General features: G+C 51.0%; 1 protein-coding gene and 2 long non-coding RNA genes across 5 annotated transcripts; 2 read left to right on the top strand and 1 right to left on the bottom strand.

Annotated features, from left to right (window-relative positions):
* Positions 1–2,910: 2,910 nt before the first annotated feature.
* Positions 2,911–8,751, bottom strand: LOC115511172. Its single transcript, XR_003967971.1, has 2 exons — positions 6,045–8,751; positions 2,911–3,169 (listed from the first exon to the last, which is right to left on the bottom strand). It is a non-coding gene; the product is annotated as an uncharacterized LOC115511172 (long non-coding RNA).
* Positions 8,752–9,057: 306 nt separating this feature from the next.
* On the top strand, positions 9,058–15,178 carry TMEM18 (transmembrane protein 18). 3 transcript variants are annotated; one of them, XM_030311743.1, is made up of 5 exons: positions 9,168–9,298; positions 10,383–10,500; positions 12,094–12,148; positions 14,713–14,806; positions 14,896–15,178. In XM_030311743.1, exons 1-5 carry the CDS (start codon positions 9,242–9,244, stop codon positions 14,983–14,985), a joined length of 414 nt encoding a protein of 137 aa, XP_030167603.1. In that variant the 5' UTR covers positions 9,168–9,241; the 3' UTR covers positions 14,986–15,178. The 3 variants fall into 3 exon arrangements, with proteins under 3 accessions (XP_030167601.1, XP_030167603.1, XP_030167602.1); XM_030311742.1 differs by having other exon boundaries at positions 9,169–9,298; positions 10,380–10,500; XM_030311741.1 differs by lacking the exon at positions 10,383–10,500 and having other exon boundaries at positions 9,058–9,298.
* A 2,647-nt stretch (positions 15,179–17,825) lies between these two features.
* Positions 17,826–20,601, top strand: LOC115511174. Its single transcript, XR_003967972.1, has 2 exons — positions 17,826–18,634; positions 19,851–20,601. It is a non-coding gene; the product is annotated as an uncharacterized LOC115511174 (long non-coding RNA).
* The last annotated feature ends 49,872 nt before the right edge of the window (positions 20,602–70,473 follow it).

Consider the following 70,473-nt stretch of genomic DNA (forward strand, 5'->3'; position numbering starts at 1 on the left):
GGGGCATGTCGCCATGGCAACACGGGGATGCCCTGCCGGAGGTCCCTTTGTGGGGGCCGGGGTGCCGGGCTGGTGTGGGGCGGGGGCTGAGATCCCTGCTTCCACAACCCTACTGTAGTCCCCACGGTGAGCAGGAGCGTTGCCTTGGAAGCCCGGGACTTTTCCAACCCACCTCGACAGGTCAGGAGAGCAAATCTGCGTGTGAACATCCGGTGCCACGGAAGGAAAGTGGCCACAAGGTGGCGGGCCAACTCCTGTTCCCAAGCAGCTCTTTACTGACGGAACCCTCTGTGCCCATCCAGGCAGCCCCACCACGGCCAAGAAGAAGGTGACCAGACAGCCCAAAACACCATTGCAAGCAGGTGAAAGAGTGGTCTGGAAGAGTTTGCTGAGACATGAATTCAGAGACTAGAAGGCTCCGTCTGAGCAAGGGAATCAGGTATCGAGTCAATAGTTTATTACTTTCTGGAGAGAAAAATCATCTCCTAACACGAAGAATTCTCGATCTAGAAGAGGGAGGAAATTAGGTTTGGTCTGACGGGGAAAACATCTAAGAGAGTTTACACTGGAGAATCCTGTGTAAATCCTGACTGGCAGTCACTCTCCTCCCTGGAGTCTGCTGGCTCACTGCAAAATGGACAAGGTGGCAAACACATAGCACAGAACGGGGCTGGGGTGTCAGGGGCAGGAACTCCCGTCCCCTTCAAGGCTCTGCGAGCTGGGTGACAGTCAAATACTGAGGCAGGTCAACAGGAGAAAATCAAAATTAATGCCAAACATAACGGGAACCCACCCTGATGTGAAATTCCAAAGAGAGTGAGGCAACCGGAAGCTTCCGTGAGCTCAGGGGAGGGAGAGGTGCTGGGACACGAAGAGGAGGAAGGACATTAGCAGGAAGGTGACAGGAGATGCTTGGGAATAAAGGTGCCCATTACGCAGGTGGGTTTCCTGGGTAAAGAGGAGCCTGTTAATAGCTCTCTTCCTGTAGGGCAAGCAGTTGAGGGGGGGGAGGAGCTTCTCCTGAATCTGCTGGGCTTTGATTGCCTTTAACTCCAAGTAGACTTCGTGCCAAAGTGGCCCATCGGAGTGGCCTCGCCTCGGCCTCTACAGGAGCACCTCTTAAAAGTGGTGTCAGGAGGGGCGCCTGGGTGGCGCAGTCGGTTAAGCGTCCGACTTCAGCCAGGTCACGATCTCGCGGTCCGGGAGTTCGAGCCCCGCGTCGGGCTCTGGGCTGATGGCTCGGAGCCTGGAGCCTGCTTCCGATTCTGTGTCTCCCTCTCTCTCTGCCCCTCCCCCACTCATGCTCTGTCTCTCTCTGTCCCAAAAATAAATAAAAAACGTTGAAAAAAAATTAAAAAAAAAAAAGTGGTGTCAGGATAGGGGCGCCTGAGTGGCTCAGTTAAGCGTCCGACTTCCGCTCAGGTCATGATCTCACGGTTCGTGAGTTCGAGCCCCACATCACGGCTCTGGGCTGACAACTCAGAGCCTGGAGCCCGCTTTGGATTCCGTGTCTCCCTCTGTCTGCCCCTCCCCTGCTTGCACTCTGTCTCTTGCATTGTCTCAAAAATAAATGAACATTAAAAAAAAAAAGTGGTGTCAGGATAGCACTTCTGCAGGTAGTGGCCAAGCCTGCTGCTGTTACGACAGTGTCCTCAAGTTAAAACTGCAAACTGAACGAAATCTGGAAAGTGACCTCCTGAAGGCCTGGAGGACGATGGGACGCACAGACGGTGGGAGAGAATGGCAGTGCACGGGGGAAGAAGCAGGTTTCTCGTAGGGACTTTGGTTTTAGGGTAAGGCCTTCCCTGTGGCAGGGAATCCTCAGTCTTCCCTGCCTGAACACACAGAGGACACATCCACGGAGTGACGGCTGCCCACAAGGAAGGAGGGATGCAGAGGCGGGCACCCCAAATTCAGTGCATGTACTGTGCCCCAGGTTCTGGCTGGTGGCTGAGCTCTGCACAAAGCATGCTGCAAGCAGCCCGTCTAAGGATGATGAACCCAACTAAGAACTCAGCTTCTGCACGAAAGAGTTTGCAGCTTGTGGGGAAATAGGTTCAAGAATTCTTTATACTTACATAAACGGGTTAGAAAATCATGGGGCAGAAAGCCGCCACCACGGGGTGAAAGCGCCTGAGGTTAGCTAGCGAGACATTGTACTGGGATCATGAGTAACTTGTTGGATCACCTGCAGGAAATTACTTTCCCTCTGGTGCCGGTATGCTTTGATCACAAACTCCTCTTGCCCCCGCTTTACTTCTTACACACATAGGTTAATGATCACTGTCTGATTGTTTTCTCCACGTTCGCGTGTGTAAGATCTTGTTTTCTTCACATTCGCCACGTGGGTAGCATCTAGTGAGCTCCATAAATCCAGAGACGAAACCCCTGTTCAGGCTCTTATCTTCTCCCAGACATTAGCCTCTCTTGTATTCAATTCTGCGTCTGCTCTCTTGCTGGACGAGAGAGAACTCCAGACTCATAGTCTTCAGCAGTTTGTCAAACTGATTTAATGCCTTTATTTGTTTAAGTCACTAATCTTTGGAAGAAATAACAGAAGCCACATCTATGTTATGCACAATGTCCAATAGGTCCTACAAAACTACCCCAAAATCAAAGAAACAGGAAATGTGCCCTACACACCGGAGAAGACAGAAGGACTCCTCTGTTGTAGTTTGAGTTAACTGCTGTGTTTACATTTCACCGTGGAGATCAGGGCTCATCAAGCCCGGGGCCAGCTCTCATATACCCCATTTTGTACAGCCTGCAAACTAAGCATACCTCTGTAATCCTGGGACGTCTAGCATATACATTCGTCTGTCATCTCAGGAGAGAAGAGACAAAGAATAGGACAGGGATATTGGTGGGAACGGTGTCTGAAAAGTGTAAATATTTGGTTAAAAACAGATATAACTCAGAGAATTAAGTTTATTGAGCCAAAAGAAATACAAATACAGATAAAATGAATCTTAGGCACATCATCGTCCATCTGGTGAAACCAAGAGAAAATCCTCAAAACAGGAGTATGGCACAGCACCCGCAGAAAACCTGCACGCGGAAGGACCGCTGGCTCCGGTGAGAAGCTACGGCCGGAAGACAGCAGGGCTGCTCCAGAGCGCTCACGGAAAGACAAGGTCACGTGCAAAAGTCAATGTGCCGCAAAAATAGCCTGTCAAACGAAGACCAAATGAGAGCATCCCGGACAGAGAAAACCAAGGAAATAGCAACAGATCCACATGGCATGAAATGCTAAAGGAAATTCTTTAGCCTCAGAGAAAATGATACAGCACAAAAACGTGAATCTCCAGAAAGGGGTGAAGAGCTTTGGAAATGGTAAATGCCGGGCAAGTTTAAAAGACATTTCCTGTAGGCTTTGTAGATACATCTGATGCATTCTACTGTACTTTATTTTACTTTCTCCCAGTGTTTACGATGCATGTAGATAAGGTTGAGCCTCAGATAAAGTTCAGTGGTAGACACTGTGTGTGTGTGAGGGCAGGGGGCCCGCACAGGACAGAGCCCAGCAGTAGGCACCCCCCAGGGCTGGCTGCTGTTGGACAAAGGTGGAAAGGCAATCAAATGGGGGAAAGAAAGCATTTTTTAGTAAACAGTTCTGGAATAATTGCATATCAAGGAAAACGTGAACTTGACCCTTCCTCATTCACCCATTTCACAAAAGTTAATTTGAGATGGCTCATCGACATTTAAAGTTTTATGTGAAAATACAGGATCTTTGTGATATGAGGTAGGCAAACGTTTCTTAGGCCACAGAAAACAATGAACGTGTTAAAAAATGATAAAGTAACTTTGCCAAAATTGAAAATATTTGTTCATTGAAGATTCCGTAAGACTACGAATAGACGAGCTCCTGATCAGGAGGAAACATTCACAAAACATAGATCTAGTAAACAACTAGTGTGCAAAACATATTTTTTAATCTTATACCTAATAATAAAAAGAAAAAAACAACCCAGTAAAAAACGGAGAGAATATTTAAATAGAAACTTTACCAAAGAAGATATATAAATTGCCAATAAGCATATGAACAAGAATTCACTTTTACTAGTTATCTGGGAAACGCAAGTTAAGACACAGCAAGTGTGGCGATGGCACCTCCAGCAGGACCAGCACCAGAAGGGGGACCCTGGGGGGCGGGCTCCTGTCAGGAGAATCACGCTGAATGTACGCCCAGCCTACCAGCCCATATCTCACTCTAGGCGTTTAACAAAACAAAAGGGAAAAGGATAAAGAATCAGGCAGTGGTGTGAACCTGTGAACACTGGGCTGGGTCACTCCCACCTTGACCCTGCAAAGAGCACCCTCTGTCCTCAGGCCTCCCCGCCCCCTGCAACCAGCCTGCGAGCCGTCAACTCTCCCACTTGCTGGCCCAGCTGATCTCTCTTCTCACTGAGTCTTCGACGTGTCCCCAGTTTTGTTTTGTGTTTTAGAGTGAGAGCGTGAGTGGGGAAGGGGCAGAGAGAGGGAGGGAGAGAATCCCAGGCAGGCTCCCAGCTGTCAGTGCAGAGCCCGACACAGGGCTCGGTCTCATGAACCCCGAGATCATGACCTGAGCCGAAATCAGGTGTCAGATGCCTAACCGACTGAGCCCCCCGGGTGCCCCTAGTTTATCATCTTAAAAGCTGGAGAAACAGCTAGTTGACAGAAGTAAAAATCAAAAGATGCTTTTGCCCCTCCTAATTTAAAAAGTCATTCTATGATTTGGCCACTGCTTTCATAACGATGTCAAGCAATGGGGAACATGAATGTAGACAGGAGGGTCTGCGGCCAAGGCTCAGGGCCATGCTTCCTGCTCTAGGTCCAGAGAACGTTGCTCTGCCAGAGGGAGAGGAGATTTCCACAACCTACAATCAAGAGAGTCTCAGCTAATAGGATCCCAGAGGTTGCATTTAAAGGGTGGAAAGGGGGCGCCTGGGTGGCTCGGTCGGTTAAGTGTCCGACTTCGGCTCAGGTCATGATCTCACGGTCCGTGAGTTCGAGCCCCGCGTCGGGCTCTGTGCTGACAGCTCAGAGCCTGGAGCCCGTTTCGGATTCTGTGTCTCCCTCTCTCTCTGCCCCTCCCCTGTTCATGCTCTGTCTCTCTCTGTCTCAAAAATAAATAAACGTTAAAAAAATTTTTTAAGGGTGGAAAGGATGTAAGAAGCACAGGAAGGTGTGCCCAGGAACTCATGGAGTGACAGCTGGAGGGTGGGGATGTCGTGCATCGAGCGCGGAGGACATTCACCTGGGGGAGACCACGCGCGTACTGAGGTTTCTGAAAAACATGAGTGGTTACCGACCGCCGCCCATTGCACCCCCTGCCTTACGTATTTTCTGTTGCCGCTCTAACAAACTGCCCCAAACTTAGCGGCTTAACAAATGCATCTTACATTTTTGGGAGTCAAAACTCTGAAACGGGTCTCACTGGGTTGAAATCAAAGCGTTGGCAGGGCTGGTTCCTCCCGGAGTCTCCCGGGGAGACGATCCTGCTGCCCTCCAGCCTCCGGAGGCACCTGCGTGCCGGGCTCTTCTCCCCCCGCACACTAGCCATGGCCGGTTGCCTCGCTCCCTACATGAAGGCAGCTGTGCAGTGACTGTAATCCCATGTGCCACCTACACTCCCCTCCTCTGTGTGAGGGAACACGCTCATCATTTCCAGAAACGAGGGTGGGGGCGTCTTTGGGATTCTAGAAGTAAACTGTGGTATAAAGTGGACGTTCAGGAAATGCAGAGTGGATGCACAGACAGAGGAGACACAGACGTGTAAATGGACACAGTGATTTTAAACACTGCCATCGAAATACAGATGTGGCATTTATAGCCTGACTGAGAAATAGTTTGAGAATATGTCCCTGCACATGGAGAACAGTGGGCCTTGAATGAGAAATACTGGCCTGCAAGAGTCAGGCCAGTCTCCACAGAGCACACACACTTACATTACCTGGTTAATGTTCAAATTCCCTAATATTCTCCACGAGACGCCTTTCACTTCAACCCAGAGCAAGAACTTACAGTTCCTTATATTCGTTAACAAATTTCATCCTTACCTGTGTCTGAACACATGGTTTCCTCTGCCAGCAATGTTCTTTTCCTTCTACCCAGCTTACCAGAGGAGTCTCCACTCAATCTTCAGAGGTCAGCCCTGCACGTGCCCCCGCCTGGTGACGCTTCCTGCAGGCAGTTTCCTTCGGCACCATCACAGCACGCGTCTCCCATGGCGTGGACCGCCTTTTGGCCTGGTGGTGGTCCACCCTCTGGCCCAGGGCCTGCCCCATTAGCCAATGGCCAGGCTATGAATGACTAGACAAACGTCCCCTGAGTGTCCACTATGTGCCAGAAACCATTGTGGGAAATGCCTCCACACTTTCCATAAACCCAGAGCCAGCCGCTGATGGCACGTGACAGATTTGCCATCAAGAGGCATCAGGCACACACATCAGAAAAGCCAAGAGGGAGGTTTAGACTAATGTCTGTGTCACCATGGGCCTCATCCCAGGACATCAGCAGAGCCTGGTCATCTGGCTCTGGCTTCTTACAGACGACCTGTTAGAGAGCACATCAGATACCCAAATAGCATGTTCGTGTGGCCTAATTTTTAACCACGCTTTAGCGATCTTATCTGTTTCGGGTCGACGATATACAATCAAAAATACAGAGGGAAAATCCCCAAACATAACATTGCACTTGTGTGTTTACTACTAGCCACGATAAAATTTTAAGAAATTCTACAGAAACCTCATGGGGCTCGAGGAACACAGTCCCTTCCATATGCTGTACAATGAGGCTTCCCAAACATGTTCTGGAAAACTGCTGCTTTAGGGCCTGCTGGCTCAGGAATAAGGTGGGGGTAGGAGGGGACGACTTCAACTAATAATGTGTCATTATGGATTCAATTTTCCCAAGAGAAGACGTGCCTTAATTTGTTTCCTCAGCTCTTCCCTCCTTGTCTGCGGACACAAGAAGCCCTCCCGGGAGTGCGCCTGCATGCGTAGTCCTGAGGGTCTGCACCCAAACACAGATTCCAGAAGATCTTCATCTCCAACGACTGAATGAGCTGTCGCTACAGATGTGTTCGGCGCTCTGGTCACAGACATTCTCACGGACAACCTACTAGGTATCAGATGTGCTGAGGGTGTCAAACAATCAGACGGATAAGACAGGACCAGGCCCTGGAGCGGCTCAGTCAGTGAGAAGGACAGAAACGCGTCAAACCAAGTAGCACAGTTTGGTGTGGTTGTGACCCATGTGGTCACCACTTCCGGAGCACTGAGGTAGGGACGCATCAGTGGAATACTGAAAATATCAAGTGAAGGTGAGATATAAAATTTGCTGGATTTAATCCATAAGGCTTTCGTTGTCCATAATTATGGAGTTCTCGGAAGCCTGTCGTTAAATGACTGCAAGTTTACACCTGCATTCTATGAGAGAAGAATCGATAAGAACAGATTCGGCTACCCCATAATGCTCGGGAAAAAAAACCAAACTATTTCTCCGTCTAAAATTAAATGGTGTGGAGTAAAGCCTCTCAGTTCAACAACTGTGAACACTCGAAAATTGATTTTGTTGAAAACATGGAAAAGGTGTTCAGGCTCCGCCAGCAGGACCGAGGCAAGGCGGCGTGCTGCCACCTGCTGGCGCCTGATTAAAATGAGATTGGACCGGGTCCCCGCAGGGGTCTGTTCCAGCCCGGCCCGCAGTAACTCCGGGGAAGGAGGGGCGGGGCGGAGGGCACACAGCGTCACCTCCTGGGGAGATGTAGTCCCAGAACCGGAACGGCAGCTCTGTGTTGAACACGCTGTTAGGGATCCCACCTCCAGGATCACGATGCGAGTGGGATTTTGACTCGGTGCAGGGAAAACTGAGTGCCCCCTGACGATTCCGGGCAAAGGTTAGAAAGTGTCTGAAAAGGGAGCGCAGCGGCAGCGGAGCGGGGAGCAGGGAGAACACGTAAGAAGCAGGAGCACAGAGCGTTCAAAGCAGGCGGGACTTGGCCTAGCAGGTGTTCTTCGAGGTCTCTGGGCGGAGTGGAAAGCGTGGGGAGGAGGGCGCGGGAGCGTGCAGACCCCACGACCCTTGCGGCCGGGACCCGCGGGACCTGCGGGGTCACCGGACGCCGTTTCGGACGCTGCAGCAGCCCGGCTTAAACCGGAGCGCGGCCCTCTGGGTTCAGTGTCGGTTTGATCCGCCGCTCAGGAACGCACCTGCCGGGAAGCCATCTCCTCGCGTCCTTTGGCGCCGCCTTGCTCCCGCACGAGCCCCAGAGGCGGGGCCCCTGCGCGTCCTCGCTCCACTCCACCCAGACGGCGGGCGCTGTCTCCGCACGTGGCAGTCCCGGCCCTGCGGGCACACGGTCGCCTTCCGGGTAGGTCCGCGGGCGGCCGCACACACACCCTGTCTCACCCGCTCCTGCTACCGCGTGCCCGCGCTCACCTATTAACCGCGGGTCCCGAGTCCGTCCCTGAGGCGCAGGGCTCTGGACACCCCGGTTAACGAACAGCGACCCGAATGCACCTGTAAGCGGAGGGTAGGCAGGGCGTCCCCAGGGCCTTCTCAACTGCGGTCGCCCACAGGCAGCAACCCCCTCACCCGGCTTGTTAGAAAGGTGGAACGTTCGGCACCCCCAGGTGTACTCAGACCCCACGTACATACGGGCCCAGGTGATGTGTGCGCACGCACAAGGTTATCTGCTAGAAAAAGTGGGTCCCTCCCAGACCCTGTCCCCCTCGGTTCCCCGGAAGCGCGGATACTCTCCCCTCGGTCCCCCGGGAGCGCTGACACCGTCCCCATGGTCCCCCGGGAGCGCGGGCACCGCCCCCTTCCCCTCGGTCCCCCGGACATTGTCCCCCTCGGTCCCCCGGGAGCGCGGACACCGTCCCCCCTCGGTCCCTCGGGGCCGACGTCGGAAGCAGGCAGAGACGCCCACTCGCCCCCCGGTTCTCGAGAGCGCCACTGGGTTGAAGGTCTGAGAACTAAAGACGCTCTCGTCCCCTCTCGCCTCTCGGCCCGCTTGGGAAAACACTCTGGGAGCGTAGTTACAATTTCAACGTTAGATTTAAAGCCATAGAAAACCGCGAGATGTGGACCCGGCACCGGGCACGGGAGATATCGCGAGATAGCTGGGTCCGAGCAGATTTCGCGACAAGTAGAAATCCCGCGAGAGGGGACGCCGGAGGCGTTCCCTGTGGTAACCGACTGGGGTGGGGACAGGAGACGGTGGTGGTGAGGGTGGGCCTTTCCGGGGACGATGCCGTCCGCCTTCTCGGTCAGCTCTTTCCCCGTCAGCATTCCCGCCGTGATCACGGTAACTCGCTGCCTTTTTGGTCGCCAGCTCGGGTGATGGTTGGTGGGGGTGGGGGGGGCAGTCCGGGTTTGTTCGCATCCGCCACGGACGCCGACGACACCGGGTGGGGCGGGGGCGGGGCCTGGTGGTGGGCCGACCGATCCTGGGCGGGGCCTGGTGGTGGGCGGGACGTTTCGGGGCGGACCTGGCGGGGACTCTTGGGCGGCCCTGGGCCCTAGGTGTGGACGCACCGCGGGTAGAGGTGGTGGGGGGACCGCTCCCCCAGCGCAGTGGGAGCCCCAGGTGCTGCTCTTGCGCTGTTCTGGACGCCCCCCCTCGCTCCCTTCCCTTTGCCCCCTCCGCACATTGATGGGGACGGGTAGCTTGTGGGCAGTTTACCCTCCGGGGCGTGCAGAAGCGGCAGGGGACACTTAGTCCTGAGGGCTCTGCAGTGTCCTGATGCAGTTCCCGGCCTGGTTTGCTGGGGGCGGGGCTAAGGGCAGGGCTTGGGGGTGAGCTTGCAGGGGAGATCTAGACGAAGGGTAAATCCGAGCATGGTTGGGGGGGGGGATACGAGCATCTGGGGTGCGGACATGCCACCCTCCGGTTGAGGAGACCCGACATGTCAGTGCTATTTGGCGGCCTGACAGAAAGGTCGGAGGAAATCTAGCAAATTGGGATGGCTCAGATTTCCCAAGGCCTTGAGTGCTAGTCTCAGGAACTCTGTTCCTGCTTGTCCTGGGACGATGATCCTTAGAAGCCTTAAAACATGATTTTATTCAGGCCACAGAAGGGGAAATCCGTGGTGCCCCAGTTCTGCGTGCTCAGACATTAAAGCAGTGACATTTCTCTTTAATGTCTGCGGGTGGCTGAGGTGCAGTCGTTGCCGTCTCCCTCCTCCCCTTCCTTCCCCAACACCTGCTTCTGGGAGGCCTGTGGGGGAAGGGCCCTGGACGCCCCGCCCCGCAGCCCCAGGAGCGCTGGCAGTGGGGGCCCAGGGGTGCTGGCAGTGAGGGACCGCTGGCCCCCCTGACCCAGGAGACGCGACGCCTGGCCCCCATGTGAGTTGACCGTGATGAGTTTCTAGCGATGTGTCTTGCAGCAGACGGACTGGGCGGAGCCGTGGCTCCTGGGGCTGGCCGTCTTCCACGTGCTGTGTCTGCTGCTCACGTGTCTCTCAGCCCAGAGGTATAAACTACAGGTCGGGCATTTCCTGTGCTTAGGTGAGTAGAATGCACGAATTCTGTGACCCAGATTGCCGTGTGACGTGACCAGGTGCAGGGTGGGACGTGTCAGTAAGAGAGCGTCCTCGGGAGAGAGGGAAGCGGTGCGTTGGCGTCGCAGAAGTCGTCCTGCAGCGCAAGGGAAGAGCGGAGGCCCTGCTTCCTGCCGCCACGTGCTGTCACGGGCGTGTGCGCCTCTGGGCCCGCACGAGGTGGTGGGCAGCACCGGCTCCGCGACGCAGTTTCGGACGGAGGTGCGTTGCTGTCGCCCGTGATCCGGACGAGGCAGCAAACCAGCGGAGCTCCGGGACGGGGTCTCGTGCGAGGTGCGGGGGCAGCGCGTAGACCGGGGTGTGCAGGGCCTGCAGGAGGGAGCCACGCAGCAGGGGTGCGGCGCGAGGGCCCCAGTGAACTCCCTGCCGCGAGGACAGCTTGTGCACGGGCCCTGGGGCGGGTCCCTCGGAGAAAGACGCCGGCCTGATCACGGGAGCGGTCGTGCGAGGAAAACTTGGCAACTCAAGAACCGTGTTGGGTTTCTTATTTATGAAGGGTGAAGAGGGGAGGATTTTGCACACGTGGGGGCAACAGACAGACAGTGTTCTACGTGTGTGTACATCTTCTGTGATTCCTTTGGCTCTCAGACCCGCACAGATTGATTTTATTCAGGGCGGTGTTATTTGCCGCATTTTTACAAGTGAGACGCGGAGGGGCTCCCTGCCCCCCAGGTCACTCAGCCCCTGGGTGGCACCGCCGAGATTCATTACCTGGTCAGCTGGCAGAGATGGCGTCATTCCGCCGCCTTCCGTGTCTCAGCCTTTCCCCCCCTTTTCTCCTTTTCCCTTGGCTTTCTTGATGTGCCTCGTTGGGTCCAATCCGGAGGGAGGAGTCCAGAGGTTCTAAAGCCGTGGTGTCTTCCGTTTTGTGACTTGGGTCAAGGACGGGAAGGTTTTTCCCATTTTAATTTACCTGAGAACTTTGCGGTTTGCCGCGTCCCGCCGTGTAGTTTTCACGCAGGAACGGTGGCAGCACGCGGTGCTGAGCGAGCTCCGGATCCGGGGTTGAATAGCCGTGTGCTTCTGCGTCCCGGGCTCGGGGAGGGTCGTGGTCCCTACTCAGGTAGGCTCGGGGGGGGGGGGGGGGGCATCGGGATTCCTGCTGCGGCCGCCAGAACCTCTGGGCCTGTCTCTAGCCGGCTGTCCCGTGTGTCCCCGCGGGGTGGCAGTGTGACGGTGGAAGGCACCTGGTCTCGCAGCTCTGGGCGTTCTGTGACTGGGTCACCGTGACCGGGTCCTGTCGGAGCACGGGCGCAGGCACACGTGTGCGCACGTGGTTTGCAGGGGCAGACCTGCTTCCGGTCTCTGTGCACTGAGACCTTCCCGTGTTTCCGTCAAGGGGAGGTGTCCTGCCTGTAGTGTGCAAGGGTTACAGTCTTACCTCACAGTGTCTCTAAAATAGGAAGTCCACCTCTCATCAAAACTTGCTATTCTCTTACATTTATGTTAAATATACCATCATAAACAGCATGTTTAATTCTGTAAAGATTGGTGATCAATCGCCATCCAGATCCTGACACGTGGTTTCTCTCTCTTCCAGTGATTCTAGTTTATTGTGCCGAGTACATCAATGAAGTAGCAGCAATGAACTGGAGGTAGGCCGACGCCCTGTGCATGTTGACCATACTGGGGAGTGGCACTCTAGAGTGGTCTGTGCAGTGGGAGCATTGCACGCCGACCACAAGACTCCGGGAGCCGCAAGAGAAAACAAGTCGCTGAAGGCCCTGGGGGCCCAAGTGCTTCTGCTCCGACAGGTTTAGGTCAGAGGAACGGCTTATCAGACAGTTTAGGATTTGAAGATTGGTTGATACGGTTCATGACAGCGGGCGACAGTTCAAGGGGCTGTTTGAGGTAGCTCTATTTGCAGAGTAGAGAAAGTGGCATTTTAGAGAGAATTCGGTCCACGCGTGGTCAGGGCGGTGGGTGATGTGCTCTGAGACTTCTCTGCCCTCCCTGGACCTGCCGTGTCCTCTCGAGGCCTCGGATGTCCTCCTGGCATAAACCCCCGGCCGCCCTCCAGTGATCGCAGCTCTACCCCCTTGCCTGCGGCCTCCCTGGAGCCCCACCTCCTCCCTGTCCACCACGGCTCCTGCCAGCCTCTGTTCCCTGGGGTGTGGAGACCCGCGGGGCATCACCAGCCGTCACTGCCCTCTGCTTGTCCTCTGCCCCTGTTTCCAGCTCTCACATCATCCTGCCTGAGTGTCAGGCCCTGTGTCTGGGTGCAGCTCAGCACCGGCACCCACACGTGTGAGCGAGACACAGCTGTGCAAAGCGAGGGGCTTCATCTGGGACCCTCACACGTGTGTCTAGATGTGGCTTTCAGACAACGGTCCACAGGCCCTATCTGGCCCACTGGTTTTACGTGGCCTGTGAGCTAAAAATGGTCTTGATATTTCTGAGTGCTAAAACATTTACATTTCTTCAATGTGAAAGAAAAAAAAGAAAAACTACTAGACTCTCAGCAAAAAGGGGTTGAAGATCTTGCTTCTTGGCCCGGGAAGCATGAATGTGTGCCATTTGGCGCTTTCCAGGAGGTTGCGGAAAGCCACCCTAGGTGACCGTGCACGTTCCATCCCCCCTGCGTTACACCTGCTGTCTCTCCAGCCCCCACACGTCCTTGCTCGTCGGGTCCTGAGGACCTGGAAGAAGCCTGTGCCTTCAGGGAATGGCTGTGGCCCCAGCACCTGCTCCTGGCTGCCCTCTGAACCCATCTCCTCAGCCAGACGTACTGAGAAAATCCCCACTTTTCAATGTAAAACAGGGCCCCTTGGGCCTCCCCCGTCTGGACCCTTCACGATGAGACTTGGAAGATGGTCACTGTCCCCTTGGGCCCGCTCCCCACCTTGTAGCGGAAACGCTGTTGTTCATGACAGGGTGGGGTGTGTGGGGCCTGGCCCACCGCCAGTCCGCGGGTTACTTGACCTCAGCCTCCCTCCCCCTGAACCACCTGCTCGCGGGTTTCCAGGACACCAGGCTGCCAGTCTCCTCCTCTCTCAGGACGTCCCTCCTTCCGCTCTCTGCCTTCCTCCTGTGCTAGGGCAGCCGCCCCAGCCGCTGGAGGTCTGATGACCATCAGGAGAGCAGCGCTTCACACTCGGCCCCCATCCAGAGCTGACCCCAGGCACGGTGCTCCACTCTGTACTGGCGCTTCTCCTCCCGGTGACTTTGGCCATAGACCTCACTCGCCACGCAGATTCCTTCCGAGGTCCTTGACCTTGGAAACAAACCACGAGCGCGGCTCTGTCCCTCACCTCCGGCGCCCGCCCCCACGCCTCCCGAGCGGTGGCCTGCTTCCCCAAGCGCCAGCCCCTCCTCGACCTAGGCCTCGGCACGACCTCGGCACAGCCACGGCAGCCATGGCCACAGGCTGGCCACGGCTGGGCCCTGGTGGCTCCCCCGGGTCCCTGCTGGAGTGTCGGGAGCCTTCCTGCAGCCCACGTGCAACTCCATGCTCCTTGGCTTCATTTTTGTCCGGAACATCAGTCACACGAGTGCGTTTTGAGTGTCGTCTTATCTGAACCGTCTCCCCTATAGTTAGTATAAGCCCTGAGCTCTGCCTCCCCTGTTCTCAGCCGTGATGCCAGGGCTGCTGGCCGGCTCCTCCGTGACTGTCACTGAGCTGACAGGTTGTTAGGTGCTTTATAAACGGTCGTTCTGCGTGTCACTGGTGGTCACAGACGAGCCCCAGGATACAACCAGCCTCTGCCTGGGGGCAGCTTGAGGGACCCAGCCTGCTGGTGAGAGTTCGAGCAGAGAGCCGGCTGGTACCGTCTCAGAGTAGCTCTGGAGCGCGTGCGGCCCGTGACGCCTTCTGGCGCACGGAAGGCACAGCACGTCCCAGGTGACGTCAAACTCGCCGTTAACCAGAGCGCACGAGTGTTTACTTTGCCCGGCAAATCCGAGGGTTGATTGCTGTTGCCCCCACCGCCCTCTTCCCCAGGCCCCGGGGCTCCTGCCTTCTTCCCCGCGGGCCCGCTGCACGTTCCCTGGTGGGGCCCAGTAGGAGTGAGCTGGGAAGGGCTGAGGGTGGGTTCGGTCGTGGGGCAGGCGGTGGAGCCTTAGTCGACGTAAGAGGCTCTCCAGGAGCCTTACGTTAGGGAATATCGCTAAGGACGTTGTTCCGTTATACCAAGTAACTTTTAATTTCTTCCCGAAACAGGTCATTTTCAAAATACCAGTATTTCGATTCACGGGGGATGTTCATTTCTCTAGTGTTTTCAGCACCGCTGCTGCTCAATGCCATGATCATCGTGGTATGTGTGTTACGGCTTTCTGAGTTCTAGTGTTGTTGACGGATGTGTGTTTTCCAATTCTAAACGTGTCTCAAAATCATTGTTTTTAGATTATGTGGGTCCGAAAGACTTTGAATGTAATGACTGACCTGAAAACGTTACGGGAGAAGAGAAGAGGAAGGAAGAGAAAAGAAGAATAACACTGGAACGGTTGTGTTGGTTTTCTCACGGACGTTGTTTTCCTCTGTTGTTGTGTCAAGGGTTAAAGTGCGCGTCGGGGGCGTCCTTACTCGGCCACTCACGTTTGTGCAGAGGGTCCTTTTATCGTGACATCCGTGTCGTAGGACACACTTTGAAACTGGTTTTTAGAATAAACACTAGTGTCCTGTTCCACCTGGTGTCGGTTAGCCCTGGTTCGACCCAGGATGTCGCGTCTTCCTGTTAAAGTGTGTAAACCAGTAGCGTCTGTGCATAGTTCGCCGAGTTGTCACCTGTACGGTTAGTATTCATTGTAAAGCGTTGAAGCAACGTACACACTTTGAAGCAAATGATAAATGGTGCTGCCCGTGCAATGGCACCATCACCCCCTGCATGCGCTGCTTCCCAGGCTGCGGCCCAGCTGGTTCTCCGAGGAGGGGATGCGGCAAAGGTGGTGACGTTTTGGGTTGTCACTGGAGGGCTGGAGCCCAGGGTGGTCCTGAGCTAGGGATGATCTGACCCGGCATGTTAGCAGTGCCGGGATTGAGAAGCCCTGGGCCGGAGCAGTCTGTATGTGAGACCCTGGGAGCAAGGTCCTGAAGAGAGTCAGGCTTGTGAGCGCAGGCAGCCAAGGCCCAGGAGGCGAGGCTTCTGTGAAGGGCACACAGTTGGCCCCAGGGCAGAGGAAGTTCGGGGCTGCTTTGTGTTCTCACAGGAGTTCTAGGAGTTAACGGTACAAAGGCCTTCAAGTCAGGGCTCCATGGAAAGGTTTTCAGGATGCGGGATTAGAAGTAGAAATATTCAGTGGCTGTTTAGCTGTTCCAGCTAATAGGTTTTTACAATGATGACAAGATTATAGTCCTTCCTAAATCTCACTTTTCAAAAGTGTGGGTGCTCAGGAACGTGCTAGCACTTGTGTTAGAACAGGTGCACCATTACCTCTTAGCATCTCCTTTGCAGACTGTCGCTCAGGCCTCTTGGTCCTTCCGTAGCTGGAGGGCGACAGGTGAGTAGAGATCCAGGTTTTTAAAAGTGCAGGGTCCAGTATAGGAAATGCTGCTGGCTCTTGATTTGGGTTTGAAAAAAATTGTGAATGGTTGTCTTAATCTTAACAAGGTTTCTCCCTCTAAACAAAACATATTCTTTAAATTAAAAAAAAAAGTCTGACATTTATATTTAGCAGCTTAAAAGGTGACACTCTGATAGTTTTTATTTTTATTAAAAATTTCTTTTAACGTTTATTTATTTTTGAGAGCCAGAGCACAAGTTGGGGAGGGGCAGAGAGAGAGAGAGAGAGAGACACTGAATCTGAAGCAGGCTCCAGGCTCCGAGCTGTCAGCACAGAGCTGGATGCAGGGCTTGAACCCATGAACCTAAGTAAGATCATGACCTGAGCTGAAGTCGGACGCTCAACCGACTGAGCCAGCCAGGCACCCCACACTTTGATAGATTTTTAAATTAAATCTTGAAATTGAAATATATAACGTTTTCCTGGATAATTGTGAACTCTTGGTAGAGAAACAATTTCCTGATTTCTGACAGTTTTAGAAGGGAGTTGATAGGATCTTCTAGACAGAACCAGTGAAGTTTCTACTATGACATGTTTTCCAGTTCCTTCCTGGTATGTTCTCTTTTGTATTGAACATAAAAAGTGGTTTCAAAGTAGCATCTGTGTTCCGTCGTTTCAAGTCCATTGCACTTGCGGCCTGTGAGTGGGATGCTCCCCGTCAGGTGTTGAGTGGTGTCGTGGTCCTGGGACAGCTCAGGCGTCACAGCCCCGGCCCCAGCCCTGGTCCCCAGGAGTAGCCGTGTGAGCTCGTGCAAGGCAGAAGGGATGTGCAGGCTGAGCTTGTGCGGGCCCGTAGAGGGAAGGGGACACAGCCGGACATCCAGCCTCACGTGGCTGATGTAAGGAGGCCGCGCCGCGTTTCCACTCCCTGCAATTATTTGGACTGTGCTGTGGGACCGTCTGGATGTCATAGTGCAGTATCGTGAACATGGTCTGAATTTGACTTTAATGACGTATATCAGTGTGAAAACATGACACGGGGCCTTGTCTTTGTACATTTGTGTGTGCATATGTAATTTCGGGGGGGGGCGGTTATATTTTATTTTCACAAACACACACACAAACCTTTTTTAACTGGTAAGTTCATATTCTGTGCCTTAAAATGCAATTGTTAAAAAGTGTTTTAATTCTCATTGTCACGGGAAGGAAGGTCCTACACGCCAAACTGCCCGCTCCATCCAGAGGACATCGTCCCCTCTGTTTAAGTGAAGTAGACGTTTTACGTGTATATTTGTAAACAAAGAGGGGGAAAAAGAGATTCACGATAAAAATATATTTTGCGTATTCCAAATCTGCGACACCTTCAGTGTCTTCGTTGACACTGACCATATGATTGACTTGATCGACTATATATTTAATAACATATAGTATGGTTTTTTCCCCCTGAAATTGTACATTTGCTTTGGCTTTTCTGTGGACGAAGCAGGAACCCTCAGAAGGTTGGCTCTGCTGGTGTGGCCACGTGGTCCCTCACTAGGCCCTGAGAGTCACGTACCCAGACATTGACTTTTGTCAGAAAATCAGTGCAGACACATTCACACACATATCAAATAAGGTGACATATAAACCTGCATTATTTATTGTGACAAAGTGGCAAGGACATGGTGACATAGTCTCACCCTTCACAAGAAATTTAAAGTTAAAAACTTTTAGGGGCACCTGGCTGGCTCAGTGGGTTAAGTGTCTGACTCTTGATTTCAGCTCGGTCATGATCTCAAGGTTACGCAGCCTTCTTGGGATTCTCTCTCTCTCTCTCTGTCTCTCTCTCTGCCCCTCCCCTACTTGCTCTGTCTGAATAAATAAATAAAATTTGAATGTCAAAGCACTTAAAAATTTTAATTTGGAATCCTTATTGACTAGGGATGCGGACTAAGGAATATCAGTGGAAATGGGTCCAACACTTACAGACACCAAGCCACCTACCCTACCCTGCCAGGCCGCGCCCCCGGGAAGGCCAGCGAGCCTCGAGCCTCGGGTGCTTGGGTCCCCGCCGCCTCTTGTTCACCTCGCGTGTCCTCTGTGCTGTGCATCTCACTTCCTGGAGCCGAGGACGTCTCACGCCGCATCTGGTGACACTGCCTATGTCGGTGCCCTGTTGGCAGGGGTCACGGCTTACGTTTGTTTCATGTCCTCGGCCTCGACCCCCGCACCGCCTCCTTCCAGCCTCCAGAGCGGGTTCAGAAACGGTCCGCGGATGGCATTCGGGCCCACGTTGTACGGTGAGCCCGGGGCAGCCATCCCCAGACAGGGACGGTGACTCGGCCGCCTCCGCCTGCAGCCCGTACAGCAGGCCCACCCTGTGTTGTGTGTCTCCTCTCCTGCCGGGGACCCACGGGGACCGCTGGTCCCCGCGCTCCGGGTCCGGCCTGGTCCCCAGCCGAGTTTATCCATCTCGGGGAGCCTGGGCGTGTCTCCCCGGGCTGAGCCCTGCCCACCGCCGTGAGTCCGCTCTTCCTGAACCTTCCATGCAGGGACTCCAGCTTGCCCTTGTCTGCTTTGCTGTTCTTAAATGACCTCCGGTGTATTTCGAACGGAAGGAGATGGTCAAATGTCAGTTCGCTGCCCCTACGGTTTTCCTTAAGGTCAATTTTTTATGAAGTATTTTTTCAATTCCTTTTATCATGATCACATTTCAATATGTACGTCATTTTCAATGACTGCATTGTAACCAGATCACTAGTTCAATCTGCTTAACCAGTTACTGGTACTGGAGGTGCAGAGTTTTTCTGATTGTTTTCCTAACTTAAGCAATACAAGTATCTACGACTTCCGAGGCGTACTTTTACATGTTAGTTATTGATGTGGGGTAAAGCCTGCAAGTGAAATTAAGTCAAAATATAAACGTTTTATTGCAATTGATAAATATTGCTAAGCCAGTCTTCAGGAAGCATAAACCAGCATCGTTTGCACGTGTTTCCTTGACCCTGTTTGGCTGGCAACATTAAAAGAATACTCTTCTGGTGAATAAACACAAATTTATCTCATTGTTCTAATGTGCATTTCCTTGGTTACCAGAGAGGCTAACATTTTGCAAATGCTAATTGACATTTTGCACTTTGGCAGACTAATCTATTCATACTACGATATTGCCTCTTAAAAATTGTTTCTAATTTCATATATTAACATTATTAAAATATTTAACATTTAACGTAATTAACACTATTATTAAAATTAATAACGTGTAAGGCAAAATGTCTTTCCGGTTTGAAGTTTGATTTTCGCCTTTGTTGTAAGAGTTTAGAACTGTGAGAAATTCTTGTGTTTTCTGTGTTGACTGGCGCAGCTGCGAAGGGCTGGGACTTCACCCTCGCTGCAAGCCAACAAGGCCGCCACGCATCCTGGAAGGAGCGTGACGACAAACAACAAGGAAGTTGGTGCAAAGCAGTTACTTTCAGTTTTACTTATTTATTTATTTGGCATAGATTTTGGCTAATGCCAAATGTTTTGGGGGTTTGTTTCACTTACTTACACAAACTTGTATTACCCGTGAAGTCACGAAGACCAGCCCTCCACTCTTGACGCTCTGGTCTGGAAGTGCTTACTCATGTCGGAAGGATTAAACCAAAGTAGTCAGTCCGATTCATGTCAAGTCAATGTTTTGTGAGATTATGTGCATTTAATAGTAAAAGTGGCAATTAAGGAAATAGTGAATTCAGACTGTTTATATTTTGACATGTAAAAGTTTAGCCAAGAATCCCTGAAAACATACTTGGGGTATAATATTATAAAGATGTACGTTTTTGAAATATATTTAGTGGATGCTTGTGGGATTTGTCTTTTTTTTTTTTTTTTCCCCAGCATAGTGTTCGGCCTGAATCCCCCTGAATCCCTGCTTCACTTGCTTCTGTGGCTGGTCACCTCTGGCGTGAGGAAGGGGCCACGTGTTCCTCCCGCCGTGGGGGTGCCTGCGACAAGCAGCCTTGGAATGTTTACTCCCTGGAGTGTCCACTGAGCAGAATAACGGAGACACGGAGGACGACAGAGGTGGAGAAGACCGATACGGTTGGATTTCGTGTTCATGGCGCCCTCACGTTCGCCCTCCGGGAGAGCCTTCCAGAGGCCTTGGGGGTTCTCCACGCCCCATCCTACCGGTGAGGTGACTTCCTGTTGACAGCAAGTTACCTGCACACACAGCTGAGATTCCGGAATAGTCGCTGTGCCGCGGCTGCGGGATTAATTCCCCGCATTAGTGCCTGGTGGCTGTAAAACTGCTCATGAAAACGAAGTGGTTGTGAGAATCGTTTGCACGTCTAGCAGTGGACTCTGGGTAAAGACACCTGCGCCGAGTCTTGCCGTGTTAGAAGACTCCTCCCGCATTAGAAAAAGGTTTTAAACACTGCTTCCCATGTTCCCAGAGACTTGCTCACAAGACTATCAAGGACATAAAATAGCATTCTGTGGGAGACGAGGCCTGGAAGGAGAGTGTCTTTGGAGTGGGAGGGGTCGGTTTGACTTCTGACTCTCGGAACTTGCTAGAGAGGCAGTGTCGGCCAAATCACTGAGTTTTTTCTGAATTTGTTTCCCCTTGCGAATAAAGTGTGTATTAATGCGTGCCGTACTCATTTAATAAGATGACGGCAAGCATCAAAACATACGGCAGGCGTTAAATTTCCCTAAAGCGCATGGACAGTAGCGGCTAGCGGGCTGGCGATAACTTGGTATCGATCTAGTCCTAAGACTCACACCCAGGACGGGACGCATCCAAGTGTCAGCTCAGCCCAGGAGCCCAGGGAGAGAAAGACGTGTGTGCAAACAAGTGCACGAGGGACGTGCCCCCCTCAGCAGCCATGTGCTCTGCGCGGCCCGTTTCCTAAGCTGTGAAACAAAAATGTCAAAACGCGGAACCCGTCTCTCCTCAGGTCTGCAAACTTATTCTCAGGCGAGGAAACGTGTGTTTTCACTAACGCCGCCAGAGGGCGCCAAGGCAGCAGGCCGAGTGCTCCAGGGATGCGGGGGCCAGGCTGAGGCTTCTCCAAAGGGAACAGACCAAGAATTATGGTGCTTTGATTTCCTGTCTTCATTTGAACGAAGCTGACCGTGTCCAAATTATGTTGTAAAGTTAATTTTTACTTTGTCAGAAGCAGACTGGACAAAGACACACACACACACAGCAGAGAACAAAAGACGCCCACCCCAGTGTGCATGCTTGCCCAGGCCCTGGACTCCATTTGAATTAATAAACACATACTTAATTATAATGTAATCCAATGGAACACTTTTTAAAGATTAAGTTGCAGGAAGAGCACGCCAGGCGGCTGCCGAAATGCTCAGGTGGCTCGTCACTCACGGCCGGCACGTGAGGCGCGGAGGTGTGCAGGTCGGAGGTCTGGCCCTCGCCCTGCAGAGCTCAGTCTCGGGAAGGCGTTTTAATGATTAATTTCAGTCGGAAGCCGCAGGGAGCATCTTGGTCACTTGTCGCACATCTGGGCACATCTGGGCCGAGTTCCCCGTGCTGCTCCGGAGACACGGAGGAGAAGCCTGTGGGGGGAACTGGCCTCGTCCTGGACCCCTTCCGGCTCCCTGGGCCCTCCTGTGTAGGCTCCCAGCTGGGCATCATCACGAACCAGGCGGCATCAGTTCAACGCATAAACGAGGGGTCCAGCGGGGCCCCAGTCCTAGAGGGCCAGCTGCGGACTTTGTCCCGCGCCTGGAGCCCTCAAACGTCGCAGACCTCCCGCCTTAATGTCGGTCTGTTTCCACTCACGGCTGCTTGCACGTTCACTGCCGGACTTCACACGAGTGTATGATGGCATGCATCATTATTATATATGTATTAAATACGTATTTTTCCACTGCCCTAAAAATCATCTGTGCTCCTGACTTCCATCCCCCGACTCCCAGCAACGACTGATCTGTTTCCTGTCTATACAGTTTCACCTTTTCCAGATTTTTGTATAGCAGGAACCATCAAGTGCACAGCCTTTTCGCGTTGGCTTCCCTCACTCAGTAACATCTGAGATTCCTCCTTGTCTTTTCGTGGCTTGTAGCTCATGTATTTGTAGTGCAGAATGAGATTCCGTTGTCTGGATGGACCACAGTTTATTTATCCGTCACCTACTGAAGGGCATCTTGGTTACTTCCGAGCTGAGCAGTTACGAATAAAGCTGCTGTAAACATCCACGTGCGGGTTTCCACGTGGACGTAAGTTCTCACCCCCTTTGACTGAATTCCAAGGAGTGTGATCGCTGGACCGTCTGGTGTTTAGTTTTGTGAGGAGGCTCCACACTGTCTTCCCAAGGGGCCGTGCCATTCTGCGTCGCGACCTGCCATGAGTGGGCGTTCCTGCCCCACGTCCTCGCCAGCACCTGCCGTTGTCGGGGTTCCAGATTGTGGCCATTCTCACGGGTGTGCGGTGGGACCCCGTGTGGTTTTAACTTGCGTTTCGCGGACGACGAGTGAGGCATCTGCTGCCTTTGTCTCTTCTCTGGGGAGGTGTGTGTTCAGATCTTTTGTCCATTTTTATTTATTTTTTAAAATTTTTTCTTAAGTGTATTTATTTTGAGAGAGAAAGAGTGAGCAGGGGAGGGGCAGAGAAATAGGGAGAGAGAGAATCCCAAGTGGGCTCCACCCTGTCAGAGTGAGCCCAGTGTGGGGCTTGAACCCATGAACCGTGAGATCATGACCTGAGCCGAAACCAAGAGTCGGACGCTTCACTGACTGAGCCTCCAGGTGCTCCAACCTTTGTCCATTTTTAAATTGGGTTATTAGTTTTAAGACTCTCGTGTATTTTGGATGACAGCCCCCTATCGGATGCGTCTTTGACAATTGGTTTCTCCCAGGCTGTGGCTTGTTTTCTCATCTCTTGACGGTGTCTTTCACAGAGAAGTTTTTAATTTTAACGAAGTCCAACTTATCAATTGTTGCTTCCACAGACTGTACTATTGGGATTGTATCCAAGAACTCGACCACTGAGTTGTCTTCCTCCCCTTCCCTCTGATGAAATCTTGGGGTTCAGAGCAAAAATGTTACGAGGAACAGAGAATCAGAAAACAGACCTAACTTCAGAAGAGGCCTCACGTTGGCTGCTGAGCGGTGTCAGGGAAACAAGAGAAGGGAAGGAACGGAGAGGAGAGGGCATCCACAGGTGGGCAGTCTCAGGATGGCCTGGTCTTGACTCCCAGACCCCATGCGTTACTTACAGATGCAGTAGAGCACATGGGTGCTTTTCTTTCCACGGCCAGTGTCTAAGTTTGCATTTCCAAGTATAGTTTACATTCTACAGATGTCAGTATTTTTTTCTAGTCCTTTAGGAGATTTTCCGATGTAAAATCAGCCAGAAGAAGACTAACAGAATCGAATCTGGTGGATTTGAAAGGACAGTCAATCAGGGGAGATGGTGGAGGACAGAGTGTGTGATTTGTAGGACGACTGAGTCGTGATTGAGTGGAGTCTGACAGGAAAGCTCCCAGGACACAAAAGCTCTATCTCCTGGTCCCCCAAATGAGAGAAACAGAAGGTTGTGTGTCAGTCACGCTCCCTGGGGCAGCAGATCCCCAGCCCTGGAGTCTTCCAGACGCCAGAGTCAGGGTTTCAAGGCAGTGACAGGTGCGTTGATTAATGACCAAAGATCTTCTATAGGTTTTTCCCCAGACTCAACTTAAAAAAAAAAAAGTTTGGTTTGGTTGTTTTGTCACAATAACTAAGAAATAATGAGATAATCATGGCCAGAAATTTGGAGTTGACATGTGAACCAAAATGTAGTGGCAACCCAAACTCTAAGTTCAAGAGAAAATAATGCTTATCTGTTGCAGCACATCGAAGTTTAGCTTGTTTTTTTCTTGTTTCAGACCCTTTGTTGAAAACATCTCTGTTTTTAAGAAGACTTTTGTGGTCTTTATTTATTATGTAGGAGGCTGGCATGTTCTCAGTCCTCCAAAGACAGTCTGTAACTTCGGAAGCTTCTCCTGTTGGCTTTGTGTTGTCTTGTTCACCAAGCACATTGTCCCCCTACGGTCACCTGTCCTTTGGGGCCATCGGGATGGCCCAGACTATCGCGAGCTTCAGAGGGCACAAAGAGAAGACTAAATACACACATATATGTAACAAAGGCTCAGTTTTTTTCAATTTAAGTTTATTTTTATTTATTTTGAGAGAGAGGATGCAAGCAAGTGGGGGAGGGGCAGAGAGAGAGGGAGACAGAGGATCCCAAGCAGGTTCCGCACCCTCAGCACAGAGCCCGACTCGGGGCTCGAACTCACGAACTGTGAGACTGTGACCTGAGCTGAAATCAAGAGTCGATGCTTAACCAACTGAGCCACCCAGGCACCCCAAGGCTCTATTATTTTTAGCACTCCTACTATACTATACTTGTGCTAAGTGTATTTCGATATAAAGCAAGGGGACAGAGTTAAGAACAAATATTTATTAAGTATTTATTATGCGTGCTGGGATGGTGTCCAACGAGGTAGATTTAGGAAAACCTGCAGAGCCACCGTGGACCCTGGATAAGGTGACCTGTGTCCCGCCTGGGGCAGGGGAGCGGGCGGGGGATGGGCAGCGAAGGCAAAATTCCCTGTGTCACTGTCCAAATGTCCTCTTCGTGTAAAGACACCTGGCCTATTGAAGTAGGGCCCACCCTCGTGACTTAGTCACCTCTTCAAAGACCCTGTCTCCAAATAGGGTCACACTCTAAGGCACTGGGGGTTAGGACTCAACATAAGAATTTTGGGGACACAACTCAGCCCCATAACAGATCTTACCTCACAGGAAACCTAAAAGTGAACTCCAGTGGCTCAAGGACTCAGGTGTGAAACTTGAAACACTGAACGTTTTGGAGAAAATACCAGAGAATAGCTTTTTGACCTTGGTGGAAAAAGAAATTTTGTACACAAGATAAAAAAAATCTGTTAACAATAAAGGATAAATTTATAACATTGACTACATTAATATTATGAATTCTAATACAATATAATATATTCATAACATGTATATATTATGAATCAAAAGGTACCTCAAAGAATGTGAAAAGGCAACACAGGCCGGGAGGAGATGGGCAACTCGGTCCCGGTCAGAGTTCGCAGAATTGCCACGGACCCACGAAAAGGTGGCAAACAACCTGTCGGGAAAACAGACACGGCCCTTGGAGAGGCATTTCCTGGGGGAGCTCAGTGGTTATAATCGGCATGTGGAAGTCCCTGGCCAAATAGTAATTAAAATTAGAGACATTCAAACGAGCACAATTAGGCACGTCCTGCCCTCCGCAGACTGGCGTGCGTCCCACAGGAAACATCCACAAAGAGGGCGAGGGGCACGTCCGCCCACGGCCGCCGTGAGCGTGCGTGTGCCGCACCCCGGAGACACCTCGACACGTCCCCACCAGGGACGAAGACGGGGCGCAGACCGGACGGCTCTCTGGGCGTGCCCCAAGGGGACGCTGTGTCTAGCGGTCTCGCTCCCGTCCCCTGCTGGAAGGAGACCAATACACCCATCGGCATAAAATGGGTGAATTCTATTCTATGAAATGTAGTACTATTCAGCTGTAAGCTTCAACAGTGTTAAATCTCAAACGCAAAATGTGAGTGAAAAAAGTGACAGAGAGGGGCGCCTGGGTGGCGCAGTCGGTTGAGCGTCCGACTTCAACCAGGTCACGATCTCGCGGTCCGGGAGTTCGAGCCCCGCGTCAGGCTCTGGGCTGATGGCTCAGAGCCTGGAGCCTGTTTCCGATTCTGTGTCTCCCTCTCTCTCTGCCCCTCCCCCGTTCATGCTCTGTCTCTCTCTGTCCCAAAAATAAATAAACGTTGAAAAAAAAAATTTAAAAAAAAAAAAAAAAAAAAGTGACAGAGAAACTTATGCCTGTACTTTCATCTGCAGAAAGTCAAAACACAAGTGAAATGGGACATTATGTATCCCAGGGACGCACGCACGCCTGGTGCGATCAGGAGGAAAAGCGAATTCGGGTTCAGGATGTTACTGATTCCCCCGTGCAGGCGAAGGGGTGAGACCACGGTGGGGCGGTGTTCACGTGTGACGCGTTCTTTCTTCAGCTGGGTGGTGGGTACGTGGATACTTATGACAGGATTTTAAGTGGCCTCTGCCTGTTATTATTCTAAGTATAAGTTTTAATAAAAGGTAAAATGGGATTCATAAAATAACTTGGAAACTATGAAGTTTAAATGCATCTAATATTTATAATGTGTATATTCGTTGATGAACATTTTCTACCGTATCCAATTAAGTTACCTACTAGATGCAAACAAAACAAAGAAGAAAAGGAAAAAGAAACTGGGCCGGCCAAGCGGCTTGGTCCGCAGCAGGGACATAAACGTAGGGTTGGAACTCACTAGACTCTGAACTGAATGCCCAGCGGGAGGAAGACGGGGCCTCGGCTGGGAGCCCTCACAACGGGGGAAGCGGTTCTGTGCCCAGCGCACCCTTCTCGTCACTGCCTCCACGTCCACGGTCACCCGCACACGCGTCATTTTCCATTTCCCCGACCAGAGAAGAGCGCCTGTCCCCCTGAATAGACACACCTTCCGCTGGGTCCCAGGCCCATCCTCACTGGGGCCAGGCTCCTCCCTGTGGCCTCCTTCACCTTCACTCAGCAGATTCAGCTTTCCTGCACCATCGCCTCCTCATTTGTGGGCCCCTGGGACCCCCAGTCTCTTCCTCGGTCCAGGTCCTCTCCTGCCAGCTCCCCTATGGTTAAGTAGCTAACACTTAATTGCCCAGCACGACAGTGAATTTCATCATGAGAAACACCTCATCTGGGGCGCCTGGGTGGCTCAGTCGGTTGAGCGTCCGACTTCCGCTCTGGTCATGATTTCACGGTTCGTGGGTTCGAGCCCCGCGTCAGGCTCTGTGCTGACGGCTCGGAGCCTGGAGCCTGCTTGGGATTCTGTGTCTCCCTCTCTCTCTGCCTCTCCCCCACTCATGCTCTGTCTCTCTCTGTCTCTCAAAAATGAATAAAAGTTAAAAAAAATTAAAAAAAAAAGAAACACCTCATCACATCACATACAGAACACCAGGGAGGCAGGAACTATCATTGTCCTGTTACCTCTGTTTCCTGAAGTTCCTCATTGAGAGACCTGAGGACGGTGAGTCGGTCGTCCGCACCCTCAGCTGGGAAATGGCAAACGCAGGCTAAACCTGAGGCCGGAGGGCACCAGCTCTCCCGTGATGCCCTCCTCCTCTTCCATAAATGGTTTTGATAACGATTCGTAACCCAAACTAGGAAGATGAGGCCGATTGGAACGTGATCCAGTTCTACGGAGACGCCCACAGAACACGCGGGGTGAGCCCTCGCTCCAGTATCCCGCCAACGCGAGGGGCGTTTCCCCCACATCCCGCCAGAGCCGGCCGGTGCTCCCTGCCGCGTGCGTGTAACACGCTGGGTCCTACGGCCTCGGCAGATACGAACCTGCTTCCGCCCAACTGCAAACGTGCTACGAGTTTCCAGTTCACTTTCTCTCAAAATCCTGGACGATACACATATCTAAAAACGGAGCACGAAGTGGAAGGCGACACACAAGGGCCGGTCGGTCAGCACGATGGCTTCGGGCCCGGGGGGCTGGGGGGGGAAGGTCTGCCGAGGAGACGGGGCGCAGTTCCCCGCGCGGCCACTGGGCCGTTTAACACGTTTACGTATACGCAGCAGGTGTGTGGAATTTTGCTGGGAGATTAAAGGGAATGGTCTGTTTCAGCACTTGTATTGGTTTATATTCTGCAAAACAAATGCCACAAGTGGGACTGCAGAGCACACGCCGTGTATTAGCTCGGGGTTTCTGCGGTCAGAGGCCGTGCTGTGTCTGCGGGGCCCGGGGGCCCCGGGGCCGTGGCAGAGCTGGTCTCCGGGATGGAGGGCCGAGCCCTCGGCTCCGAGAGATAGACCTCCATTTAGTCCTTGCCATGTGGCCGTCTCCTCAGCATGGAGTCTGCTCCCCCGCGGCCTGCACGGCCCCACAGACTGCCTCTTGTCCCGCGTGGGCTCGCCTGATTAGGTCTGGACCACCCAGGGTAATCTCCCCCGTGGACTGACTCCAAGCTTGCTGATTAGGAGCCTCCACGAAGTCTGCAATCTAAGCTAGCCCGGCCCTGCCCGTGATGGGGCCGTGCGGCAGGGGCCACGCGGGGTGTGGATGCTGGGTGGGCCTCGGCGTCCGGTCAGAATCCTGCCCGCCGGTGAGCCTGCTCCCACTGAAGTGGCCAGCACAGATATCATCTGGTTTGCTAATGGGAAAAGTAAATGGCCGTTTCCTTGAAAACGTTTCTGATTTTAGTGGTTTCATGTGCACCGCAGTTTAGCATTTTCAGTGTATTTCTGCCAAAGACAACTTTGAAAAAACTACCACGACGAGTCAGGTAGCCCACGGTGTGCACAGTCACAGGCAACCCCTGGGCCCTTCAGACAACATGATGCATTAACTGTTTCCTGTCCTGTAATTCCTAACTAGGAAAACCTGTGTCTGAGGGACGCGTCCACTTTCCGCTGGCCTCAAATCGAGCGATGGAGGGAGGTCACTGTGGTGGAGCCGGAAATCCCAGCAGGTGCACCGGGAGGTCAGAGAAGGCAGGGAGCACGTCCACGGGGATGCCCGGAGCTGGGGCGCACACCATGCGCCCGCTGCCGAGGGAGCGTGACGCTCAGAGCCATCCATGCCCCTGCTCAAGGTCACGTGTGCCCCCCTCCCCCGACACTTTCTCGGGCACGATGCCGCCCACTGCCCCGTCCACCTTGGGGTGGAAGCTGGCCGGAGGAGGAGGGGCGGGTCTGGGTGGGACCTAACTGGAGAGAAGCAGATGTGGTGGAGAAACTTCCCACCAGAGGGAAGCGAGTGAGCGAGTGATCGCGGGGTCGCCGCGCCCAGGAACTGGGCTCACGGGGACCTGAGTGGTCACAGCGGAGGCTCCGGCTGGTCACCAGCTTGGCTTGGATATCGCTCAGGTTTGGAAACACAAAGCTTCACCCAATGCTGCCGTGCTCTCAGTGCAGCGTTTCTTCGCACGTGGAAACCGGCGCAACCCGAGGAGATCACGTACAAGATGGCAGCTTGGAGGGGGGCTCGCCCGCCGCCCGCGTGGAGGCTCGGACGGGTGGGCCTGCCTGCCGAGAGGCCGCGGCCCCACTGCCGACAGACTCGGGTCGCAGACCTTGTCGCCGAGGGCACCTGCCTCCTCGCTCGCTTCAGAGCGTCACCGCCTTGGTGTTGCTCTTACGTCCCAGCCCCGCCGGTCACCAGCAGAAACGGCTCCCTGGACTCGGATCGGACGGGGGCCACGTGGGCCCCGGGGACAACGGCTTTTAACCTGCTTTGTGGCTGTTCTGAGCACGCGTCTCCTGGGTCCTGAAGTGGGAGGCCAGCTACCTCAAGATCATCTGTTGTTCACGGACACCATCCCCGTCCCTCGGACACTAGGTGTGTGTGTCCCCCTCCCTCGGACACCGTGTGTGTCCCCGTCCCTCGGACACGAGGTCTGTGTCCCTGTCCCTCGGACATTAAGTGCGTGTGTCCCCATCCCTTGGACACTGTGTGTGTCCCCATCCCTCAGACACTAGGTCTGTGTCCCCGTCCCTCGGACACTAGGTGTGTGTGTCCCCCTCCCTCGGACACTGTGTGTGTCCCCGTCCCTCGGACACTAGGTGTGTGTGTCCCTGTCCCTCAGACACTGTGTGTGTCCCTGTCCCTCAGACACTAGGTGTGTGTGTCCCTGTCCCTTGGACACTAAGTGCATGTGTCCCCCTCCCTTGGACACTGTGCGTGTCCCCGTCCCTCGGACACTAGGTGTGAGTCTTTGTCCCTCGGACACTAGGTGTATGTGTCCCCATCCCTCAGACACTAAGTGTGTGTCCCCATCTCTTGGACACTGTGTGTGTCTCTGTCCCTCGGACACTAGGTCTGTGCCCCTGTCCCTTGGACACTAGGTGTGTGTGTCCCTGTCCCTTGGACACTGTGTGTGTCCCCGTCCCTCAGACACTAGGTGTGTGTCCCTGTCCTTTGGACACTAAGTGCGTGTGTCCCCATCCCTTGGACACTGTGTGTGTCCCTGTCCCTCGGACACTAGGTCTGTGTCCCCGTCCCTCGGACACTAGGTGTGTGTGTCCCCGTCCCTCGGACACTATGTGTGTCCCTGTCCCTCAGACACTAGGTCTGTGTCCCTGTCCCTTGGACACTAAGTGCATGTGTCCCCCTCCCTTGGACACTGTGTGTGTCCCCAACCCTCGGACACTAGGTCTGTGTCCCTGTCCCTTGGACACTAAGTGCATGTGTCCCCCTCCCTTGGACACTGTGTGTGTCCCTGTCCCTCGGATACTAGGTCTGTGTCCCTGTCCCTCGGACACTAGGTGTGTGTGTCCCCGTCCCTTGGACACTGTGTGTGTCCCTGTCCCTCGGACACTAGGTCTGTGTCTCTGTCCCTTGGACACTAGGTGTGTGTGTCCCCGTCCCTTGGACACTGTGTGTGTCCCTGTCCCTCGGACACTAGGTCTGTGTCTCGGTCCCTCGGACACTAGGTGTGTGTGTCCCCGTCCCTTGGACACTGTGTGTGTCCCCATCCCTCGGACACTAGGTGTGTGTCTTCAACTGGCATTTCCTCACTTACTGTGGTTTTTTGTTGTTTTACGTGAAATCCCTCCAGCCGACTGCAAAACCCTTCCTTCCATGCATAGGAAGCAAATCCCATGGTGCAAACAGCCATGTGGAGAAATGGGAAATCAGGCCTGAAGGAGGGCCCGGCCCGCTCGGTGCTGGAGGCTCGTCCTGTGGGGCTCACTCTGCCCGGGTTCAAGCTCAGGGGCGCGAAGACCCACGCGGCCCTCGGCAGTGGCGCTCTGCTTGCCGGGCGTGTGCTGGGTGCCCCAAAGGGTTTTTCTGAATTAAAAAAAACGTCTGGTATGTAGTTCAACTCGGGTTTTTTGTAAATGCTAATCACCCCGTCCTTTGTGGAGAGCAGGGTAGCGGAGAGAGGTGTCTGGGGCAGGGCAGAACCACAGGATGGGGTCGGGCCGGGCAGGTGAGCCCCTCCCCCAGGACAGCCCAGCCTCAGCGGCCAGCTCCCACTACGAGGGCAGGGCGAGGGCCGCCTGGAGGGGTCTGCTCCCTCACCAGGTGAGCTGAGTGGTTGCTGGAGACCTTGGAAATCTACCCCTCCCCCGGCAGTCAGAGTGAAAGCGTAGATCAGGTGTCCCTGGCCCTCTCCAGAGTCGCCGTTTCCCTCACTCCCCGCTCCCAAGGCAGTGAAGCTTGGGGACTCTTCTGTCCCAGCCTCTGAAAAGCAACGTCTGTGCAGCTATTCCCTGGAAAGGAAAACAGACTCTTAAGTTCAATTTGTCAAGTTCCTTTAAAAACTGCTGCATGTTGAGTGGCCTGAACGCCCTGTCATATGGCATTAATTTAGATTATTACAGCTCTGTAATTGACCCCTACTTTATTGGCAATGTCTGACTACGCCCACCCCCTTGAGTTGCAAATATTTTAGAATCAATTCCAGAAAATCACTTCCCAGATTTCTGGGTACGACTGGTACTGATTTCACTGCATCTCCCAATAAACAGGACATTTTGAGCACTTGAATTTCCTGTGGTTTGGTGCCACATAAGGCGGGGAGTGGAGGCTTGTGGCGGGGGGCTCGGCATAAGCAGTGCAGGGAAATCATCCTCAGCCACGTCTGTCTCCACAGACGGGCCGCTAGAAGACACAGTTTCCGAGGGAGCTCGTGGCCGGAGTGTGTCATCCGTCACGAGCACGGATGCTCGTTCAGGCCACCGTCAGAGCCCTGGGAGATCCAACTGCTGGCCACACCCAGGCTGCAGGGTCACTTGCTCCACGTGGACGGTCTCCCAAATGGTTAGGGACAGAGAAAGCTCCAGGTTTCCTCTGACTCTGCCACGTGGGGGCGAGGAACCACCGCCCTCTGTGGTTGCATCGAGGGTTGGGAGGAGGTGCCCGACCAGGCTCACCTCGGTGCTGGGCCTCAGTCAACCTTCCGGACCGTCCAGGGTCGCACTTCTGTCACTGCGGGCGGCAGATGTGTGATCGGCACCGCGGGGGCTGTGGGTCTGCGTGAGGGGCGGCCCTGCGGGGACAGGGCCCTGTTGTCTCCTCGGGTTTCTGTGAACATGCAGACCCTCGGCCCGTGTGCCATTCTCTCTGGAACGAGTCCCCGGGCCCGGCCACCAGGAGGCACATCACATCAGCCGCAAGACCCCGTATCCGCTGGCTGTCCGGTCGACCCCACACGACCCAGCGCAACCTCTTTTCCAAAGTTCCTGCTGTCCCAGGGCTTTAACTCTTAAACCATGGCCCCAAATCCCAGCCAACTGCTTACACCCAAAACGAGAGTGATGCTTAAACACTGGCCCTCTGTGCCCTTCCAGAACGGGTTAGCCTCCAAACCCTGCAGGCCTGTTTCTCTCCACCCTCTGTCCCATCTGCCCCCAAGGGACCTCTCTCTTCCCTCCACCCTCCAGGAAAGCGGTCCCTCCTTTGCACTTGAATTGATCCTAAGTTGAGGAAGGTGGCCCAGGGGGTCTTTCTAGGCTCATTCTCCAGGAATCAGCCTCGTTGGGCTTTCAGTGAGTCAGTGGAGACCCCACATCGTCACATGCCTTTGCAAGAACGTGTCCCCATCTCTACACATTTATCTCTAATTTCCGGGTACGTGGCCCTTCTTCCAAGCTTTCCCTCCGTGTCTGCTTCTTCCCCTTCCAAGCTATACTGCCGGCCACCAGCACCAGGCACTCCACAAATATTTATCCCTGATGACACATAAACCAATGTCACAGCATTGGGGAGGACACGTTGAAGGAAACTGGAGGCCTTTGACCTTTACATTCATAAGAAAGGTAGCACATCAGGCCAAGTCCGAGTGGAAGCCGTCTGCTTCATTGCTGCAGACAGACCAGAGTGGCCCATTGTCCTCAGTCCTGTGACTCTGAAGTGCCTCAGGTTGGAAGCCTGGACCACTGCTGGGAGTCTCAGCTTCCTCCCGTCTGTCCCGACAGCCGCAGATGCTGGTCCTGACCTTCAATGCTCCAAGTCCCCTCTGTTCGGATCCAAGCAGATCCCAGGGCCAGGGAGCCAGGCATAGGCTGGGAAAGCCAAGCGACAGGTTTCGTTCCAACCGCACCCGGGTCTTCGTGGCGGCCTCAGGAAGGACACCTGCTGAACAGCCATCGTGGGGGATGTCTTCCAGGGGCTCCCGTGGCCTCGGTGCTGACAACCTCCGCCACGTGGCTTTTCTTCCTCCCCCACCTTCTCGGGCAGCCCCATGATTCACTCCAAACTGGCTCTCACTGCCCCAGCTGTCCAGCTGCTCTCTGCTTCTGACTTTTTAAAAAAAGTTTATTTACTTATTCTGAGAGAGAGGGAGGGGTGGGGGCAGAGGAAGGGAGAGAGAGAATCCCCAGCAGGCTCCTCACCATCAGCACAGAGCCCGATGTGGAGCTTGGACCCGCCAACCGCGAGATCATGACCTGAGCCAAAATCAGGTCAGACATTAACCAACTCAGCCACTCAAGTGCCCCGTGTTTCTGATTTTTAAAAACACTTCCTGTCCTTTCACTGAGTGAAATTTCAATCATTCTTAACCTAATTCTTGGCTGTTTGATTTTTTGAACTTTGGTAAAATACTCAACGTCTCTGACCCTTAGTTTCTGTTGGGAGGAGGGATGGGTAATGCCTGGCCACAAAGTGGCTGGAACAATCACAGAAAATAATAGGGAGCATACATTTTGTTTGGGGCCTGTCATGTTGACATCACTTAACAAGCGATCCTACACGTCATTGTGGTTTTAACCATCTCTTTAAATGCTGCTTTATCATCTATCTCAACCAGATAATAAGTTCAATGAAGTAGGAACCAGATCATACAAAAAATAAAATACTAACAAAAATATGAGTTATTTTAAGACTGATGGCTTGTCATCATTTCCACGTCCTCCCCGTGGCACCTGGATTAACGTCCAGTAAATATTTGCTGGAGAATTCTAGTAAGTCTTCCAATTTGTTCTCTGGGAAGCTCTATGGAAGCATGAAGTGCATAGAAAAAAATTAAGAGGTTTGCACCGAACTATAAAATCAAAAGAGGATTCCGGCAAACAGAGTGGCAAGAAAGTTGGAAAAGAATGATTTTCTTTCCACCAAGGCAGATGTGCTTGGCACAAAGCCCGTATTTCGGGAAAACGGAATGACAACGGTATTGATTGCCGTAACAACCGTGTGGTTTCTGAGAGCCCAAGATTGCACCTAAAGGTATGTGTTGCTTCAATTGTCTGCAGGTGTGTTCTACTTAATTCATGAAAGATGCATTTCAGAGTCATTTTGAAAATATTACCTCATTGATGTGGGCAAAGGTTGCCAGGAAGTGTGAATTGCACAGGCCCGAACCCACCTAATCAGCAAAACCCTAGCATCACCTGTGGTTTCTGGAGGTTCCCCTGAGGCTTGGGTGGATTGGAATTTTGAGTAAGAACATCTATTAGCTCATCTGTGACCACCTATTTGCTGAAGTACCCCGGCCCCCTGGTCAACTGAGATTCCTTTTTTTTTAATTCTCTTTGCCAAATCTATATTTGCAAAGAATTCCACAGTTATAGTTAGCAAATCTGTGTGTATAAATGCAGAGGTTTCTTATTCGATTTGGCTGTATTTTTCATATAGAGAAAGTGCTCAAAATGCTTAAATCTGAGTTATGTTTTAATATTTCCAAGGGATAAGTTGGTAGGCAACCTGGAGAATTTCACTTTTGTCCAACTTAACTCTTTTTTATGAGACTAACGTGAGTGCAGGGAGATGACTCAGGACGAAGTTACTTCTTTGCAAAAAGAGAAACGAGAATACCATCTCTGCAAAACATTTTGGACAAAATTATCTCCCACACTCATAGGCTGTAGCTCAAATCTGCCCCATGACTAGAAATGCCATAATGTTTTTGAAATTTATGAGTAAAGTGAAAAATACTGTTGGGCTTTGAGGCGCTTCAGATTGTTGCCACCATGCATGTCCACTGTGAGAAGACAACCCAGAGCCTTCCTCCTCACTGGACAAGTCAATTGCAAAGTCAGGCCATTCACCCAGGTCCCTCTGTCATAAGGACCATCTGATGGGATGGCTCACTCACTCTCAGATTGGCCCAGGGGGTCACGCCAGCCGCTCTAACAGACTGAGCCCTCGTCTTGCTGCCTGAACACATTGAGAGTTCGGCCCCCCTCCCTCCCCTCAGGTTGACAGAGACTCGGCCCTGGGGCTCCCTGCTCCTAGCTCCTCTTCTAGAGTCTTCCGCACTTACCAGTAGGCAGGGAGAGAGCAAGAGTGCTCAGAGCTCTGGAAAGGATGAGGGATGGGCCTGAAGGTGGTGCTTGCCATTTCCGCCCGTGTTTCAGGGGCCAGAATTCGCTCTGGAGCTCACCTGGATGCAGGGGTGTGGCCTCGGGCAAGGAGCCAGGTGCCGGTGCCCCCCCCATATGCAGCCCTAAAGCCCGCCGTGGAAGTTCGCACTCGTGTTTCAGATATTTACAGCGAAATGCACACAATCTGTGCAAATACTTGTGTTTTCTCTCTTGGCAAGACCGTATTTGTGATATATTCATACATATGTTAATATATGGTATGAATGTAAAAATATATGGTACATTAAAAAAATATATGTAGTGGCCAAAAATTCTCAGTTGTAATTAGGTTTAAAACTGCAAGGAAACTGGTGTAATATTGAGATATGATCTATAACAAGAAAATCATATTTGGTTTTCACCTAGTTTGTGGCACAAAACTCCTAAAACCATTGGAATTTCCCAAGTGATATCTGGGTTGATATCTTCCTGGGTGCCAGGAAGACCCCTCTCCAGATCTGAGTCCCACCCGCCTGAGCTCAGGGGAGGGGAGGGGGCTGCCTATGTAATAAAGCCTCTGTACTAGGACAGGCTGTTGCTGAACACAGGACACTGGGAAGAGAGCTGTTCCCTGAGGGCGTGGAAAGTACCTTTTTCCACACCTGCCCTCTGCGTCCTTCGCATCTGCCCGCTGGAAAGAAACAAAACTCAGCCTCGTAAATGTGCGCATCCACTTGGCTTGGTCAAGGGATTCATCCCGTCTGGTGGGTCCAGGGGGCTGGGAGCACTTGCACAAAATGGAAGGCCTTATGGGGAGGAGGGTGGGCAAGGAAGTTATTAGGTCACCTTTACTGAGGGGGAAGGGCAGGGGCCCCATTAGCTGGGCTACCTTGTCTTCCTTCGGAGGGGATGGAGAAGGCCCGTGTGACCTTGACTTCCTTCGGCAGGGATGGAGAAGGCCCGTGTGACCTTGTCTTCTTTTGGGGGATGGAGAAGGCCCGTGTGACCTTGACTTCCTTGGTGGGTGGGTGGGGATGGAGAATCCATCCTGTGTGATGGACAGAGGGACGGCCTCATTGGTGCTGATCAGGAAATGGCTGTCTGACCCCTAAGACTTACATTTCTGGGAGAGGTTAGAAGTGCAGTTAGAGTAGATATTAAGCTCCTGTTTACTGACTTGGGGTCTTAACCCAACTGATGCCATTTTGGGTCTGTGATGTTCTAACACTGTTAATCTAGTAAGTGACGTGTTTCTCCAAGTTCTGTGATGTGTGCTGGCAAATTAACCAAACCCAAGTTGGGAGTCATGGCAACTCTAAGCTATACAATCTACAGCTGGCCAGTCAAAAGGACAGGTGGTCCATTGACGTCTGAAGGTAGGTGGAGGGAGTCTTGTAGGACTGGGCTCTGAACCCTTGGGACCCGACTCTCTCCAGGTAGGTTGTGTCAGAGTCGGGTTGAACCGTAGGCCACCCAGCTGGTGTTGGAGAATTGCTTGGTCTAGGGGGGAAGTCCCACCCATTGCACTTTGGTGTCAGAATAGGAAATCTAAAGTAAATGTGTTTTATTTTAAATATCTGTTCACATATTTAACATTGATTGACTCGTCTGCTCTACATACACGCATCTTGTGATCGCACCGCACGACACTGTATCGAGTACCATGCTGGCCGGGGTGGGGACACACAGGGTGCCCTTCCTGCCTTCCCTGAGCTGCTACAGAAAGCCGCATCGTGTGGAGAAGAAGAAAAGGAAGACAACTGAACTGTATGTTCTGGGGAGGAAAAAGCCAGCATACGAGGAATTTCAAGAGATGTTTGGTGGAGGGAAAAAGCTCATTTATTCTGCCCATTTCACCATCGAAACTGCATCAATTCCTATCTGCACAGTTTTGGTAACTTGCCTAAAATAACACGCACGTGAGTTAGGTTTTGATTGTTGACAACAAGGGAACCAGGATGTGGAAACACAAGCCTCTGTAAACAAAATGCAGTCAAGTCCACTGACTCCAACCCGCGTTCACTGCGAGGTATTGATGGATACCGAGTCCTCTTTCTCAGATCAGGTTTGGAAGTGAAATATTTAAACACGCTTTTGTACAAAACTCGTGTAAAAACGAGCCCCCACCCAACCCTGCAAACCAGGCGGATCCACTTGGCTGCTGTGCGCGGCCCCCACTGTGCCACAGCCACATCCAGGGCGGTGGACCCCATGGCCCTGAGGCCCAGCCCATTTTCTCAGGGTCACTGCCGTGCGGTTCTGGATAACACTGCCTTGTTTTAAAGCTCAGTCTGTCCCTCAGTCCCAACCACAGGCGTCAATGGTGAGACCTGATTGCGGGGGAGAGTGGCGTAAATTTAATCCAGATAAAGGCCAAAGGGCAGGTTTTGGGGGTCGGTCATAGTGACACAAATATGAAATTGCTGTGTTGATGTTAAGCTGCGGGGCAGAGCAGAGCTCTGGTATTCTCACGGCTTCCTCTGTCCGTGCCACAGAAGTGAGTGGTGCCTCGTGATAGGAAGGCAGCAGGATTTCAGGGCCTGCGTCGCTCCTGGGCTCGCTGTCACTCACCTGAAAGCACATGGGCAGGGCCAGCAGTCCTGGGAAGTGAACCCAGCACACCTGAGGACTGAGTCAGGGGCCCTGGGCTTCATGCAGCCGGAGGGGACTCTGCAGTGTGGGCGTGGGCACAGAAGCAAGTCCCCAGACCCCAGGCTGCAGGGACCGCTGTGCTCGCAGCCGGCTGACCTCAGGGCAATCCTGGGAGATGTGGGTGTTGTGCCAGCAGAATTTGCAAGTCAGAGTCATGGGAGCAGCGGCCTGTGACTGAGTTGTTTGGACCCCCATCCTGGGAAGCTTCTGTGTTAATTCTCTGTGTGCACACAGCGCTCTCCTCCTGCTCAGTTTCGTACCTCCTCAGCGGAAACCCAGCTCGTGGTATTGAAGGGCTCCGGGCTTTATGGCCGGCCTGCCCCATCTCTCCGGCCAGCAGGGACCGCTCTCCCGCGACGCGATGCCGCCGAGGCTTCAGGGCCCTCGCCTGCGTGGGAGCCTCGCCATGTCGTGGGTACTTCTGGTCCACGGCCTCGTGTTCTTTTTCTCAGAGAGAGTTCTGCAAAGCGTACCAGTTCCACTCCCCAAATCTGGGTCTGTGTCTGCCGGGTTGGGTGCAGAGTGACAGAAGCCAAGGTCGGGAGTAGGATGTGTTTTCAAACTACGATTCCGTTTGCGTGATAATCTCTGACTTCACTGCACCGGTTTGAAAGGCCCGTCTTTGGCAGTGATAGTAACTGATGGAACGCATGAAGTAAAATTTTAGTGTTTTAGGCCAATAATGCACAAAGTAAGCTCAATGGACGCGGCCCATTTATTTGGGTAAACTGAGATAACTTCCCTACTCTAAGTGTGTTTCCATCCCTCAGGTTTGGGAAAGATGTCCCCTGCTTTAGCTTCTGTCTCCTGGTGTGGCCAGTGTTGGCCTTTGACCACATTCTGAGCCGTGTCTGAGGTCCAGTCCCAACTCTGCAGCTGCTGGGCACGCAGTCGTCCCTCCCTCACCCCTCCCACGCACGTGTCAACTGCGGAGATAAAGGAACAGTTGGGCAAATGCTCTGTGGCCTCACCCAGGCCTCCTCAGGATGCTGTTTGGCACATACACCAGTTCCTGTGGCCTCCCTCCTGCGCCTCTCGAACTGATTCCTCACCTCAAGGCTGATCCTGTCCTGGTTGGGGGAGGAAAGGGCGAAGGGAAAGAGGGAACCGGGTCCCTGAAGCAATGACTAGTTTTGATGCGAGAGGGTTCAGACGATGCAGCCAAAGGGGGAACGGGGTGATCTTGCCTTTGCTTCTGGAAGCTTCTCACGCACATTTGGTGCATGATATTCTCACATTTGGTGGTGGAAGAGCCATCTCAGAGTTGAGCAGAGGCCATCGGGATGTGCCACCACAGAGATGCCCTAGAGATAGCTGGGCTTGTCACGTGTGGGGCACAGTGAGCTGCACAGGAAAGGTGGATTGGAGAAGCACCCGGAAACTCTGACAGACGGCATGATGTAATCTCCTGAACTGTGTCCTTTTATAATGAGTAAGGGCAAATCCTGGGTGAATGATGGGGTCTTTTTTGCTCTGTGACATGTACTGATCATTCTAATAGCTTGAACAGTATTGCTAAGGGTCGGTGGGGCTGCTCCAGTAGGAGGCAAGTACCATTTCTCTAATACCTACTGCCAGGGAAGACATTTCTTTCAAACCCAACTCCTGCCCATCAGGCTCATCCCCCACCCAGACCACTCTTCCTAACCTGTTTACACCTGTTGACTCCTCCTCAGAAAGGAGGAGCCCTCTTGTGCCCCAGATGGAGATACTTACAGTTGGCCCATCTCCCCTCATGGTTAGACCTTCTCCCCTTGTGGTTGGATGCTTCTGTCGTGGTTGTATCTTCTCCCCCTCATGGTTGGACCCTTCTCTCATGGTTGGCCTATCTCCCCTCATGGTTGGACCTTCTCCCCCTCGTGGTTGGACCCTTCTCTCATGGTTGGACTATCTATCCTCATGGTTGGACCTTCTCTCATGGTTGGACCTTCTCCCCTCATGGTTGGAACTTCTTTCATGGTTGGACCCTTCTCCCCTTGTGTTTGGACCCTTCTCTCATGGTTGGACCTTCTCCCCTCATGGTTGGACGCTTCTCCCCTCTGTAGTTGGATCTTCCTTCCTTATGGTTGGACCCTTCTCCCCTCGTGGTTGGACCCTTCTCTCTTCATGGTTGGACCCTTCTCTCATAGTTGGACCTTTCTTGCTGTGAGAACACTTGAATGAAGTCTCTCCTTACTAAGTCAGGATTTGACTTCTTATTTGGCACCACAATACTTGTATGTTTCCTGTTTTTCCTTCAGGTGAGTGTAAGAAACAACCAAGTTGATGTGTGCGCCATACTTTGTAAATTATACAGCACGCGCGTGAGCTTTTTCCCATTTTACAGTGAATAGCCCGCTTCAAACCTTGTTCTATCCCTGAAGCGAGAGCCACAAAGAGCTGCCGGATCAGAGCAGCAGGGGGCACCAGAGGTTCTCCTTGTAACACATCCTCCAATGAGTCTGCAGGTTTTGGGGACAAATCCAGTGCTGCCGCCCACCAGGTTCTCAAACTGCTTGACAAGGGTCTTCATCTACGCCAGCACTGGTCTTAGCACGCGTTCCAGGCCAGTGTTTGACCGTGACAGGAGCACGGGGGTCACGCTGCAGAAACACGTGGATACAGTCACTACTTCAACGGGAAGATTTGGAAAGTTTCTAAAGTGTCCCCCTTGAAGTTAACAAAGTCACATTTCAAATGGCTGTTGGTGCATTCTATAGATTTGCCACCGACAATATACAGTAGCGTTTTTTAATTTATCTTAAATTTACCTTTTCTTTGGCTGTCAAAGGTTGCTCTAAGATTTGTGTATTTGAACTTGGTGGTATGGTTCATTCGGCGAATCTTCCCCCATTTGGTGGTTTCGGAGTCCTCCTTGGCTTGTGTCTGCAGGTGAAGGGACCCCAGCTCCAGCCGGCACCACTGAGCTGAAGCCCCAAGACGGGGAGAAGGTCTGTGACAACAGGGGGGAGGCCAGCAGGGTCACGCTGGAGCATGAGGGGCCCGAGCACGAGGCCTCAGGCGCTCGGCAGTGCCATCGGAAGTGGGTTCTCTGTGATAAAACCGGCCAGGCTGGCGTTGCAGCCGCGACTCCTCCCCAGAGGGGACCACAAGTAGGCTGTCACTGCCCTTGTCTGTAACCACCCTGCAGAGCACACATTCTTATTTCCTTGTGGTCCAGGCTTGAGCCTTTCCCAGCTTCCTCCTCTGTTTTCTATCTGGATATTCTGCCGCCCCAAACTTCCCCTGTTCCGTGAACACTCCCTTCCCACCTACGTCCTCAGAGCCCCAGCTCTCGCCCTTCCCTGTGACCCCGTGAACCCACTGCTCCAAGTCTGACCACACATTTCCTCTTCCTGTTTATTCCCTCCTTCCCCAAATTCACCAATTCCCAAGCTTCCCACTCTTGTTGGCCCCAACATCCCAAACAACACCTATGTGGTGTGGCCTTTCTCATCTTTAAATTTTGGTCATGGAGCTTCCCCCACATGAAATATCCCCTCTCTTATGTGCATCTAAGATGATCCTGGCCTCCAGTCTCAGCTAATGTCCCACCTGCTCTCGGAAGTCTCTGAATGATGGCAGCCAACGGACTGCTCATGGAAAGAGACTGGGCTTGCGTTGGACATGCCTGGTTTAGCAGCCGAGTGCAGACCCCCTCCCCTGCTCCTGGTGGGAGAACTTCCCGGAGGATGTAACTTCCCACAGGGAAGGGAGAGAACCCAGATCTCAGGGTCCACGTGCCCACACAGGAGCGTAATATCCAGTCATCAGTGGGAGATGTTGGATTTGATTGACTCCTAGCACCACTTTTTGCCCTACCGAGTGGCAGGGCCCCACGAAGGTCAAGTTTGCAGGGACCTCAGGTATGACTCAGTGCTGGCTCCTCGGAGAGGCGACATCGCCACCGAGTTTCCTGAGTATTTTCTGAGGGGTCACAGCTGTTGTAGATCAATGTGAGGATGGGGACCTGGGTCTGGAGGCCTCATCACTGTGGTCCTTGTGGGTGGCACCTGCCTCCCCTGGGAGCCTGGAAAACCCGGGTCCCGGACCCGCCCGTGCCTCCGGGCTGAGATGCGCAGGGTGACCGGCATTCACGCCGGGTTCCAGATGTCTGCCTGTGGTACCACATTCCTCATTTCCCGAAGCCCCTGAACATCTCTTGTCCCCACTCCTTTGGGGATGGCCATTCCCCCATTCCTCAGCTTCTAGATCATGACCTAGAGGACGGGGGTTGTGGCACCGAGATACCCCCAGCGGTCATGGGGGCAGTGTGGCCACGCAGCACCTGTGTGCTGGGATTGCCAAGTCAGTTTTGCTTTGACTACATTTCTGAGTTTCCCAGACTCTTCATTCTGAGGCAATTCATCTGTAAACCGGTGAGATCCTTGCTGTAACTCGCTGTAACATTAACTGTAAAAAATGACCCCAAAAGTTGGAAGATTTGACAACTAGTGCCAGCTGATAAAGAAAGTACTATCTTCTTTGGTTCTTTTTCTAAATACACTTGTACGCATGACACGTGTACACGGTGTCCCACAAACACAGATGAGTCACACAGAGTGAAGGCCACACAAAGGAGTGAGGAATCATTTCTAAGTCCCTTAATCTTTCACCTACAGCTAAAATTCTCATTTTATTTTTTTAAATTTTTTAATGCTTATTTATTTTAGAGAGAGAGAGAGAGAGAGACAGCGCATGAGCAAGGGAGGGGCAGAGAGAGAGAGGGAGACAAAGAATCCGAAGCAGGCTCATTTTTGAGAGACAGAGAGAGATAGAGTGTGAACAGGGGAGAGGCAGAGAAAGAGGGAGACACAGACTCCAAAGCAGCTCCAGGCTCCGAGCTGTCAGCACAGAACCTGACGCGGGGCTCGAACTCACGGACCATGAGATCATGGCCTGAGCCGAAGTCTGATGCTTAACCGACTGAGCCACCCAGGTGCCCCTAAAATTCTCATTTAAATTTTTTTTTTTTCCAACATTTCTTTATTTTTGGGACAGAGAGAGACAGAGCATGAACAGGGGAGGGGCAGAGAGAGAGGGAGACACAGAATCGGAAACAGGCTCCAGGCTCTGAGCCATCAGCCCAGAGCCTGATGCGGGGCTCGAACTCACGCACCGCGAGATCGTGACCTGGCTGAAGTCGGACGCTTAACCGACTGCGCCACCCAGGCGCCCCCTAAAATTCTCATTTTAAATAGTAAGCTACACAGAGTAATTAAGAATAGGATTTTAAAGCTCATTTTATTCATAAAATAAAGAAAATTAATTCATGGTATAAAAGGAATTTTAGTCATTGTAAAATAATATATGAATGTAAAGTGATTTTTAAAAATTCACTGTACCTACAATAGAACTGTTAGTGTGTCACTGACAGATCTGCGAGATAGCAGATTTCCAGTGCTGGTCACACACACAATCAACTTTTAATGTTTTATGATATTTACATTTAAATAGGTAATCTCAGTACTTTGCAATTGCTACTGTCCCTAATGAGGGTGTAACGTGTATTTTGTTTTTGTTGTAAGGAATGTTTGCTGAAGGGTAAACCTTACGAAGGAACGTTCCCACCCCGTATTTTCCACCCAAATAGGACCCAAGGCGGGGTGGGGGGGGGGCTGCTGGCAGGCCCCAGATGTGAACGCAGGCCCTGGGGCTACAGGCTGTCAGTGCCCCGTAATTAAGGCTGGTCCAAACCTCACACCTTCGTTTGCCGGAAAACAGACTCATTCACATGACACAGACAGGGACACAGGCATGTGGCTCGATATATAATTCAGTAGGTTCTAAAACTGTTAGTGGAAACAGACCAGAAGCCTCGAAACTTGGAATACGCAGGGCAATATGATCTTGAGGTAAATCACACACAACAGAATTGAATTAAAATAAGTGAAAAGAATTAAGATACTTTGAGGATATCAGCGCAAAATATGAGGGAGGCAATTTTAACAGGAAAATACCAGGATCTTAAAATTAACAGCAGGTGTTGAAGCAAACAGGCTGGAGGGGGGGGTGGCGCAGGCCTTGGATGAACGGGCTTGTGGGGGGAGCACAGGCCTTGGACGATTGGGCTTGTGGGGGGGGCGCAGGCCTTGGACGATTGGGCTTGTGGGGGGCGGTGTAGGCCTTGGACCAACGGGCTTGTCGGGGGGGGGGTGCAGGCCTTGGACGAACGGGCTTGTGGGGGAGTGCAGGCCTTGGCTCCCTGCTCTGGACCCCTCCCCCGCCTGCCCCCCCTTCCCCCCCTCCCCCCCCCCCCCCCCCCCCCCCCCCGCTCGCTCCTGTTTTCCAGAGAGTTTTCCTTGACTCACAAAGGTATGTGAATAGCAATCAGCCAGGCATGGACCAGGCGCCTGAGTCAGGCAGTAAGGGAGGTTGGTGGGAAATCGTGGCCAAGAAAGATTCACTTGTGAACTATTGGCCTTTGAAGCAGAAAATGAAGAAATGTAGAAACACACACACATCAGTAACCGCACAGACGCTCCCCGTGTGCCCGGCCAAACGGTCCCCTCACCGACCCTGGAGACCAGCAGCCTTGCATCCCTCCCGGGACCCCAAGCCTGCCGGGCCCGTCCCGCGTTTGACGTGCCCACAGCGCTACACGTGGCCTCTTCAGGGCATGTCCCCAGCTCAGGCTCTGGGCAGATGACTGGAAACCCCTGCAGCTCAGACACAGGGCCCGAATCGCGCCCTGGAGACCCCAGGTGAGAGGGAGCACACTTCCCGTTCTGGGGTATTATCCTGGTAATGTTCTTCTCCGCCTGGCGATGTGACTGGTAAACATCCTTTTAAGGGTGACATCAGTCAGCTCACGGGTCACACGGTAGGAAACGGCGCTCTGAAGGGCGTCGTGGCCGGCGTCCGCGCGGTCCAAGGACCCGGGCTCCTCGTCCCTAGCAGACAGCACGCGACGTTCTCTGCACCCACACCGCTCTCTCCTTCGCATTAATGCACTTGGTCAGTCAGCAAACACTGTGAGCACCTCTCGAGTAAGCGCTGGAAACAGACGAATACGAAGAGGCTTCCTCCTCTCCGAGCACACCTGCTCAAGGAAGGGAGTCAGTGGGGAAACAACGAAACAGGAAGCTCCTGATGGTGACAAGGCTGTGGAAAACAGTGCGACCGTGACCGCAGAAGTTCCTTGAGACGCGGCAGGAACGGTGACGCGGGAATGGTGACATGGGAACGGTGACGTGGCGGGAACGGTGACAGCAAGGGGGGCCCGAGCCAGAAGGCCCTCAGGAGGAGCTCCCGTCCGGAGGCCCGGGGCAGAGCCGGAGCCCTGAGGCAGCAGGCTTTAGGTGAACTTGGAGGCAACGGACGTCCCTGGTCCCCAGGAGGCGCCATCTGTCCAAGTGCATTAGGGGAGCTGGGGCCCCGGGCAGGGGCAGCACAGGGCAATGGGTGGTCACGTGATCACTGGCTGTTGCACCCAGAACAGACCGTGGAGCACCTGAAGACCTGGCCGCCCGTGCACAGTGCTGCTGGCGCCACCTGTGGAATGTGGGGACCACTAGGAGCGTGGGGGGGGGGGGTGGGGGTCAGCTGCAGTGTTAGATGAATAGATCAGAACAGAAGGAAGGCTGAGCATTGAATCATCCTCTCAATAAGTTAGAAAAATACCAGTAAGAGGGGTAATTAGTGAAAGAAACCTCACATAACAGGAAGCCTAAAGGTAAAAAATAATCTATAAAAATACTATTAATATTGACAAATCTCTACAGAGCCTGGTCTGCAAAAACCAATTCAGAAATGCCAAGATCAAGAATAAAAAAGGATGTCTAACTATATAAACACAGATTAAGCAAAATAAAATAATATTAACAACTTTTTAATAAGTTAGTAAGTTCTTAGAAAAATATAACTTACTAAAATGGACTTGCCAATTTCCCACCAAAACAGCACTTGAGGACTTATTACCTTTCGAGTGCGTTTGGACACATGTCAACATTTCAGTGATGGCTACTAAAAAAATAGAAAGCCAATAAATAACTTTGTAATTAAAAAATTAAAAAAAAGGGAAATATGGGAAATGAATCAATCAATTCAAAAGCAGCCAGAGGAATAAAAAACAAAATACTATGAATACCCGGGTCAGTATAAACCATGAGACAACATAGCGGTTGTACACGCACACATGTCTCTCATCAAAATATGTGCACACAAGATCAGATCCAAACGGTTGTCATTTGAAGACAAAAAAGATACAGATAGTCAAATTCGCTTCTACGAGTCTCATCAAAAAATTAAAAAATGGGCCTTTAAAAAATATTCCCTCTTATTTATTCTCTAAATGGTTTGTAAAAGTTTGGGATTATCTCTACTTTAATGTATTGGTGTAATTCATACACAACTTTTGAGCCTCCTAGTATTTTTGTAAGTAGATTTTAAATCACTTGTTTAACTAGCTTAATGACGTAAACATTTAGTTATATTCTTAAATGACTGTTTTTCAGCCTTTAAAAAATTATCTCTATTATGAGCACCTATGGCCATAAATTGTCTTCTATATTCCATTTTGCCAGTCTCAAAAAGTTTAATATGAAGTATTTTTGTTATTCATCTGTACATAGTTCTTACTTTCTTCTATTATTTTTTCATCTGTGAGTGATATGTGGATTTAATTTACTTTATAAATGTATGTTGTTATATGTCAAAATAACATTTTACTTTTTATTTCGAACAATGTTGCTGTGGTCAAGAAAGTTGTATTGTCTTACACTGACTTTTTGTAATGATTTCGACTTGTTTTAAGGCCTAGTACATGGTCAGTTCTTGAATGTTCCACATGTGCTTGAGGAGAATATACCCAACTCTTGGGTGTGATTCTTATATGTCAGGTCAAGACTGTTAATTTTGTTACTCAAATCACCTGTGACAAAACACAGACACAACACACACACACACACACACACACACACACACCCCAAAACGAAATAACATACCAAGATAAACTTAGGATGATCCCAGAAAGGACTAGATGGTCTTAATATTACCAATATATTAATGTAATGAAAATCACTACCAAACTAAAAAGAAAAACCATATGATCTTCTTCTTATTTTTAATTAATTAATTAATTAGTTAATTAATTATTTCTGTAAACCAAGAGATAACTAAAAACTATTAAGCTTCAAAAATAAACCTTATTTTTCAGGTTTTTATTTTAAGGAGAAATCCCCAGTGATCAGTAAGTATATTGAAACACGTGGGAAACCCCCTCAGTGACCAGGGTGGTGCAAAATGAAAGTCCAGCGAGATGCCATTTTACCTCCATTAGGTGGTTGGAAATATGCAAGTCCGGAAACAGCACATCTAAAGTCACGCAAGATCTCAAGCCTGGATGTGAAGTGTAAATACTCAACCCCCTGCAAGCGACTGAGAAGCTCAAGTTCAGTGAAGATGTGCACACGGGGTTATCTCCTCCTGCGTCTGCACCAGAGGAACCTCACGCACATGCCAAGGAGACAGACGTTATTTGTAAAAGAGAAGCGCTGGAAAAGCCAGGGACCGTTACAGAAGAATGAAAACATATATTGCATTACATCCTTTGCAGAGACGCATAATATTTTATTTCCAGTTAGGCAGTATTGTTCCTTAAAGAAACTAAGTTATCTTAATTGAATTCTTCAATATTCCAAGATATCAAATTATTATAGTTTCAAATTCTGTTCCTAACAAAGTTATTTCAAGCATTTTCCTCTTAAATAAATGAATGTTCTTGCTTCTCTGTCTCTGTCTCTCTTTGTCGCACACACACATTCTCTATAAAATGAAGAGAAGACATTCCCTACACTTTCAATATTCCTGCAAAGCAAGCAAACAAAACGAAATCAATACTTTTGGTCATATATCACTTGAAGTGAAAAAATCTAGCACCTTAAAATATAGGCGGCCCACTTGGAGGAAATATGGGGGATTTTGTGCATCAGTTTCAATGATCCTGAACCCACTGGTGGCTCCCAAACTTTTAAACTCTGGGCCAACAGGTTCGCTTGTATGAATTCTTTGCGGAAGGAGACCGAGGTCTCGGGTGACACCTACTCTCCATTAAATCTGTGAGCCTTCTTGTCTATGCAGGTTACGTCGTCTTCCGCAATAAAGGTGTTCTCCACTCTTTAACTGAAAAAAACAAAAGATGTAAGACCCTCGTGCAGACATTGTGAGCCATGGGAACTGAATCAGCTCTCCAGCTTTCATACTCAGGGATTCTTTTCTGTAGTTTTCTTGGAAGCAATACACAGCTTTCTTCATTTTTAACATTTGCATCAGTTTGTGTTTATTCTCTACATATTCTCTAGTATTTCTCTGCACCTTAATTTCAACGTAGGGCTGTTCCAGTGTATGGGATCTCTTTTTTAGACAAATGACTTTTTTGCCACCCCTGAGTCTCGGAGTTGCTACTTTATACGTGAAGTGATTTTTACTGCATTTTATTTGAAGAGTAAGATTCCGTGGGAATTACATGCCTAATAACCAGAGCTAGTTATGTTTTGCTGTTGTTGAAAGCATCCCGAATGGGTTGATGATAAATACGGTGTTAATTGTTAATATAAATATTATTTTGTACAGTTGTAGCTGGACATGACCCACGTCGGGCTCTGTGCTGACAGCTCGGAGCCCGGAGCCTGCTTCAGATTCTGTGTCTCCCTCTCTCTCTGCCCCTCTCCAGCTTGTGCTCTGTCTTTCTCTCTCAAAAATAAATACACATTAAAAAGAAAAAAAAAAACAGTAATAAGGGGTACCTGGCTGTCTAAGCCATTGGAGCGTGCAGCTCTTGATTCCCGGGTCGTGGGTTCCAGCCCCATGTCGGGTGTACAGATTACTTAAAAGTAAACCTTTAAAAAGAAAAAAACCACGATAATACAAGTCATTATAAGCCATTGCGTTTCTTTTTTTTTTTTAAATTTTTTTTTTTTCAACGTTTATTTATTTTTGGGACAGAGAGAGACAGAGCATGAACGGGGGAGGGGCAGAGAGAGAGGGAGACACAGAATCGGAAACAGGCTCCAGGCTCCGAGCCATCAGCCCAGAGCCCGACGCGGGGCTCGAACTCACGGACCGCGAGATCGTGACCTGGCTGAAGTCGGACGCTTAACCGACTGCGCCACCCAGGCGCCCCAGGCCATTGCGTTTCTGAAGCCAAGAATCACATGCTCCGCTGCCTGAGCCAGCCAGGCGCCCCACTAAAGCCTGCAGTTCTAGATAATTTAAGCGATAATAGAATGTGCCCAGCAAAAATATTTCATTGATCTGAGTTCTCAACAACTGCTTTGGCTTAATGATGACACAGCTTCAAATTCCACACTTGTACGACTCGAACTTTAATAGCCGCTGAATACGTTAACCGCTTCTTTCAGAGACCTTGCAGGTGCGCCTTCCGTCCTGCCACGGCTGAGTCGGTACAGACACCCCTTCCGGGCTGTGTTGGGCCCAGGGCCCCCACACCTCTGGCAGCTGGTTTGTGTCTCCAGCCCGAGTTACAAGGTAACTGCGCTTAAACATGGATCTGAACAGGCAGCGGCGACAGAGCGGCAGTGAAGACAGAGGAAGAGCCCAAGTTCGGCTCTGAGTCAGCGCGAACCTCCCCGAGAGGCAGCGAGAGTCCAGGGAAGGCAGATGCCCAGGTCTGTGCCTCAGACGGACCCTCCGGAAAGTGGGCGCAACTCCTAAGCACCGGGTCAGGTGATGTCACCCAGCCATTGTCTCTGATGTGTGAGGAGATGAAAAACTTAGGCGGTTTTACAGGCTGTCTGAGGAATTTTCGACCTATTTTCTGTTGAAGGGTATTCGCTGAAGTATATCAGTGCTGGAGACGCTTGGACGCATCCTGAATTGATCCTGAAGAAACGGCAACTTGGACAGACAGCATGACAATTTCTGGGATTTATTCTGAAATAAGACGCTATGAATCTTGACCAAAATAATCTTAATACTTAAGATGTTTCCTATGGACTCACGTATCTGTTGCTTCACGAAAAAAAAATCCAGATTAAAATGACTGAAATGAGCTTTTTCATCCCTGTGGGAGGATTGGGAGTCCTCGCCGCACGGGTGGGCAGTGTGACCGCGGAGCAGACGTCACCGGGTCATTTGGGGAAGTGGGACCCGCCGTGCACCTGCTCATCGCCGCGACAGGCCAGCGTGGACTGCACATCTACCCTTTCCTCACAACCAAGTATTTCGTATGTTACTTCTTTCCTCTTGCACCTCCTGTCATTTGTTAATTAAAAGTTAATTTGGTGTCTTAGTTACACAGACAATATTCTATGAAAGGCATTTTCACCGGCTGCTTTTCTTTTCTGGTCACTATTATTTATTATTTGTTTTATTTCCTGACTGTTATGGAAAATACTTTTTTTAATAGAGGAGGGTGTGTTGAAGCCCATCTGCTTTTCACCAAGTGAACCCGGTGCCGCTGGTGTAAAGGCATTGCAATATTACTTTGAAACAATTCTGCAGGTCATAAATAGTTCATAAAAGCGTGTTAAAAGCATCAGCAGGAGGTAAGCATTTTTTAGGGAATTTCATTGCTAAGGGGAACAGAGAAGTTGTATGGTAGCTATATAAAAAATGATCAAGAGAACCATATATACGAAAAACAGGCATACGAAATATTATGACAAATGAAGGATACAATATATGGCATAGTTTGAATTTTCAAGTTAGCCTCAAACTAAAGCATTCGTAATTATTAAAGTTCTAAAATCTTTTACTTTATTCGATGCATAAAATACTGGGTAAACATTCCACTAAAAGACACCCTTCGTATATAACTTCACGTTTCCCCTCTTCCAGGAACGTCATGCTATCAAGTTACGGTTCACTCTTGTCGTACTCTATTTTGCAGTAATTAGCAAAGTGGACTATAGATATATATTTTCTGATATGTGGACGTGTTCACAATACGCCAAGTCCAAAAGCACTGAAATCGCATGGTTTTTGTAACCTGGGGAGATCAGAGTTATTTTAAAATTTGTACATAAATTAAATTTTAATAATAAATTTATATCTTGCCATTTCAAAGTTGGTTGATTTGAATTACACACCCTATCACTGCACCGTGGTGTCACCTTTCCCCCGAGTTGCCGATTCTGTATTCCTGAGAACTCCGCGGGGGTCCAGTGATGCCACGAGGGAAGCATGGCCACGTTGCAGATACGTGCCGTCCAGCAGACGAACGTGGCCTGTTCCCGGAACGGCGCTGTGATGAGGCTCCTTCTCCAGCTCTGTCATCCCTGACGCACCGCAGCTCCAGGGTCAGGCCCTCGGGGACCCCGGAGGTGAGGGGCGGTCAAGAGCTGCGCAGGGGTGTGCGACCTTCTGAGAGGCTCTGTGGTTGCAGCCCGGTGGGAACTCGTCGGCTTCTCTGACTTTGGGGGCTCCAGGCCCCTCAACTGGACAGACTAGACGGGAGTCCCCGTGGAGTCCCAACGAGCCTCCTGGGCAGTCACGTCACCGTCTCAGGAGAGCGGCCCGTGCTGACTGACACCCCTCACCGGGTTCCTTCCTGCCCACCTCACAGCCGCCCGTTCCCACAGGCTGGATCACTTGTTGGACACAGTTAATTTCATTTAAAATGATACACTTTTTCATCTTTTCAATTCTTCATTTAACATATCTATTGACTATCTGCTGCATAGAAAGAATTTTGAAAGAGAGTTCTATAAAAAAACACCTATTTCATGTTTAATTAGATTGATAGAACTTCCAGAATCATGCTTTATTTCATTTATATTTTTTTAATGTTTATTTATTCTTTGAGAGAGAGAGAGAGAGAGAGAGAGCGAGCAGGGGAGGGGCAGAGAGAGAGACATGGAATCCGAAACAGGCTCCAGGCTCTGAGCTGTCAGCACAGAGCCCAACGTGGGGCTCAAACCCACGGACCATGAGATCATGACCTGAGCCAAAGCCGGACGCTTAACCTACTGAGTCATCCGGGCACCCCAGAATCATGTTTAAAGATCAAGATAACTATCTATCTTTAAATAATATAAAAGACAGTGTAGGAATCACTGTCTCGTTTATATTTATTAATGGGATTGCCTATTAAATGATTTCTTCAGTTTGTTTAAGACAGCTTTTAATTAGGAGTGGGTGTAAACTTGATTCTATTTGGACTCAATCAAATGCATCCACTCACTTGCCTGAATGACATACTAGAGCACGACGCCCAAATTCCTGATATTAAGCCATCTCATTCAGGAAATAAATCTCAGATATAGAAAATGGTTTACTGTTTAGGATTCCTGCATGTACGGGATGGGAGTGTGGAGCCCTTCTGTGAGGTGTCTTTGACAAGCGTTTGTCAGTTATTACAATGGAGCAGATAATTCTCCACCCAAGAACAGATTCTGTGAATTCTTGAAATCTTGGAAGAACATAACATTCTCACTCCAGAACCATGATGGAGAATGTTCATTATTTAAAAATTTTCTGTATTGACCATTTATATAGTCAGACTTTTTTAATGTTTGTTTTTTAAGAGAGAGAGAGAGAGAGAGAGCAAGGGAGGGGCAGAGAGAGGGAGACACAGCATCCAAAGCAGGCCCCATGCGGGGCTCGAGCCCACAAGCCGTGAGATCATGACCTGAGCCAAAACCAAGAGTCGGACGCTTGACCGACTGAGCCACCGGGTGCCACCCTTTGATCTGCATTACTGTTGCTTGTGCCGCATATGGTTTCCTACTAGACGACCCTTTAGGAAGAAGGTATATGCAGACTGTCTTTACCAGAACAACCCCAGGTCTCGCTGCAACAGGTCAGCTGAGCCTCTGCCGGGAGCAAGTGAGGTGACCTTACAAACAACCCTGCCTTGAACAGGGTACATCACGCTGCTCTCCGGGTTCAGAGCTCACGGTGGGACGAATCTGGGGTCACGTGTGGTCTCTCCATGGCTTCTGTTCCTTGGTGCTGACGGAGGTTACCTTCTAAATGCTCCCAGCCTTCACGGGAAGTGTTAGATGTCACAAGATTTCCTCAACCAGGAATTTAAGACTTAAGAGTAAGACCTCTGCTGTCTTAATGAACGACCCAATCATAACCCTAGCGTTTCCACACTCCACGCTTATCTAGAAAACACAAAAACATTTGCTTCATTTAATAATCTTTGGTATTCTGCTTCTGAGCACAGTACAAACACTTTCTATCAGAGGGTCAGTAAAGCATAATCGATGCAAACGGGTGGATTTTAAAACTCGAGATATCACCGAGGGAAACCCTCCTGGGAATGTGTGCCTTACGGTGACTGTTCCTTCACTAATTTCTCAGTACCCGCTGGCTAAGTCAGCTTCCTGGTTGGAGTCTCAAGGTTCCTGAGCCGACAAAGTGGTGACAGGCGTCAGAGACGGGACAATTGCCTGCCAGGGCTGTTGCTCCCCTCATTTCAGGCTGAAAGCCAAAAAATTACATTCTTTATCACAGCAAGACCAGAAGAAAGGCTTCTGAGATGTACAATGCCTGCCCTCCCTCACAGAGTGGGAAAACCATAACCCCGCCGGGCACCTCGCCAACGCAGAGTGATTTCGGAGTTAGGAAGTGCTTTCACGCATATGATTTCAAATCCTCCCAATTGTGAGACTTTTGGAGACAGTTTCAATGTTATTCTACTGGAAGGCTGCACATGTTGCTTAAAATCGAAGACGTCCTATAGGACTCTTTCCCTGGGAAGTCACTTTTCCGTGTGAGCCTCAGTTTCCTTCCCTACAAAATTAGAACTTTGGCTGGACAAAGTCGAAATTCTGTGTCTCCCTTAACATTTTATTGAAGTCCTCTGCAAGTGCCTCGCTTCAGGTCATGCGAACAACAGCTGGTTCAAGGAAGCAAAGAGTCTGCATTAGTCACACCTGTAAAAAAGCACACCTGCTTCCTACACTTACATCTGATCACTTCACCTGAAATTTGCTTGAGACATTACACTAGATGCTGTCCTGAGTAAGGTGATTTAAATCCACGTAAAATCAGCATTGAGAGGTACCACGCTGCACCACACCGAAGTTTTGTAGATGCCTGTGAAGAAATGCCCACAGTCCGCTCTGCCCTTGATCAGGCTTAGTTAATTTATGTTGAGGAATACGGAGTTAAGTTCCTAGAATTGTATCTGTGAAACAACCGTGTTTTCGTGTGAGACAATCAAGATCGAACAGACCGATCTTCCAAGTAGCTCACGTGAACACGCGCTCAGAGACAGGTGCGCACGGGCGCCGTGGCTCAATGGCTGAGCGACTCAGTGCCAATGAAGCGGGTGCTGCCAGGTGGGCTCTGCGGTGGACGTGGAGCTCAGCGGTGACGGCAGATGGGGACACAGGCCCGACCGCCGGCCTCCGAGGGGACCACTCCAAACCCCTCCTGGCTTCAAGACTCCCATCGGGGTCTCTCCAGGAGTACGTCCTGTAACCCTCACGCAGCAGCTCAGCTTAGAGCCTTTTCCTAGAGGATCTGATCTCAACAGACGGCCTCTTTTCTCGCCATGTCACAGAGATTCACATAGCTTGCTCAATTTTCCCATAAGGACCCACATGGGCTGACCACAAAGGCAGTCCACGCATTTTTACACACACGCACACACACACACACACACACACGTTAGTGTCTTGACTCTGGCAAGTATTAGCAAGGAACATAAGACACATATATGGAGGTCATATAATATACAATATATGTGATATATAAAGTTTTGTATATATTATACATTTAATATGTAATATTAAGTTAAAATACATAATAAAGAAATATATGACACATTCCCTCTAAGAATGAAAAGGGAATCATATACTATATATGATACATAATTATATCTTACTGTATGTCATATATATGCTCACACTGTCTCCCGCCACCTGTGAACTCACAGTTGGTGGCGGTGGCCCCACCCTTGGTTCCCTCCCTATTGCAGGAGCAGGAGGTGTGTGGCTGGGCGGGACCCTTAATAGAAGCAGACTTGCTGGAAACTTTTAAGTCCGGCAATTAGTCAACTGGAATTAGAAACCTTTATCTGAGCACGGCCTTGGTTCCATTTGAAGAAAAGGAAGTATAGAGGAGGGTAGAACTTACTTATTGTTCATTTGACAAATATTCAGTGTTTTCTAAGAGTTAGCAAGTATTTATGACCCAAACCAGGAAAGTCCTCGCTTCCGGTGGGGAAGGGGGGTAGAGTGTGAACAAACATCATAGTAAATGATGAAAATAAATAACTAATTTGTCAGGTGCTGAAAGCTATGGAGAAAAATAAAGCACTTTCTACCCGTTTCCTCTCAGCTCTGCTTGAGCACAGGCTGCGGGCGGGAGTCCAGTGTTGTCTCCGGGTCTCACCTGCGCATCTGGCCTTCTGCTCGGGTAACTTTGCATTAAACGGATAGATGCCCGCTTTGCACACTAAGAAGTCAGAGGCGAAGAGACGTTCCTTGTCCTTTTTCCTAAACTAAGCCGCATTGCCACATAGATGCCAATAAATGAGCACGTGTGTGACGAGGTCACCGGTGACTGTCCCAAGAGGGACGTTAAATGGTCATTGAGCCCAAGAAACACTTGAGGGCCTCTCACAGTGGGACGGTCAAGACAGTCCCTTCTGACGAGCTGACACCTGCCTGGGGATGGCGTGGTGTGGAGAGCCCCCTCCATGTGGCGCCCTGGGCAGAAGTAATGGGGCAGAGACCCCTGCGCCCAGGACGAGGGCTCTGGTGTGGCCGCACACGGTGGGCGGTGGGTGGCTCCAGAGGGGTGAGGACGCCGGCCTGGGAGCGGCAGGATTAAACCACGTGTTCGGGTAGTACGTGAGCACCCGGGGGAGGGCAGCGGGGGCCTCAGCATCTCTCGTGGGCTCCGTGGTGGCTCCGTCTTGAGTGGCCGCAGAGACAGGAGGGCAGAGGGATGCTGACAGGACGTGAGGAGTCAGGCAAGAAGCAGTACGTTTACTTTGAGAAGTCCGGTGCACGCTAGTGTCACAACGAGATGGGGCGCCCGGCTGGCTCAGGTGTGGGGCCTGCAACCCTTGATCTCCAGGTTGTGAGTTCAGGCCTCACGTTGGGTAAAGAGATTACTTAAAAATAAATTCTTCAAAAAAAAAAAAAAAAAAAAAGAAATGAGGAAGTTTCTGGAAGGAGAGTCTGGGAAGTGGGGAGGCAAGAATAGAATGTGGACACACTATGTGCAAGGTGCCTCCTAGTCCCACTGAGCACACGTGGGCTGGTGGCCTGGCGGTGGCGGCCGCCGCCCTGGCCACCTGGGGAACGCTGCCCAGCTCAGGGCTGAGGGGTGAGGGACAGCTCCTCCTGCCGCTCCAGGGGAGACGCATTGGGGACCTCAAGCTATAATCGCATTACTGCTGCACGATGACCAGGGTCCTCTGACAACCCGTTAGTCTTCCTAATCACCAGGAGACCTTCAGCATTTAGCTGGTAAATAACTAAATTTAATTAATACTCTAGTTGTGCTGGGAAAACTTAATTTCCAGCGTTCTCTGTGCTTTTGTACAAGCACAATTCTATTTCCTGGGTTATTTGGGATTTGTGATGATGATATGTAAAGACACCAAATGAAATGAAAAAAAATAAAGCAATAAAGCCGACTGTCACGGACTGGTGGGGGGTTTGCTGTCTGAATCCCAGGAGTTACACTGTTCCCCCCAGGCCAGCAGGGAGACCATAAATACTTGTAATTCTGCCCTAGGAAATCACAGCGCGAGTGGCCCTGCTGCTACAGCCCAGCGGGAGAAAATGCAGGAAGTCTGGACACCTTTCTGAGGACTCAGAGGCGGCACGTCCTCAGTGCTGACCCATCCACCCAGACGCAGGTGAGGAGGTGACAGAGCCTTGGTGCGCTGGCCTCTGGTCTGTGGGAAGTGGGGCCCCCACGCCTCCAGAGCCTGACTTCTTTCTCTGGAAAGTGGGGGCCGTCCCACCTGGTGACCCTGATGGGGAGAAACGCGACAGGTGCGATCTGGTAACTGTGTCGTCTGTGGAGATTAGCCTTCATCCATCCCTGGGGATTCCAGCTGTCTACAGCCGCACCTGACCCAACCGAACTCGGAGCTCTCTTGGCCAAAGAAACTGCTAGAAGCTGCCATTGCACGCGGACAGGGTCTTTCTTCTCAGCCATGTCCTCCCCTTGTCACCTTGTCCTACGGGCACCGCATCCGAACCGTGTTCAGGTGAGGACATGGCCCACCGCCAGCCTGCAGCATGGCGCTCGGCTGGGGACAGTGAGAATGACTCATCGCTTAGGGTCCCCGTAGACCGAGGGGTTTTCCTGGGAGAAGAAATGAAACACTGTCAACAAAGCCTCCGGCGAGAGCCCGTGAGCGTGGCTGGTGGGAGGCACGTTGAGCGCCAGCCCCGGGTTCCCGGGACCGGCCGATTCCCGAGTGGCAGTTGATGTGTGGGAACGTGTGTGGGTTCAAGGCGGCGAGGTCTGAGCAGCTCTGCGAGATGTCTGGCCTCGGTCTCCTCGTACGTGGAGGGACGGCGACGCCCACCCTGATGCTGATGCCACCACATGACGTTGTACATGTTTGTCACGTGTAAGGGGTTCCTACTGCCCAAGGTGCGAACATTCGATATTAGCACCAGATACAGTGATCTCTAACTTTAAATTATGACTTAGCACGAATTTGAAAATACATTTTCTTATCAGAAATACGCCTGTCTGTATTTAATGGTACCTTCTCTATTGAGTTAACATCATCTGACCTTTATAGACGAGTTGACTCATTTCCGTATAAATGAATCAGATACAGCCCAAGACTTATCTTATTATAAAACATGGTTAAGGAATCATAATGTCTCCTCCAACTTACTTCTCATTTGTGCTTGTCTAAAACATCGAAAATAAGTGGCAGTGGAGTCAGGACGAGACAACGACCTTTTGTAAATGTGGCTCCGGCTCGAATAAAGACCAGCCTCGGAAGGGAACCAAGATTTGGATTTCATGTTGGCTTCAGTGCAGACGTGCCTCAAAGCCCCTCGCAGCCACCACATGGTCACCGCGAGGGCCCCAAAGGGCCTCCCGTGAGTCGGGTGTGGCTGCTGGAAGCTGCACAAACTGGGTGCCACTTCCTTGTTTTTTAAGGTTATTTATTTTGAGAGAAAGAGAGAGAGAGAAGGAGCAGGGGAGGGGCAGAGAGAAAGGGAGAGAGAGAATCCCAAGCAGGCTCTGCACTGTGAGCAGCCCCAACACGGAGCTCGATCCCACAGACCGTGAAATCATGACCTCAGCCAAAATCGGGAGTCAGACGCCCAAGCCACTGAAGCGCCAGGGGCCCCCACTTCTTTACGGAAGGCCAGCACGTCACCCTCTGGGCCCCGAAGACTGAACACCTCTCTGAAGGCCTTACATGATGCAAATGAACATGAATTAGATCTGGAAGCGACACCCCAACGTGCCTGCAGACTTGCGGAGATAAGGTCAGCATAAGCAGCACTGACGGTTTTGCTTGTGCCCATGTCTGCCCTTCGGTTTGGAATGATGGGATGACGGAATGGTCCCACAATGCTGCGTAACTGTGACCGCAGCTTAAAAAATGTCTGTCGTCTCTTCACGGCGTGGGATTGGCTGCTCCCTGCGTCTGGTTTGCGCCACGGGAGTATAAATCTCTGCGTACCGAAGGGTTTGAGACAACGCCAGAAACACGGCGGTGCATCTGTCGTGTGCTGGGGATACACGGTGCTGTGTTTGCTTTAAGTGGATGGTATTTTGTTGTCACGGAAGTAGGAGCAGGGGCAGTGGTGACACAGGGAAACGGATTGTGTGCTCAGGCCCGTGGGCTCCAGGGGACCGGCGGCCCTGCCCGGGGAATGTGGTCGGCGACACGGGGAGTGGGGGAGTCCGGCTGCCCGAGGAGGCTTCTCCCCACGGCGCCCCCAACTTCGTTCACGGCGGGCTTCTCGGCAGCCGCGTGGCCAGTGGATCTACGGACGGTCCTTTTCTCTCTTTTCTGCTTAGCTGTTACGACATTCTCGCCCCCGTCCTTAATGAGTGGCCAGAAAACTTCTAATGCTTCTAGTAACTCCCCCAGATACCTCCAAACTACCTAATGACCGATTCTTGGGAGACTGTATTCTCCCGCAAGTTTTGTTCTGCTAACGTGGAAAAAAGCGGTTCCATAGGGTGTAAAAATCAAGACTCTCTTGGCTATCAGTGACAGAATAATTGTTACCTTATTTCTTTGCTGGAAAGGAAAGAGGAGGAGTGTTATCATCACAAACCCATCTCATACCGCCTTCTCCGTGCTGTACCAGCCCCCCGCCCTTCCCCCCCCCGCCCCCCCACCCAGGGAAAGCCTTCCTCTGTTAGCTGCACTGCACATTGCTGTCACCAAACACGGCCCCTGGGGAAGAGGCAGGCTCTCTGTGGACGCGCTGTGCCACCCGAGGGGCAGACATGATTAGCCTGGTACCAGCCGCCCCCGTCATTTCCACGCTGGAGCAGATGGTCGCTCTGTGGGCAGCACAGACACGCAGGCTCAGGTCTAGGGGGTCAGGCGCTGCCCAGCAGGTCTGCAGGGAGGGGCGGTGTCCAGGGGAAAGTGAGGAATCTGGGCAGACACGGAGGAGGAGGTGTGGCCCGTGCGCTCTTGGAACGAAAGCATTTGCACAGAACTCATGGTGCACGGGTGTGGACAGCAGGCTTTTAGGTTTGATAATCCCCACAGTGACCTGCAGGCTGGCACCGTTATGTCCTCTTTATAAAGGTGGAAAAGACGTGGGAGGGAGAGATGACGGGCTCGCACACAGAGAAGGTGGAAAAGCTGGGACCTGACCTGGGCCCAGGCTCTGACCTCAGCAGCTGGATCTGAGATGCAGATACAATTTGTCACGCACATTAGGAAGCACTGAGAGCAAAACAGGCCCCTACTAGTCACGAGGCTGGGACCCCAGTGTCGACCAGCGCAGACAGCCACGCGGTCAGTCTCAAGGCGCATGTGGGAAAGCCCGCCTCCAACGTCCTGCTCTGTCCTTGGGGACTGGCCAACAGGATGTTCTGCATCAGCAAGAACCAGGGGGCCTTCTAGTGTTCCAACCCAGAGGCTAGGCACCTCCCCGGGGGGGCCAGTCCAGCCTCAACACCACTGACGTTTAGAAAAGATAGCCAACTACAGTTTTCAGTTTTCTCCGGGTCAGGATGGAAAACAAATTGAGCTAACATTTTGCTTCCCCTTGTAAATATGCTTAAATCTTTGATGATGATCAAGCTTTTTAAGGTAAATTAGGAATTAATTTTTAAGTTAACCAGAACTATTTAAGAATGCATTTCTATTTTCTTTTTTAGCAAGTTCTTTGTAATTTCACATTTGAGTAACTAGTTTGCTTGCATTTTCCCCGAACCATTTATGTCCTTGCTGCCCTCACTGTGGTCAGACTCCTCTGCCGGTCAACCCTGCTGAAATGTCATCAGTGGGCTCATCACCACCTTCTCCAGATCGTTAATAACGAGATTAAGACTATTTGGACTCCCAGGGTGCCTGGGTGGCTCAGTCGGTTGAGCGACCGACTTCGGCTCAGGTCATGATCTCACAGCTCATGAGCTCGAGCCCCTTGTCAGGCTCTGTGCTGACAGCTGGGAGCCTGTAGCCTGCTTCGGATTCTGTGTATCCCTCTCTCTCTCTCTCTGCCCTTCCCCCACTCATGCTCTGTGTCTCTCTGTCTCAAAAATAAATAAAAACATTAAAAAAAAAAAAGACTATTTGGATTCCCTAAAACCAACTCCCAGGGCACCATGGGCAAACGTCCTCCACCCTGAGAACATCCCGTTGATCAGCTCTCTGGACCAGGTCCACCTTACGGACAGCACGAAGCACCCTGGCAAGCCGCGGGGGCCCTGGAATATTTCCCTGTTGGCACACTTTTTCTGAAATTCTGTGTTCCCCTAAGCATGTTAACCTTTCATGATTTTGTTCTTTTTTGGTCTAATTGCCAGGTGAGAAGAAAGTTTGCTGAAGGCACGGCTGCAGGAGACAGCTCTTTCTGCCTTCCGGCCGTCCAGTGGAAATGCCTTTTCTCTGAGACAGCCACCTGCTGAGAATGTCTGACTTCATCCACCACTCGGTTGTCCTCGTCTCTAACCCCCCTTGATGTGTAACTGGAGAAGAAATTCCCTTAAAGGACCAACATATTTCTGGAGGATTACACTTGTAACCTGGAGTCCTTCAAGGACCGTATGTCACCAAAACCAAAACAAAACTCTTCTCCTGTGAAAACTGTGACCTCAGGAAGGAGAGGGAAGCTTAGATCACAAAACATTTAAAATTAAATTAAAATTAAAATTAGATTAATCCATCTAATGAGAGGATTAGTCCATCCTCTTATGGGTATTGGTTACTTAGTCATACAACGTTGTGCTGCCTCGTGCTGGCTCAACAGCACCCCAGTAAAATCACACAAGTTCATGCCAAGCAGCAACGATGGCAAAGAAGTTACCGATAGACACTGGGCTTTTGGCCCACAGTTCTGTCCGGGTGTTGGCTTTGTCATGCTGTGTCTGGGTGGAGGGGAGGGGGCCAGCCATCCTGACGCGGAAGGTCCATCTCTGTTGTGCGTTTATGTGGAACGCACACTCAGGCTCTCTGGTACATAACCGATCGTGCCACGCTTCGGCAGGAGCCTGCCGTGTGCTGCTTCCGTGGGTACTGAGGCCCCAGCACGGCACCCCACCTTTCTGTGGGGTTGGCTCTGCTTTTGCTTTAGGTTTACCCCCAGTGCAAGTATCAGCCCTGGGGAAAAATTAAGCCTCATGTGCAAAACAGCGTTGGCCTCAAGGATCCCCTGGAAGTGTCTCAGGGACCTCAGGCCGTGGGCTATAATGTGAGGACGGCTCTATCCAGTGTTATTATGTGAAAGAAGTATCACATTTTTAATGTGTTCTTGGGTTCTTTTGTAAATATTTATTTAATTTTTTTTGCATCATTATCACTAAATGGAAGTTACTTGCAGTTGTGTGGTTTCATCTATTGTTTCTGGAATTAATGCTTTACTCCTAATAAAGATAATTTGGGGGCACCTGCCTGGTTCATCTGGTTAAGTGTCCGACCTTGATTTCAGCTCAGGTCATGATCTCATGGTTCGTGAGTTCGGGCCCCACATCTGGCTCTGTGCTGACTGTGCAGAGCCTGCTTGGGATTCTCTCTCTCTCTCTCTCTCTCTCTCTGCCCCTTCCCTGCTTGTTCCCCAACCCCTCTCTCTCAAAATAAATTTAAGAAATAATTTAAAAAAAGGTAATTTGGAAGATTTCCTTTTTCCCCTGTGCTCCAATATAATTTAGGTAGCATTAAGATAATTAAACTTATGGGGACACCTCGGTGCTCAGTTGGTTGTCTGACTCTTGATCTCGGCTCAGGTCACCATCTCACTGTTCTTGAGTTTAAGCCCCTCTTTGGGCTCTGAGCTGACAGTGTGGAGCCTGCTTGTGGAGTGTGGAGCTCTCCCTCTCTATCTGCCTCTCCCCTGCTCACGCCGTCTCTTTCTCAAGATAAATAAATAAACATTTAAAAAAAAGATCATCAAATTTATAAAATTTGATAGAATTCCCCGGTTAAACTATCTGGGCTTTTTACTTTCTCTAGGACAGGTCTTTATTAACTTTATTTAAGGCCATCGGTTTAAGCTTTCTGACTCCGTGGTCAGTTTTGTAAAACTTCATAAAATGAATTTTAAAATTTCTTTCAGTTTTTACGTTTTACATGCATAAAGTTGTACACTGTGTTGCTTTGGGATTTTAAACTTTTCTTCTGATTTATGATTATTTTTCTCTTGTCATGTCTAATTTATTTTTTTCTCCTTTTTTTGATTTAGTTGGCTTGTAGATCTAAAAAGGCATATATCCGATTTATTGTTCTGCTCTTTTGTCCTAACTCATCAGTTTCTTCTTTAATCTTTACTAATTCCTACCTTTTGTCTCTTATGCTCATTCATTGTCCATTAGCAGAATTTTTAAATCAGATGTTGGCTTTCTTTGACTTTTTTTCTTTTCTAGTCTCGGAAAATTTTATGTTTTCTTAGGATTACAATATTTAGGAATGTTCCATGTGCACGTAAGACAAAGCTATACTCACTCTCCAGTCATGGGGACCCAAGTTCTTACTGGTTATTGTGATTACGGCAAACGTCCTCTCACTGAGCTTCACCACTGGCTGGTCTCGGGTGCGTGAACCGCCCCAGGTCCGTGTATTTCTGTGGGTTCCCCTCACCCCTGCAGCGTCTGGCGTGGGATGGCCTGGCTGGATCACTGCTTTGGAGTCGTGAGGCCCTGAACCCATGAGGGCAGAAAGCCTCCTTTCTCCCGTCTTCATGCATATGGTTCGGAACTCCGCTGTGCCCAAGGTCAAGGTAGCGAGGCCACCTCACACCTGCTCACACCTGTCGCCTCTGTGCCTCTGTGGCGGCCAAGTTTGCTTTGCCACCTGGGGTCCTGAGCAGCTGCCTGGCATGACGCAGCCCCTCGTTTGTGTGCATTGGATTTATCAAACATTTGCTGATACCAGTTGGACAGGAGGCTGGAAACTGGGGATAGACAGCCGGTAAGGACCTTCCCCGCCCCGGGGGGCTCAGAGGGGTGCAGGGGCTAACGGCGGGGGCACCGCGGGCCCACCGTCAGGGTCATTGAGGAATACGCTCCTGGAGGGTCAGTGGAGAAGGTGCTGTGTTGGATCTCCAGGGCGAGAGGTGCCCTGTGTGTGGGACGTTGAGACACAGGGAATATTTTAGGACGTTGCCTTCTGTGGTAGGTAAATGCATGTCTATTGATTTGCCTTTACTGTGGTGAAACTTACGTCCTTGCGTTCCCAGCATGTGCCCAGGTCATGGATATGGTGCCAGGGCCTGTGTTCCCCTGGAGGGGCCTGGAGTCACGAAGAGGGTGGCATGTGTGGAAAGCTGCCAGGCCCCTCTGGCCCAGGAAAGTCATGACAGGGCCCAGCATTTCCCTGGGAGAAACCAGGGACCAGAAACCACTGACGCCACAGTGATGGCAACTCTCCCAAGTGCCATTAACCCATTTCATTGTTCATTCCTCCCATTCATGCTGAAGGAGGGTCACACGAGGCCACACACCGGAAAGGGAGATAACCCAGAAGTCCACACTGCTGGTCTGTGTGCAAGCCCGACTCCAGTCAGCTGCCAGACTTAGGGACCTCGATGAGAAAGGAGCTGAGCCTAGTGGCACCCTCAGGGGTCTAAACCACACCCTCAGGAGGTCCAAGCTACACCCTGGGGGGGTCCCAACTGTGCCCTCAGGGGGTCCCCAACTGCACCCTTGGGGGTCCAAACTATACCCTTGGGGGGTCCAAACTACACCCTCAGGAGGTCCCAACTACAGCCTTGGGGGGTCCCAACTGTGCCCTTGGGGGTTCCAAACTATGCTCTTGGGGGGATCCCAACTATACCCTCGGAAAGTCCCACCTGAGCACCCGGTGGGGGGGTTCCTAATTGCACCCTCAGGGGTCTCAACTGCACCTTGGGGCGTCCCAGCTGTGTCCTTGGGGGTCCCGGCTGCGCCCACGGGGGGCTCAACTATGCCCTCAGGGGATCCCAGCTGCACACTTGGTGGGTCCCAAATGAACCTCGGGGGGTCCCAGCTGTGTCATTGGGGGTCCCAGCTGCACATTCAGGGGGTCCCAGCTGTACCCTCGGGAGGTCCCAACTGCACTCTGGGGGGTCCCAACTGTGTCCTTGGGGGGTCCCAACTGCACCATCCAGGCTGCCTGTCTGACTCAGATCCAAGCCTTCCTATGTCTCAAGAACATGATTTTTGCATTTGTAGAAGCTTTTGACGAAGGTCTTTTTTAGAAGACTCATTTCCCCTTATTTAGACGTGTCTGCAGTTCGTTCCATAATTAAACTTTGAAAGCCCCCTCATTTCCATGCACATAAATGCCATAAGAGGATGCAGCTGTGTCGTTCTTGGCGTCTTTCAAAGAAAACACACAGATTAGAAAGTGTAGAAAGAGAGGCTAACTGCTTTCAGCAGTTACTCAGAACTGGCCCCACCTTTGGCTTCCTCTGGATTGATGATGCTCAAACTTCCCTGGCAGGAGAGGGGCCCTGCATCTCAGGGATCCGGGGCGCAGGGGCTCCAACACTTAGCAGGCGTGAGAGTGTCCCTGCCTCGAGGGAGAGGAATACATAAACTCCCCATTTGGAATCATTAGTGGCTCGATTTCGACAATTCTAAATAAAACAAATTTTTTTTTTAATGTTTGATTTATTTTTGAGAGACAGAGCATGAGCAGGGGAGGGGTGGAGAGAGGGAGACACAGAATCCGAAGCAGGCTCCAGGCTCTGAGCTGTCAGCACAGAGCCTGACGTGCGGCTCGAACCCACGAACTGCGTGATCGTGACCCGAGCCGGATGCTTAACCGACTGAGGCACCCAGGTGCCCCCTCTGCGATTCTAATTTTTGCTTTAGGCAGGGATAAGTCACTGGCTGTGGGGCATAAAGTCATTTCCATCAGCACAGCCTTGAACCTATTAAAGAGCAGACTCTGTCCAGGCCACACGCCTAACTGTGCAAGTTGGGCCACTGGGCTTGGAAACAATGAAATAGATTTTCAATAAGTAGGACAGAGTCGTGGTTTCTTTATATACTGGTGAGGTAGCAAGCACTAACATCTTAATGCATGGGCCTCACATCCAGTATTCCTCCCAGAGTACCAGAGCCTTGGCCTTTCAGTAGAACAGAGGTTTTAAGGGAAGAAAGCATCGGTTAGACGGTCAGCATCCTTCTGAAGGTGCCGTGGGGATGTGAGGCCCATTGTAGACAAATTCCTTCTGAGTCCAGTGAGCTCCCTCCCTAGACACTAACTAGGCTGGTGGACACGTGTCCCTCACCAGGTGGGAACTGTTGAGAGGCCGACCTCCCAGTGGCTTTGTGTCCTCTGGTAGGGGTGCAGAGGGAGGATGTGTCTTGCCACGTGGACATCCGGCCCGTCCTGCCGACAGCTCATTGCGTCCCCCGTCAGTCACTCAGCCAGTGCAGGTCTGGTGCGGCTTGAGGCCTCACCGCATCCTGGTGGCTCCAAGTTTGGTTTGCCCTTCATCTTCTGCTTTTTCATCTGGGGCCTCTGCACCGTTTCAGAGACAAATGGAGACAGGAAGCTGCCTTACAACAGAATTCAAAATCCTGAAACAGAGTGAGTGAAGCTGTTCCTTCGCATATGAAGCTGATGGCAGGGAGGGCAGAGGGTGACACCCAACCCTGAAATCGCAGGATGCTGAGGGCCAGGCCAGCCACTGGCTCTACTGGCCACGGAGCCCACGTGGCCGGGCCCTCCACTGTGTGCGCAGCCCACATCCCCTTCCACCAGGTACCTCTGCTGGAGACATTTGCTCTCATAAACACGCCCAAACCCCAAGGTTCTCCATGCCCGATCCATCGGGCCAGGTAGCGAAGAACTTTCTACAGGAGAACTCTGAGAGAACGAGATAGAGTCAGTTCCCCCAAATGAGTCGTCAAATACCCAAGAAGGAAACCAAACAGAACAAAAATAGCCCACAAGAGAGTTGAACCTTTCATCTGGGTGACCTGTCAAGTAATTTCACAAGAAATCCACATTTTGCCAAATGTTTAATAAAAACTCAGTTTTCACAGATCTGAGTATTTTGCAAAATTTAACATAAATCAAGAGAAATCTTGAGGGTGCAGAAAGGAGAGTAGGACTGTTTGTTACTTGCAAGCTTTCTGAGGCTTTCTCCCCCAATTAAATGCATTTACAGCACGTTTCTGTCCCTGGGCAGCACCTGCGTGTCAGAAGCAGGCCTGAGTAACCTTGCGGGCGGCGGGATTCTGGGCAAAAGCCGAGATTCGGGATCAATATTTGGCTATGGCGGATCAATTCCGGTAGAGGGTAGAGCGTCCGCTTTCCTCGCAACCTTGATGTCCGGCCTCCGAGGTTCACCTGTGGCTGTTGGACGCAGGCTCGTCTGCCTCACGTGGACACGCGGAGCCACAGACACCGAGGCCACTTGAGGAGGGATTCTGAATGCTCCTTCTTTTAGAAGAATGAAGAGTATTCTCTAACCCTAAAATACACCCATAATCTTTATAAATTCCATCCAGAGTTTAAGGGAAAACTCTACTTCTAAATATTATGCAGACTGAAAATCTTCCATTTAAAAGTGACTCTTTTAACCTTTTTCATCAAATACAAAAGTTCTGATATTCTCATGAAAGCAAACCGTAACGGGTTTGACAAGGGCCAGACTTAAAAGTGGAGGTGATGATTATTTCCAGAACCATACGCTCTAGTTTTCTTGGCACAGAAGGAAGATCATTTCTACCAAAAAAAAAAAAAAAAAAAAAAAAAAAAATAGAGAGAGAGTGTGTGTGTGTGTGTGCGTGCACCATCGCCTCTTGTGTGTGGGACTCCGGCTGGCCTCAGGCCAGTGTCGCCGGCTCATGGTGGCCTCCCCGAGGCGGGAGGCTGAGTGTCTGCACACAGCCGGTTGGACACGGATGGACAGTGGCATGAGCAGAAGCCAGCCCCTGTCCCCCCGTGGCTGCTCCTCTCTTCTCGAGCCCTGGAGTCTCTCCCCACATCTGCCTGCTTAGCCTCAAGCCTCTGGGGGCTTCTCAGGACCCCCTGCCCTCCCAGTCTCAGCTCCTGACAGATTTACCCTTTTTTTGGCCTCTCCAATTGTCTGTGAATTCCGATTATACAGCGCGTGATTCTTTGTCTTCTTCTCCCGGGTCCAAAGTCCTCAACTGACAGCTCCACAGTTGGCATGGTCCTGGAGGTGACAATGCTCCAGAAACGGTCACTGGAAGACAGCGAGTGGAGCCCGTGCAGAAAACCCTCAGGAGTGAGCAGAGCCGGTGAAAGGTTCTTCCCGCAAACACCCAACTCTGTGCTGGTAGGCACTGGTGCGAGCTAATTCCGATTAGAACAAGAAAACGAACTCGAGTCCCCAGGATCACGGCAGAGACGCGATGCTCTGAACATAACTCAGACATGAAAAGAAGCTGCGAGTCAGTGTTATGTGGGACTCTCCTACAAAGTGGTATTTTCTATTATTCCTCATACAAGATAGGAGAGAAGTCTGACATTCCAGGGAAGACTCAGATTTTGTTGATATTTGTGCTTGTGTCGCGAACATCGATGCAATAGGTTACAATTAGTGCCACAGCAGGCGTTTATATTTGCAAGGAAAAATACTTGTTCTTCTTAAAAAATCGATTTATGTTCCTTGTAGAAAATGAAGAGAACAAAAAATGAAGAGATACCGTCCATATCTCACCACCAGGAATAATTGTTAACATTTTGGTGTGTGTTCTTCCAAGTTTTGCCCATTTGTGTGCATTATTTTTCAAAACTAAGGTACGGTAGTGCTTACTTTTCTGTAAACTGTATTTTCCACTCAGTAGTATATTTTCCACATTTTCCCAAGCCACCCTGTATTATGGTTTTTTATATTGTTATCATTACTGCTATTATTATTACTTCAGTGTCAGTGTGGTTCACGTAGGGTGTTGCATCGTTTCAGGTGTAGGACAGAGCGATCCGTATTTCCAACCACACAGCGCTCATTGACGTACGTGCACTTGCGTTATGACCTTTCTGTCCACAGCATTTTCCTGTGTGGGTTTATCATAATTTATTATGTAGCTATTCTACTAATCGAGAGCTATTTTGTTTACAGGTGCTTTGTTTTGCTTTTCTTTTTTTTTTTTTTAATTTTTTTTTTCAACGTTTATTTATTTTTGGGACAGAGAGAGACAGAGCATGAACGGGGGAGGGGCAGAGAGAGAGGGAGACACAGAATCGGAAACAGGCTCCAGGCTCCGAGCCATCAGCCCAGAGCCTGACGCGGGGCTCGAACCCACGGACCGCGAGATCGTGACCTGGCTGAAGTCGGACGCTTAACCGACTACGCCACCCAGGCGCCCCTGTTTTGCTTTTCATTTCAGAAACTCTGCTGTGAAGATCATCCTGGAACACACGTATTTGCTTGCTTCTCAACATTTTTTCCTCACAAAACTTGTCTGGAAGTGTTGTACTTATTTTAAATAATATTGCCGCATATTTTCAGACCGGTCTTCTAAAACCTCATCTTGGACAGGATGGTAGCCACTTCCCTCCAGGGCTGGCCACGGGACTGGCATTCTCTCCTATTTTTGCCAATTTGTCTGGAAAAGGAAGGTCATACTATCGTTTTAATTTTTAGTTTTGGAAATCTAGTGATAGTACGCTCTCTCTCACACAACAGAAATCCAGTGATTTCCACACTTTCTCACACCTTTACTGGTCACTGTATTCACAATGACGAGAAGCGTGCCCGCCTCGACAAGAGTCACACAGTCATCGGGGAACAGAAGACACCCGCGGTCTGACCGGAGCCAGGTCAGAACAGGAGTTGAAACGCACAGCCTAAGAAAAGGAGATGCATTTGTGTTTGTCTCTGAGGCTGGGACGAAGGTCACTAGGTGTGGGGTCGTCCGGGAGCACGCCCTGATGGAGGCATCCGCGCCACAGGAATGCTGCACTTGTGACGTGTCGGAAAGTAGAAATAAACTCTGCTCCTCAGCTGGACTCCCAGAACCTGAGCTAACTCAGACGGAGCAGGGAGCCGGCTCAGACATGACACGACTACATGATCCCCCCAGGAAATCCCAGAAATTTCGGAGGCTTTGGTCATCCCTGGGCTTAAAAATGGCTAGGTTTCAAGCTCTCAGAGACTTTCCTCGACGTTTGCAGCCACAGCAACAGTGACACTCGAGCGATTTCCACACCCTTTACCACCTGCTCTACAGAAGTTAATTCACTTTCTTTGGGTCCTTGTGCCCTTTCACAGTGTGGTTCGAGGAGACTAGGTGACTCCCTGCAGGGTACAGCTGTCAGGAGGCCCAGGTGAGCGCCCTGGTGCTGGAACCCCTCTTCACCACTGCCGCCCCACCTTCCTGTCGTAAGAATGGCACCCGTATGTCACCGCGTGTGTTATCGGTAATTGTGCTGTTCATTACTGGTTTTTTAAAAAGCAATGTGTGCATTAAGTGTAGTAAGCATTTTAACACATGGTCTTTCTTTCTTTCTTTCTTTCAAACAGAGAGCATGAGCAGGGGAGGGACAGAGAGAGAGAGAGAGACAGAGAGAATCCTAAGCACACTCCACACTGTCAGCACAGAGCCCAACATGGGGCTGTATCCCATGAACGGCGAGATCATGACCTGAGCCAAGATCGAGAGTTGGATGCTTCACCGACTCAGCCATCCAGAAGCCTCCAAAGTTTTCATTTTTAATGTTGTTTATGGAGGTTTTGATGAATACCACAGACAGATCCTAGGGTGAACCCCCAAAGCTCCATCTCCCAGGGGGCATGCCTGAGTGGAGGCAGAAACAGGAACTTACTTCTAATCAAGAGAAGATGGTGAAGGGGATTAAGGTTACTCCCTTGATTAGGTGACATTCTTTGAGACCCATCTTAGCAGACTGGAGCCCGAGAGTGCCCTCGTTGGCTCCTGAAGTGAGGACCGTAAAAGGGATTCCTACACAGCCTGGAACTCCAGGTGACCTCTGAAAGCTTCCGGACAGCAAGCAGCCAAAAGCCC

Source organism: Lynx canadensis, chromosome A3 (assembly GCF_007474595.2).
Source record: "Lynx canadensis isolate LIC74 chromosome A3, mLynCan4.pri.v2, whole genome shotgun sequence".
In the NCBI taxonomy this organism is placed as follows: domain Eukaryota; kingdom Metazoa; phylum Chordata; class Mammalia; order Carnivora; family Felidae; genus Lynx; species Lynx canadensis.

Excerpts from the sequence above, each read along its gene's own strand:
- TMEM18 (XM_030311741.1), top strand. The coding sequence starts at position 9,073 with ATGTGGACCCGGCACCGGGCACGGGAGATATCGCGAGATAGCTGGGTC. Across the intron at positions 9,299-12,093 it reads GCATTCCCGCCGTGATCACG|TGATTCTAGTTTATTGTGCC; the intron begins GTAACTCGCTGC and ends TCTCTCTTCCAG. Across the intron at positions 14,807-14,895 it reads TCAATGCCATGATCATCGTG|ATTATGTGGGTCCGAAAGAC; the intron begins GTATGTGTGTTA and ends CATTGTTTTTAG.